This window comes from Corythoichthys intestinalis, chromosome 2 (assembly GCF_030265065.1).
Source record: "Corythoichthys intestinalis isolate RoL2023-P3 chromosome 2, ASM3026506v1, whole genome shotgun sequence".
NCBI lineage: Eukaryota > Metazoa > Chordata > Actinopteri > Syngnathiformes > Syngnathidae > Corythoichthys > Corythoichthys intestinalis.
Genome location: NC_080396.1, coordinates 56,140,194 through 56,212,282, shown reverse-complemented (window position 1 = coordinate 56,212,282; position 72,089 = coordinate 56,140,194). Strand labels below are relative to the sequence as shown.

Here is a 72,089-nt window from a genome sequence, read left to right as displayed (position 1 = left end):
CTGCAGATCACTAAAAAAACACACCATTGTGAAGCAAGGCTGCATCATGCTTTGGAGATGTTTATCAGCAGCCGGACCTGGAGGGTTTGTCAAGATGGACGGCAAGTTAAATGCTGCAAAATACACCGAAGTCCTACGGGACAATTTTCTTCAGTGCAAGAGAACTACGGCTTGGGAGACGATTTACTTTCCAGCAAAACATTGGTCCATAGCATACTGCAAAAGCTACACATGAATGATAATAAAAAGAACCAGGTAAAAGTGGCCTGGTGAAAGCCCATATCACAGTCATATAGAGAATTTATGGCTGGACATGAAAAGGCTTGGTCATGCCCGATACCCACGCAACCTGACAGAGCTTGAGCAGTTTTGCAAAGAAGAATTGAGCAAAAGTGCAGTGAGCAGATGTACAAGACTGACCGAGACTTATCCACACAGACTCACTGCTGTGATTGCAGCCAAAGGTGCATCCACGAAATATTGACTTGAAGGGGGTGAAAAGTTATACAAACAATTATTTTCATCTATCTATTTTTAATTTATTGATATTACTCTGTAGAAATCTGTTTTCCCTTTGACATTAAAAAGTTTTTTTCCAATATATACAGTATTTGTGTCAAAAATTCCCCATTGTTTTGACCATGATTGACATTAAAATTTTGTAATGCAAGTTCTATTTAAATGATTATTGGATTAGTAATGTCTGGGGATAATCAGGCTTTGTGTGTTCAGTGAAAATGAATTTCAAAAATGTGATAATGTATGATACATTAATGACTTTAAAAAAGGGTGGCAATTATTTTTCGTTAATTAGGGGCGGATGGAGGACCCAATCGCAGCGAAAACCAAAGGCAAGGCAAGGCAGGGTGTGTGGGAACTCAAAATGCTAAAACAATGTAAACAATGTAACAATCTTAGAGTAGTTTTACTAAGCCAGAGTTTTTGTTTTACTTGAGTAGATTTGTGAAGAAAAAACACTAGTCTTACTCCGCTACTTTAGGCTACACAAGTGTCGTTACATTTTCCTCTTTATTTTACATATTATTATTATTATTATTTTTTTTTTTTTTGCCAGTGACGCCAAGAGTAACTATACCAATTTCACCAATGCCGCAAAAGTAATCTCATGACTCCATTATTCCATTATACCATCAGACGCAAGCTTGCCGTTGTATGTTCACGCCAGCCTGTTCAATCATGTGGTGTCTTTAAAGCACCGTAAAAAATTAAGTATTTGACATAGAGTGATACCCTCAACATGGCTCGAAAGCGTGGATTTTAACCTCTCTCTGTCTTACGTAGACAAGATGGGGCGGACTGAGGTGCAAAATTCAGTCTTTTATTAACATAGATGGCCAGAGGCAGGAAAATACTGAGGGCGCTCCAGAACAAGGAAATAACGGGCTATGAAACAAAATGATACAAACGAGAAACAAGAGAGCCAGGCAAAAGGCACTGGAGTAGAAAACTACAACAAAGGGCTAGGCATGAGGCACAAAATAACAACGAACTATGGCAGAAAACTGTGACCAAACTTACAGAATAGAATATCTTTGGCTATGAATACTGGCTTTGGTGAAAACGTATGGCGTAGAGACTTTGGCACGAGACTAGGGCGTGACAAAAAATTTAAGCACATGAAGAGAAATGAGGCACAGGTTGGAACAAAAGGTCATCACAATCAGAGACAGGTGAGGCAGCAGGAAGGGTGAGTGGTGGAAACAGAAGGGTGGGGCTACAAATTAAAACAGAAAGGGACAACAATATACATAGACAGGACAACCGTCACCCAGGCGTGACACTCTCCCAATTTTTATTTGGCACCAATTGACCTCTGAAAACCGGAGAAATGATCCTTTTAATTTAATTATAGTAATTAAGTACTATTAGTACTGAACTATTAAAACTCGGAACTATTTCCTCCACCAAAGAGCATTAGTGCTCTTTAACGAATAACGCTTCATTTGCATCAATCCATCATCTACCGCTTAGTTTGGGGTCAGGTCACAGAGGCAGCAGTTTTAGCAGGGAAGCCCAGACTTCGCTCTTCCCAGCCACCTCAACCAGCTCCTCCGGCGGGATCCCAAGGCGTTCCCAGGCCAGCCGAGAGACATAGTTTCTCTAGCATGTTTTGGGTCGTCCATGGGGCCTCCCGCAGGTGGGACATGCACGGAACACCTCTCCAGGGAGGCATCCGGGAGGCATCCCAACCAGATGCCCGAGCCACCTCAACTGGCTCCTCTCAACGCAGAGAGGTAGCGGCTCGACATTGAGTGCCTCCCGGATGACCGAGCTTCTCACCCTATCTCTAAGGGAGAGCCCGGACAGCCTGTGGAGGAACCTCATTTCGGCCGCATGTATCCGGGATCTTGTTCTTTCGGTCATGCCCTACAGCTTGTGAACATAGGTGAGGGTAGGAACGTAGATCGACTAGTAAATCGAGAGCTTTGCCTTTCGGCTCAGATCCTTTTTCACCACTACAGTGCAAAGTCCGCATAACTGCAGACGCTGCACCGATCTGCCTGTCGAGCTCCTGTAATGCTTCATTTATGTAATTTTTTTCCTCTCGTCGGAATTCAATGATTGGTTAAATTCATTGAATTCATTGGAATTCAATTCTGTGGCTTATTGTGTTTATGTAATGGGTTATTGTACAATATAAGTATAACAACTTGTGCACAGAAAAAAAATACTGAAAAAAAAACAAAAAAAAAATCAAACAAAAATATAAGCAGTTACTCACAAATGTTACTCATTACTTGAGTATTCTTTTCACTGGATACTTTTTACATGTACAGTGGTTCCTCTGCATACCATGTTAATTTATTTATTCCAGGACCTAGTTTGTAAGTCGAAATGGTCGTATGTTGACCAGGATTTTCCCGTAAGAATACATTATAATTCCATTAATTCGTTCCACAGCCCAAAAACTTACACTAAATCCTTAATAAATACTGTTGCTGTTACTATTGCAAATAGCAATTGCAAAGGGTAAAACAAATAAATTATGAATAAAAATCCTAATAATAATAATAATAATGATACCTTTAATAATGTAATGAATCGGGTTCTAATGTGGCGGACTCTTTTTGCCGTACCTGAATGCACCGCCGGGCTGACGTGACGGTGAGCAAGAGTTTAATTTCTGTTTTGATGCTGGCGTCCGTTGCTGTGGCACAAGTTGATGGAATAAATTATTAGACACGTGACAAAGCTGGTGATTTCTCTGGTGATGTTACCACAATAAGAAGTGTCTCCTTAACTTATAAAGACTGGCGAACGGAGGAGAACCGCCGGCCGAGACATTTCACGGCCCTATTGTCGACTCAGTTCATGGATGCACGCATAATGCTTATATTTTACTATCATTTACATCTTCATTTCAATGGTAAGCGTTTTTTTTCCCCTCCACCTGCACTAACCTTTTTTGATCCAGTGTTTTTCTCTCACAAGAAAATCAGCCGAGCGTCCGTCTTCCGGCAAAAATCATTGTATTTCGAGCATGTCGTCAGATGTAGAAACAAATGGCGAGTCAAATTTTACGTTGGATGTCGAAAAGATCATGTGTCGAAGCGATCGTATGTCAAGGTAGGACTGTACTTGAGTACATTTTTTGGACGACTACTTTTACTTGAGTAATATCATTTTGAAGTAACGCTACTCTTACTTGAGTAAAGCTTTTGGCTATCCTACCCACCTCTGGACACAACAAAAACAGCATGACATGGGATAACGAGACAATGAGGCACAGGTGGGTGACATAAGAGGCAGCGGATTGGTCAACACACGAGGAGCAGGCACAACAGGTGAAATCAATGGGTAATCACAGGGACAAGCCGCACTAGGAGGAAACAAACCCTAACATTTTTTAATACACGGTTCGGGAATTTTGAAGAACCCACCCTCCATCATTTAATTCACTGCAATCACTAAACAAACACTGCATTTTAAGTTCGCTTGGGTTATCATTGTCTAAGCTATAAATTTGTTTGATAATCTTAATCATCTAAGGGGCCGTATAGACGGAAACGATGTGACAGCAATCCACAACGATTGTGATGAAGATTGCCCTCCTGTTTTGGTGGCCGTAGTGAACCCAGAGAGAAAAGACACAAACGTTCAGTTGCGGGCTCCAAAGTGGAACGTTTCAATAGACCCTACCCACGTGACGTCACAACTCCTTCCTCCTGACTGGTGCCGCCCAATTGTCCGTCAACACATCATGTTTCCCTGTTACGGCTACGTACATTCCTCCTATTTACGACGTGTTTTTCTGCTCGTTAACATTAATAATCAAAATGGTGAAGGCGTGTGTGGCGGTCGGTTGCAATAACAGAGAAGATAGACGGAGAAGACGGAGAGACTTAAAGTTCTACCGGATTCCGAGAGACCCGGAGAGAAGAGCGCGAGATGGGCTGCTGCAATTCGACGAGAAAACTGGGCTCCAAACGATTACCACAGATTATGTAGTAGTCATTTTATATCTGGTAAGATGCATTTAATATATATTTAGAGGGTTTTGGGCTGACAACCACAATTGCTAGGCTAATCGCCGACAACATACACGTATGTATGTAGTGAGAGTGCTATCGCTAAACCATATAAACATTAAAAGCCCTAACTCCATTGACAAACGACATGAAATACATTAGACTTGACAGTGGATGTTAGCAATAACAAAAGATTTTGAATTGAAAATTTCGTAACTCACCTTTCCAAGCACAAGATAGATTCCTGCCGAATTTTCGTGGACGAGGACCTGTTTCACCCTACCAGCAACAAAGTATTTATAAGCCTCCAAGCTCTTAAAGTTTTTCAAACTTTCGTGAGAATAGGCTGATTTTGTGTGGACAAGATAGTTGTACAGTTCAGGGTAGCTAGCAGATGTCAGGCAAATACGGCGGAGACAGCGGCTCGAAAAACATCGATTTAGGCATCAAATATGGATCTGGCGAATGGATAAACTGAAGCTTTTCCACATAACGCCTTTTATGCAACGCATCAAGTGAGTTTACGGCATCCGAAAGCACCGGGTCTTCCATGAAATGCATTATAAATTGCTCGATCAATTGAGACCATTGATAATACAGACACAAAATGACGGACAAGTGGGCGGAACCATACAGCGAGCACGTGATTTTGTGACGTCGGTGGGTAGGGTCTATTGTGGGGTTTGCTCCGCAGAAACCACAATGAACTCTCTTGCTGCAGTGACATTATCACATACCAAACGTCGTTTTAGGCATGTGCAGTCGCCAACATTTGGTCGTGTTGTTTTGTACTTTACAACAGGAGCTGCATGTCATCAGTGGATGATTATTAAATTACTGTGAAAAATACAACAAACAACCTTTAAGGTGGAAACACACTATAGTAGTTGTGATTACGGCTTCTTCAAACCACTTTTCCGATAAAACATTTGCTTTTGAAAGTCAACGGCTGGAGCGGCGAATAGTCGCCAATGGGACAATGTTGAATGACTGAATGAATAAAAAATGATGAAGGGAGAAAATGTTTGAATGTCTACAGAGTTTTTAGTGGCTCTTCCAGAGAGCATCGAGAACACATACATTAAACCCTTAATATTTTTGGTGCTTTTGTTTCTAAACAATATTGTGGTATATTGATGAATAAACAACTTTGTAGGTCTGATTTTTTTTAAATTCTCCTTTTACACACATACACAAACAATCTTAAAGACCGCAAATCTGTAATGGAGCGTTTTCACTTAATTCCACTGAAGCGTCTCCATGGAAATGGGCCCTAAGTGTGAAAACTACGCAAATGATAGAAATCATACAAATATATTTTTTTAATCTATTCCTCTGTTATTTGTGGACGAATAACAATGAATTTTTAAAGCATATTCTAAGGATGTATTTGCATCGATCATATGCGGAAATTAAGTGGGGGGCATAGCCCCCCTGGTGGCTGAAAATGTCATCTCATGTTTTCTGACTCTGATGTTTGTTGACATCACCGGTAAAATGTTGTCGACAAAAGTTGTAAAGCAATAAAACAACAAAAATGAATTGAATGAACATTTTTTAATTTTTTTTAATAATGGGTCAAAATCATTTTTCGAACAGATCATATGACTAGCACCTTAGAGACGGTCATTTGCTTTGCTTAGCCAAAACCTGAAGACAGATGAGGCAAGATGGATGTACGTAATTTTTTCAAACTTAAGCTATCAAAAGCGACAACAACTACTGAGCGAGAACCAAGGATTGAAGATGTGGACCAAGTTTGCCACACTAAAGACGTTAATTGTACAACAGAGCCACCACCGGGCGTACCATATTCAATGCACGACGACCTTGGCCAAAAGCGTAGCTGTCCTAAGCAGTCTGGTTTAGAATTCCCCTCAAAAATGATGGAAACCAAAAAAAACAAAACAAAACAAAAAAAAGGCTAATTTTCAACGTATTATAAATATTTCTGGCTGAAATATTCAGTCAAAAAGGATGCTGCGTCTTAGGGCTGGGCGATATGGCCTTAAACATGCATCACGATAAATTGAGCAGATTTATCTCGATAACGATAAATGACGATAAATTCGCCCAAGCGGACTGTTATATAATTTGAAAATCTGAATCAATGCCTGAAATACAGATTAACTATTTCTTGTTGATTTATTTACCAGCATTCAATTTGATATACTGTATTTAACAATTGTACATGCAGTCTAAACATTAAGTTTATAAAAATGTATTGTAAGCAATAAGAATTCAAGTATGGACATTTATAACAGCGTGTATGACTTGAACAATGTACATTGTCAAAATCAATATGCCTGTGCAAACATGTCCTTGTAACACAAATGACTTGCAGCTTGAACAGTACACTTCAAAAAGACAACTTATTGTTAATGGCTGCTGTGACATAATTATCAAATACAAGTGTTTACTTTATGGTTTAAGGGCCCCCCCCCCCCAATGCATTTTTTAATAAATGCACGCACAATAAAAATAGCTGGGGCCATTTCTCGGTCATTATAAGTTTCGCCGTTGGATTGTACTTTATGCTGAATGCTTTACCATCACAAAAGCTATCAGAGGAATCACACACAGACAGATACAAAATAACGCCACATAGTAATTGCTAGATGCAGTCCGTGCCCAATCCACTCATTAAGTTCAGCCGTTTCGACAAGGTTAGAGCCGCTATCCGACTCCATAACGTTCATTTGTAGCGTTAGCCGCTAGCTAGCGTTAGCCTGGCTACCAGTAGAAAGCACTGAAAGCACCATCTCCGGAAATCGTGAGAACAAAGGAGGACAGCGGGTGAAAGCCCGCCTGGATGCCACCAAGAGTCTACTAAATGTCGGTTGAAAGTTTGGTGAACCTCCCTTCAGCCACACTCCATCACGTTTTGCTTGTAGCGTTAGCTGCTAGCGTTAGCTTACCGGGCTTTTGTTTGATTGGCTTCCTGATGATCACATGACTCCCTACGTAAGCACATTCACTGCTTTCTTAAAGGGGAATGAACATAGACGAACAACACAGAATCAAAGACGGATGAAAAGACTATATTTTCTTGTTTTATTAATTTACCGAATTTACCGACATGGTCAAAATTACGTCGGTCATCGTTAAGAATTTCGGTGACGGTAAATTTTCGGTTTACCGCCCTGCTCTACGGCGTCTACTTCTCCACTAGTTAAGACAGAAAAACGAGTGCGCTTACACACACAAGCATACCCACTCTCACTCTAAGCTACTATCCGAGCATAAATCTCTTAAATTTATTTATTGCTGACACTGCGTTTCGGGGTCATCAACATGTTTTTCCCCCGTCACCTAAGTCAATCTCCGCCTATGGCATCGATCCTTGGAGCTGGATTTTTTTTTTTTTTGCTGTTGTTGTAGCAAGGCTAATTAATTAATTGCACATTGTTTCCTAGGTTTAAGAGTAAGCCATTAGAGGGCATGCTCACTCATTGTCATAGCCTTCAGCCTTTTGGAAAACAATAGTTCTTGTTTTTCTTCAATCAGGGCAGTGAGTCACAATAAATTTTGTGTGAGAAACTTAATAAATTATTCGCGATGAATAATGAATCCACGGCCATCTATCTATGTCAGCAAAAAATAGGGACACCGAACTATTTAATACTTTTATACTTAGATTATGAAAGATCCTGTGTGTCCACGTGTTGGTTTTTATTCAACAGAATCAACTTTGTTTTTAGCTAACCCTTTCTTCAGACATGTATCCCTCTTTGATTTATGGTCGATCTCTTTGATTCCTCAATGGGATCTCTTTTGCAAGGAACAAGGAAGATGGAAAGGAAATGCGATGTATCCTAGGAGATAATACAAAGGGATGCCAGGTCAAAGTACTAAGAATGAGTCTGAGTCTGACGTAGAACATGATTCAATCCTGATTTTATTGGAATTCTGCCACTGACTGCACCTTCCCCAAAGAATTAACAATGTTTACTTTTGTTTGTGGATCTATTCCGCTGTATTTTAGCAGCTGCTAAGAACACACACAGAGTTACTTGGCACAAACATGTGAGCTGTATTCAGCCAGACTTGGTTTGATGTCGTGGGAGCTTAGTAGGGGTGGGAGGTGATGTATTCTAGGGTGCTGAGTGAGGACGACCAAAGGAACATTGGGTAGTTTGGGAGGGTATTGAATGAAAGTTGCTTCCATTTATTTTTCTGATGTTACAGTACTTATGAATTTTTTGACTAATATTGTTACTTTGAGTGTGCAAGCTCTTGCTGCTAAGAACAAATGGTTGGCACATTTGTAGGTTTTTTTTTTTTTTTTTTAAGAAATTAAGAGTACATTTTAAAAAAAAAAATTTTTCATAATATGTTTGACCTTAGTCACTGTGACAATGAAGGGATCTTTATTTTTCTGTCTTCACCAAGTGCTCCTTCAGCCATGTACGTCTGACTTGATCCAGGAAGTTGCAGCTGGGGGTCATGTTTTGTCTGGGAGGGGTCAGTACTGAGCCTTCTCCCACTGAGCGCTCCCAGAACACACACAGTAGGATGTCTGCTACACCACGTTCTTCCAGTGTCTCTGCTGTCCAGCCACCCAGCCTAAACTACACAGAGTTGTGTCTGTCTGTCCCCCTGTTCCAAATGTTAATCACTTTACTAGGAATTATATATATAAAAAAAAATGTTTAATTATTCGTTAAAGCTGCCTCAAATTTTGACTTTGAAACATAAAATCATTTTCAATTAGAACTAGTGACAAATCTTATTTTTGTTTTTGTTTCAGATCTACTTTGTTTGACTGAAGCCATACTAATTCACGCTGAATATAGAAAATACACCCCCTGCAAGCATATAAACTCACGCTGATTTTAACTAATTTATGCACATCTTTTTATTTGAGCTTTTTGATACATGTACCTGAATCAATAGATCTCAGCAAAACCCAAAGTAACAGTTCAAATAATCTTTTTCATAGCCCCTTTATCGCAAGAAGAAAAGGATAAACACTCAGTTTTTGCCATAATTCCAAGGGAAAACAGAGATATGATTGGCTGTGTTATGAGCAAGTCCTCCTTCTATTCTATCACACATACTTTATTAACTAAACAAAACACAACACTAACTAAACTAAGTAAATTTAACAAAATAAAAGGGGAGGGGGGGGGGGGGGCTTCTAGTCGCTCTCTTGGGTGATTGTCCATCTAGTCCATCTAGGTAATTTTTAAACGGCTGCCAGGTTTTGTGGAAAGTACTTCCCCTACCAGAGAGTGAGAATCTCATCCTCACTAGCCTAAAATGAGTCAGAACCTCTTAGAGCCAACTATTACTAGCTAACTATTTTTCGGACTATAAGTCCCACCTGAGTATAAGTCGCACCAGCCCAAAAATGCACAATGAAGAGGGAAAAAAAAACATATAATTATAAGTCGGGTTATAAGTCGCATTTTTGGGGTAAATTTACTTGATAAAATCCAACAGATAGAACAGATAAGTCATATTGAAAGGCAATTTAAATTAAAAATACAATAGAGAACAACATGCTGAATAAGTGTACAATATGATAATGTTAACGCAACAAAATGCGAACGGGGCAGGTATGTTAATGTAACATAGCTATTGAGAGCTATTCAGATAGCTATAAGACAAAAACATGCTAACAAGTTTACCAAAACATCAGTGTCACTCCAAAACACCAAAATAACATGTGAAATGATATAATAATGTGTTGATAATTTTACACATAAGTCGCTCTTGAGTATAAGTCGCACCCCCAGCCAAATTATGAAAAAAACTGACTTATAGCCCAAAAAATACGGTATATGATGAGGTAAGTGCATATTTCCATTTACATAAAGTAAGAAATCTTGCTAGTAGGGTCGTGAAAGTGATTACATGGCGTATTGGTGCAGATAAAACAAGTAATAGAGGAGTGCAACCAAAAAGTGCTATGCATGGGTCATTCCCCAAGTTTGTGCCGGACACGTTTTCCAGAGTATCAAAGATCTGCCAAAAACAAGCGAGATTAGGACATGACCAAAATATGATCATATGATCGGGAGGTGATTGTTTACATCTATTACAGCTGTCAATGTTAGTTGGGTAAATTTTTGCAAGACGAGCATTGGTGTAATGTACTCTAAAAATTACTTTGCACTGCAGTAGATCCTGTCTGGCACAGATAGAGGAAGAATGGACCAGCTTACAAATCTGCTTCCAACGATTGTCCAATATTACAGTCCTGATCTCATCCTCCCACTTCTGCTTTAAAGAACGAGTATGTAGAGGGCTGTGACAATCTGAGGAATTACAGATGAATTATATGGTTAGTCTACGAGCATGGTCTGGGTTAAGGACAGAATCAATCAAATCAATCTGTTAGAGCCTCTGTCTCTCCCTCCTGAGACCTGGCCACCTCCGGCAGGTGCGCGTGTTTTTATTGATTGTAGGTTGGACGACAGACGGGTGCTGGCTATGCCAATCAACCATCCTTAAAAACCAGTGGACGCCGCCACTTGTCGCCTGATCAACTTGTCTGGTCCCACTGTCAGTGGTTTCTCGCACTCGTTTGTCACATCCTTCAGCTCATGACTTGTTTTTGCTTTCGCTCCAGGACCTGTTTTATGTGTACCCCATGTCTGATCCCATGTCTGCCTCATTCCGAGATTCTTCATCTCACGTCGGCTCAGCTACCCCGAGTATAGCGATCTACACCGGCCAGATTCCTGTGCTCACCAATAAAATATTACTCTCCTTAACCGTTGGTCTGCTCTAGGATCCCTTCCTGCTCACGCACCCTTAACAGTTTGATCGGGCCAAAATGGATCCCGCAGACAACCTCGCCTCTTCTGCCACCCCAGCATCAGAAGGACACTTGCCGTGCTGCGCCAGCGGTTTTGGTGGCCATCCATGTCAGAAGACACAAGGTCATTTGCCCTCGCCTGTACCGTTTGCGCCCGTAGCAAGACTTCCATCACGCCTAGCTCTGGATTCCTCCGCCGCTTACCAATTCCGAGCTGTCCTTGGTCACACATTGCTCTAGATTTCATCACCGGTTGCCCTCCTTCCAGAGGTAATACAGTCATTCTCACCGTGGTTGATAGATTCTGCAAAGCAGCCCATTTCATCCCCCTTCGCAAGCTTCCCTTAGCCAAGGAAACTTCAGATTTGCTCACTCATCATGTATTCCGCTTACACAGCATCCCAGCGGACATAGTCTCCGACCGAGGCCCGCAATTCACCTCTCAGGTCTGGAGGGCTTTTTGCACGACACTGGGTATCGGGGTGAGTCTGTCTTCGGGGTACCACCCACAAACCAACGGTTAATGCGAGCGCACTGACCAGCCACTCGAAGCGGCACTCCGTTGTACCACACAGGCCTATCCTAACGCCTGGAGCGACCAGCTTCCATACATAGAATATTCGCACATGTAACCCCCGGTTCGAGATGACGGGGTTCTGTTATGAATGCAATTGTATTTGGGCTGAGAACTAGGTTCTCGGAGATTACAATAAGGAAAATAATGTTTAGTAACTGAAATAACTGGAGTCGAGATGAGTAACAAAATAATTATATTAATACAAAAACTATTTACAATTTAAGCCGGCAATATATACACAAATATATACAATAAAATAAACAAAAATTCAAACCAGACAGTCCGTCTAAATTCAAATCAGTTGGTTTCCGGGCATTAGCTCGCCATCTTCATCTGTTGGAAAAGTCTTTATCCAGAGTCTTTATCAAGTTTCGAATTCTTCATCCACGTCCATTGAATGGAATGAAAGGAGGAAACAAAAAACCCAGCCTGCATAACAATAATTAAATTATTGTATACAGCCTTTTATCAATAATTGAATCTTTTCAATAGCTATAGCTTTTTTTCCCTTTGTCTAAATATTACATTGTACCAGTAATATTCACATATTTCAAAAATATCCAAATCAAAGTTAATGCTTATGCATCTGCCATTCAAATGCAAAATAACGTCATCATCTTAATCAATACAATACAATGGTTACATCATTCGGTGCTATAACATAACACAACAATCAATTTTTCATTGAATCTGAACTGTTTTTCACTCATTGCTAACGCTGGAGTCGCGCTAGCTTAGCGTTAGCATTTCGCTAGCTTCGTGTTAGCGTCGCGATTAGCATTAGCATTTCGCTAACTTCGCGCCTAGCATTTAGCCAAGTTAGTGAGAACAAAACAACTCACCACGACGAAATTTTTCTTTTAATGTGAACTTGGGTGGATGCAGGCTCCAATCTTCCGGTTCACATACACTACAAGTTCAAAATAATATTTTCAAATTAGCAATAATGAATGTCTGCACAATATTCCTCCATTTTGCCAACACTCACCGAGGAAATGTAATTTCCTTCTTATAAGTTGTTCAAACGGCCTTATTTCAGCGTTGAGTAAATTATTTTATTTCAACAAGGCTGACTTATTGGCTCCACGCGCCGAGGAAGTTCACTACGTCCTTCCTCCTTGGCATCCAAGCGGAAAAGAACGGAAAATAAAGAACCTTCGAGACGATGTCTCGAGAGGGCGGGATCATGTTAATCGGACCAATTAAAAAACTATTATCCGCACATGTGAACTCACAGGAGGAAGTCAAGCGTAAAACAACAACAACTATTTCCTTTTACAAATTAATTGCACTTTCAAAATAAAATTACTTTATAATTTCTGTACTGGGTTACACACAACTCCCTGCCAAACGCCTCATCCGATATGTCCCCGTTCCTCTGCTCCTTGAGTTACCAACTCCCATTGTTTCCCCCACAGGGGCGCAACATTGAAGTCCCATCTGTCCATAAGCACGTTAGTCAGTGCTCCAGGGTCTGGGACCAGGCACACTCCGCGCTCCTACGTGCCTCCGAAAAGTCATGCGCTCGGTCTGACCGCAGCCGCATGCCTGCGCCTGCCTATAGACCCTACCCACGTGACGTCACAACTCCGCTCTCCTGACTGGTGCCGCCCACTTGTCCGGCAACACATCGTGTTGACCTGTTACGGCTGCGTACATTCCTCCTATTTACGACGTGTTTTTCTGCTTGTTAACATTAATAATCAAAATGGTGAAGGCGTGTGTGGCGGTCGGTTGCAATAAGATAGACGGAGAGACTTGAAGTTCTACCGGATTCCGAGAGACACGGAGAGGAGAGAGCGAGATGGGCTGCTGCAATTCGACGAGAAAACTGGGCTCCAAACGATTACCACAGATTATGTAGTAGTCATTTTATATCTGGTAAGATGCATTTAATATATATTTAGAGGGTTTTGGGCTGACAACCACAATTAAGATCATTGCTAGGCTAATCGCCGACAACATACACGTATGTATGTAGTGAGTGCTATCGCTAAAACATATAAACATTAAAAGCCCTAGCTCCATTGACAAATGACATGAAATACATTACACTTGACAGTGGATGTTAGCAAGAACAAAAGATTTTGAATTGAAAATTTCGTAACTCACCTTCCGAGCACAAGATTCCTGCCAAATTTTCGTGTACGAGGACCTGTTTCACCCAACCAGCAACGTAGCATTTATAAGCCTCCAAGCTCTTAAAGTTTTTCAAACTTTCGTGAGAATAGGCTGATTTTGTGTGGACAAGATAGTTGTAAATATCAGGGTCAGGCAGAGACGGTGAAGGCAGCCGGTCAAAATTCATCGATTTAGGCATCAAATATGGATCTGGCGACTGTATAGAACGAAGCTTTTCCACATAACGCCTTTTATGCAACACATCCAGTGAGTTTACGGCATCAGAAAGCACCGGGTCTTCCATGAAATGCATTTTAAATTCCTCGATCAATTGAAACCAATGCTAATACAGAGACAAAATGACGGACAAGTGGGCGGAACCATACAGCGAGCACGTGGTTTTATGACGTCGGTGGGTAGGCTCTATACAGTTGGTCAAAAGGTGTGGCTCTCCTCAAAGTCCTTGCCGCGCTGAAGACGGGGTCCGCAAACCTGACCCCCCAGTTTGTTGGACCCTACAAGATCGAGAAGGTGGTGAATCCTGCTGCCGTTCGACTCAAGCTCCCCAACCATTTCCGTGTGCACCCCACCTTCCATGTCTCCCGCGTGAAGCCCATCTCCTTGTGTCCTTTGTCCACCCCTGTTCAGGCCCCCTCCTCCGTCTCTGTCGGTCGATGGGGGGGTCCTGCGTACTGTGTGCGCCGCCTGTTGAAGGTCCGCCGCAGCAGGGGGCTTCAGTACCTCGTGGACTGGGAGGGCTGTAGTCCTGAGGAGCGCTACTGGGTCCCCTCGCGTCTCTTCATCTCACGTCAGCTCACCTACCCTGAGCATAGTAACCTACATCAGCCAGATACCTGTGCTCGCCAATAAAATATTACTCTCCTCAACCTTTGGTCTGCTCTGGGATCCCTTTCTGCTCACGCACCCTTAACACAATCAAACAAAGAAGTTGGTGGCTGATTGGGAAAATCTGGAGAAACAGATTGAACGAAGAGCTTAATTTGAAGAAGAGATATTGAGGTAGGTTGAATTTCTTCACTCGTTCCTCGAAATTCATAAAGCGGTCATCATCGTAAAGATCTCGAATATTTATCAGGCCTCTATAATGCCAAGTCACAAAGGTGGAGTCGAAGTTGGATGGAGGAAATAAGTGATTTTTTGCTTTTTAACTTATACTTTCCAAGGAGTATTTGCATCGGGTCGGATCTCACATTTGTTTACATTACCAACATCCAAATTTAAAGAACTTACAGCGTCCAGAGGACAAAAAATTCACAAACAAAATTTTTTCACCTGGTTTTTGGTCCCCCCAAAATTAAATTGGCCGGTAAGTTAATGAATTTAATATATAACCAGTATCTAATATAAAGTAGATTTATGTAGTTCCTTAAAGGAACCCAAGGACAATTTACAAAACTGATTGTCCGTCACCAGTGTAAGTGCTGTGGTCAACCACAGAGACAATATACCATTCACTGCTACTGGGCTTACAATAGCCACCGTTGGCAATCTACACGGAAAGAGGCATCTGAAAGCCAATCCCAAAGAGCTCTACATGCATTAATGCAGTACTTCTCAAATAGTGGGGCGGGCCCCCCCCCCCCCCCGGGGGGGGGCGCAGAGTGATGCTGGGGGTGGCGCATGTGACCTTGGGGAACATACTTTTTTGTCGAACTAGAATAAAGTGTAATTGCACATCTGCTGAGTGGGTGGCAGTGGCGCTCTCATTTTCAGCATGTGCACAGTATTTTTTAACCAAACAAGAGCACACAGCAAAGAGCACTGCAGATATGAAAAGCTAAGACAAAGAAATATGACAAAGCGTATGTAGCATTTGGCTTTTGATTTTTAGTAAAGTGGGAGACGAGGAAAAACCAGTCTGTTTACTTTGTCTAAAAATGTTCGCAGCGGACAGCAGGAAATTTTTTTTCAGCGAAAAGGTGCCGAATATTGCCAACAATCATCCCGCTTTGTCAGTGTTACATCAGTAAACCAGCGATCACTCTCAGCATCACATAAGGGGGCATACCAAGTTGCTCAATGCAAAATAACCCAACACCACTTCAAAGGAGCTAATACTGCCTGCAGGAAAAATAAAAACTGTCTCTCTGTCCAATGACACTGTCGTTTTTGTTTTATTAATTTTTCTTTTTTCAGTCTAATGGTTTTGCCATTGTCCTCTTGAGTTAATGTTGCTAATCAATTTGACTTTAGGATTATTTTTTCATTTTATTATTATTTTTTTTTTTTCAGTATCAAACGGTCAAAAAAATTATCTTGCGTCTATTTTTACAGTATGGATGTGTTCTTTTTTTAACACTATATTTTTTCTTCTTCTTTAATATTAAAAAGGACACAATGTTATGCAGAGGTGCACTTATAATAGAATTTTGTAGACAAAAGATACTAAGATATATTTACAGTGGCGGCAGATAGTTGGGGAGGGCGCGGAATGTTTACGTCTTCCTGTGGGGGGGCATAACAGAAAATAATTGAGAAGCACTGCGTTAATGGTAGCAAAATCACAGAAAACAGACTGACACTATACAGTAGTATTCACTATGTTTCAACTGAAACGTAAATTTACTATTGGGTTTTTATTCTTTTATAGTTCAAACTATAAGATAATTGCCAGTATTTGCAGCATTAAAGAAAACCTACTGTATGTTCAACTGTTTGAAAGACCTATTCACAACTTCACTTATTGCTCAAATATTGGTCATTTATCCGTTGTGGTATGAGTCGAGCAATGGTGGGCAAGTGCAAAGCAGACAAGCTGTTAAAAGATGCCTAGGTCATAATGTCATAGTGTCAGGGTTCAGCAGTGCACCACAGCATGCTATGGAACAGAGGTGGGTAGAGTAGCATAAAATTTTACTCAAGTTTGAATAGCGTTATTTCAAAATAATATTACACAAGTAAAACTAGTCATCCAAAAAAGGTACTCAAGTACAAGTAAAAAGTATCCAGTGAAAAGAATACTCAGGTAATGAGTAACATTTTGAATAACTGCTTATTTTTGTTTGATTTTTTTTTTAAACAATGTTTTTTTTTTCTTTCAGCACAAACGTATCTATGTGACCTGTTACTGTACAGTAACCCATTACATAACGACATTAAGTCAAAGAAATACAAAAAAATAGAAAAAAAATCATTGAATTCGGTCAAGAGAAAATAAAAAGACAGAAATGAAGCATTATTCGTCCAAAGAGCATGAGTACCCTCTAGTGGAGAAAAAAGATCGTAGTTTGAATAGTGAATAGGTCCTTCATAGTTACTATTATGAAATTAAAAGGATCATCTTTTTCCATGGTCGATCGGTGCTAAATAAAAGCTGGGAGAGAGGTTTAAATCTGCGCTTTCGAGTCATGTTGAGGGCAGCGCTCTATGTCAAATACTTTATTTTTTTCGGTGCTTTCAAGTCGCAATGTGATTGAACAGGCTGGCATGATCATAGAATGGCAATCTTGCATCTGATTGGTGTAATGGAGTCATTTGATTACTGTTGCGACGTCTCATTGATGAAATTAGTAGAGGTACTCTTAGCATCGCTGGCAAAAAAAAAAAAAAAAAAATCTAATATGTAGAATAAAGAGGAAAAATTTAACGACTGTTGTGTAGCCCAAAGTAGCTGAGTTAGAGTAGCGTTTTTTCTTCCCAAATCTACTCAAGTAAAAAGTATGGCTTAGTAAAACTACTCTTAGAAGTACCGGTACATTTTTCTCAGAAAGTTACTCAAGTAAATGTAACGGAGTAGCCTACATGTAACGCGTTACTACCCACCTCTGCTGTAGAATACACCAAGAGCAGAACATGAAGAGAATTTGTTATAAGAAACAAGAGGAGGAAGCCTGAAGGCCACAAAGTAAGTTAATAATGATATACTTTATTTTAATAGCTGAACTTTGTGTCATCCACTCATTGATTTTCATTACTGTTTGATTTGGGCAAGATCCTAAATAAACAACTATTCAAACTCGCACCTATGGACGATTTGAGAGTCTTTAATCAGCATGAGGCACTTCTTTATTTTCTAGTGTGGGAAGAAACTGGAGTACAGAGAAACATCAGTTTCTATTCCATATATCTTAGATGTTTTGATGGGAACAAAGCCATCAATCTGACTTGTTATTGTTTTGGAATTTTGTATCGATGCCGGGTCCTAATATATCAAACTGCATTCATGGTTGTTTTGTTATAATTCTGTCATGAATTTACACCTCTTGCCACATGATGTTGAGTGCTGCACAATCTGTTTCCACTTGCCAACATTGTTTGCTGTTCTCAGCCTCGTCACGCGGAGCTAATTGTGGTTATCTGAAAGCTACACTTGTGGTGTTTTTGTGTGTGTGTGTGTGTCAGGTAACGACAACAGAGGAAACTCAACAGGTCTGTTGGTGGCTGATTTAAAGATGAAGTGATGCAAACGTTGCCTTTTAGCACCTCATAATTCAACTTTAAGGCAGTCGTAAGTTGTTTTGCTCCCAGGCTCTGCCTATGGGTGTGACGTGTTGTAAACTGCTTGCCGCTATGGTATTTATTCTATGTCAATTATATTTCATCAGTCCTCTGCAACGTGACATGTGGAACAGACATTTAAGACTTCCTGACGCACATATGTATATATTCACACCCGATGTGCATTTGTGTTAACAGACACAGCAAATAGTGATGCCAGAAGGAAGTTGGTAGGATGTGTGTGGCAGCGTGATCATTAGAAAGACACTCATCAGCAAAAGTATTCATTGCATGCTCAAAAAGTGTTTTTCTTTGCGTTCTTTTTTTGTTCATACAAATTAAATCCGTTTCACCATGGTTTGAATTTGTCAAACGCATTGAGCAAGAATTTTTTGTTGTTGAAAAACAAGATCCTCTTTAATGTGCTTGACAAACAAATCAAGGTGAATTTGAATAATTTCCATCAACTGCATGTGGCAAAGTCTTCTAAGGTTTCCTAATTGTTCGTCTCAAATTATGCGGAAAGAGTCTCTGAAAAACATTGCTTCAGAGGTAAACAGTTTTTCACACATTGATGTCAATGAGTATAGTTTGCAGCCTATATTCTGGAATCTCTACCCTAAAAAGACATTTCGGTCAAGTTTGAACATGTCTTTGAAACAGTTTATCATCAAACATTATTGTGTATGGCCCTCCACCCCCAGAATGTATACTATCTCTTTTTTAGTACAATTGAAAGCGGGTGGCAACAAATGGCTAAGTTAAAAACCATGCAATTAAAGATTCAGAAACATGCATTTAATGTTATATTGAAAGCCTCATCACATTGAGCTAAGAGTGTGTGAAAAGTTACAATTACTGCGACCAATTTGGTGAGCCACTAGCTTAGCCACAGAGCATTATTTATGGATTTTTTTCCCATCACCACTCTAACCACTGCCAGGACACGTGTGAAGTGTGACACTTAGAAATCAGAAGGTTAATGTACTGTATGTAACGCTAAGATAAATGCATGTCATATTAAACAAGAAATGCATTATAATAAATAACCATATTGTCTGATGAAAACCTCTGAAATACATCAATGGAAATAATCCCTGGTAGATGTTATAATACTGTCATTCTCTCAAAAGTAATTAACTATATGATCTTTAAATAAGCTTGTGTTTTTGAGATGTGTATTATTATTTTTTCTTTCTTTCCCACAATGCTGCAAATAGTGATACAGTATACTGTATACTTCAGTGAAGGCAGCGTGGAATCAATTCCTATTCAGTGGCAGTGTGATTGTGAGTGTAAATGGTTGTCTGTCTGTGTGTGTGTGCCCTATGACTGACTGCTGGCTAGTTTGCTGTGTGGTCTGCCTTTTGCCCAAAGTCATCTAGAATGGGCTCCCACACACCGCAATCCTTAAAACAGTCTGAGACTGAGACAAGACCAAGACCCTCAAATTGTGGACCAGTTCTAAGGGTTGCAATACTAATAAAACCCCAAAAGATTCGTAATACTGTACATTAACACTACAGCTGAGCTAAATGATATCATTAATTAAGTCTCATGACTGTAATGAGGTGTATTAAAAACAAATAAAAAAATAAATAAATAGATAACATAATAAATGACTTGGTAACAATAAAAGAACAGCTAGCTGGGCAAAATTTGCCACGGCACGGCCTTCACTGACAAGTAGCTGGCCAAAGAAATGACTTCCCGTATTCAGGCAGGACTGTACAATACACAATAACTTAGCGGAAATGTTAAGGTTAGGACTTGAGACTTGAATTTCACAATATATGGCTTTTTCCTTAATCTATTTATAAGTTTGGCAACAAACAAAAACGTGATAAACATTTCGGTTTCGGATACCATTGTGTAGATTTGACCAGTAATTATTGTAGCAGTCTTGCAAACTGTGTTTTAAATTGTACATTTACACTTGTTTCGCTGTACTTCTGCGTTGACTTTAACATGGGTCATAGTTTTGTAGCGCAGACGCGAGAAACCGCCAACAGCGAACAGCCATTTCACGATCGATAAAGTCTACGAACATCGTAAACTGTGTGGATGTTTCCAACATCTCTTAACCACACGGGGTCTCTTAAACCCTTAATGGGCGAGATGGTGGCTCTGTGTTTGTCGAAGTCTGGCTTGGTCGGCTGTCCCGTGCGAGGCGAGGCAAGGTCCCATCAGTGCTGCGGTTAACAAAGAAGTCATGCAAAGAGTCGCCTCACCCTTTTCACACTCTCCCTCACCCACTCTTTCTAGCGTGCGCCCCATTTGTCCCCACTTTGTGGTTAAAAAAAAAAAATGAAGAAGCAAAGTGTTGTCATGAAGTGTACATATGTGGCTGTCACCCATTAACATCCTTCTATTCTTGTAAATTCCACACATTGACTGCGCCTTCTGATTTATTAATAGGCTCGTTTGGGATTCGATGCGTAGGCCTATGTGTGGTTGGTTGTAAAGTGTCTGATTGGCTAATTTGTCTGGGTTCTTCCACTTTAATGATTCACTTGCATTACAGGGAGTCTTCTCGGGTACTTAGCATGCAAGCGCCCAATCACATACTGTACAATTCTGCCGACATACTGAAGTAATGCTTGTGGCTATAAATTGATAATGTGTTGCAATTGTTGTTGATTTTTACATGTATAAATGCTTGATAGAGACATTGTAAAAACTTACACGAAGTCTTTATTTCCTTGCAACTGTTAGCTTTTTATGAAGATGCAAAAAAATATTTTGATATTTTTATGAATATACGTAATTAGAAATCCAAGGTTTACATTCAAGACAACACAAATGCTGGAGAAAGGTTTTTTTGTTTGATTTTTTATTTTTTAAATTCATTGTAGTATGTTCCGCCTATCCTTACGAGGCTTAAAGAGGTGCCTGAGCCTATCCTAGTTGTCTACTGGTAGAAGGCGAAGTCACAGAGCACCAAAGAATATTGACATTAGTCATTTTCTAATCAAACCTCCAATGGCTGTTGGGAAGATCTTATTAGCATTACATTTTTTAAATTATTGTCAGCCCCCGGGCTGGACGTATGTCACCCTATCGCCGGCCCACAATGAACAGGTGAAACAATGGCATGTGTCGCCTGTCATCATTACCCGAAATAAAATTTAAATGTCTGTGACCTCTCTTCTCTCAGAAAGCACTGCATTAAATATCCGCATCAATGTTTAAAGCAGGGTTGTCCAAAGTAGCGCCTGTGCATATCTGTGGCCAGCTGACCAGTTTTTACTGACCCACAGCAAATTATGAAAACAATAATTGAAAATGGCAACAAGCTTGAATTCAGCCGACATTCTCATGCATTTCTCAGCTTTAACACCAAATGAAGCTGGTCACTTAAACAGTGCCTCTCCATTAGCTCATGGGTCAACTTTTTATTTTCTTTTGGCATATGTCCAAAGTAAAGAATTCATTCATTCAAAACAGGACAGCACGTTGAAATCAATGTGGGAAACTGAATAATTTCAGTACTCTGTTTTACATAATAATACAATGTAATAAATTGAGTAGGGCTGTCAAAATTATCGCGTTAACGGGCGTTAATTAATTTTTTAAATTAATCCCGTTAAAAAATTTGACGCAATTAACGCACTTGGCCCAGCTCAGACAGATTTAAATGACAGAGGAGTGAAAGGCCCACTTGTTAATTGTGTTTTGCGGAGTTTTGCTGCCCTCTGCTGGCGCTTGGGTGCGACTGATTTTATAGTGTAAGTAATTATTGCCATCAACAATGGCGGGCTACAAGTTTATTTTTTGATTGAAAATTTTACAAATTTTATTAAAACGAAAACATTAACATTTAATATAAAATTTCTATAACTTGTACTAACATTTTTCATAAAGAACTACAAGTCTTTCTATCCATGGATCACTTTAACAGAATGTTAATAATGTTAATGCCATCTTGTTGATTTATTGTTATAATAAACAAATACAGTCCTTAAGTACCGCATGCTGAATATATATACATATATCCATCTTGCGTCTTATCTTTCCATTCCAACAATAATTTACAGAAAAATATGGCATGTTATATAGATGGTTTGAATTGCGATTAATTACGATTAATTAATTTTTAAGCTGTAATTAACTCGATTACATTTTTTAATCGTTTGACAGCCCTAAAATTGAGTTATCTTGGTTGTGATTTACTTGACTCTTTTTGCTGTCGCTAGACATTTTCTCTTTTTAGTGCAAAGTTTGTTCCTGTAGTGTAAATAATAATATATAGCCTACCGCAACATCCTTATACATCCAGAATTTTGTTGTTGCTTGATGAGCCCTTAACTCATTCTTAAAGCAGGCCTCAGAAAGAAAAGTTTGGACACCCCAGGTGTAAAGGATATTGTTCTCGCCATTTTCTCCGACCGTGTTTGAGGCTTTTAGTCAACGACAACTTATGAAAGAGCTCACCGGAGCGGCTGGATATAAGCAGAGAATAAAATCAAATGCTGTTCCAGCTATTTTCCCTCACAAGATGCCTCAACGTGCTAGGATAGCGAGTGAAATGCGGGCAATAAAGCGCCGAAGAGAAGAAACTCTGGCCGCTCTCTTAAGCAGGCAAGCCGCTCCTGTCGCTACAGTGGTAGGCTAACCTTCGGGCGTACCGCTAGTCACAGAAGTAGCTAATAATTCACCTGTACTATCAGTCCATCAGGTAGTAAGTGTGTCTGTTCAGTATTCACCAAATATGAGTGATGCTGCCACTTAAACTTGATCCATACACGTCTGATGCAGCGGTATAGTGGCCAGCTGATGCGTGCTGTGTACTTTTAATGGACCACCCTTATGTAGCTAAGCGTGAGTTGGATGTGCAAGACATTGAGGACACTCGATCCCAAGATTTGTTCCCATCAGATGACGAATTTAATGAGGAGAGTCAGCCACGACACAATTCCGATCGTGACTATCACACATGTGCATTCATAGTTTTATTCCCTTCAGTGAGAGTTTATGTCAATAGTCATGAAAATAAAAATGCACGAATGACAAGGTGTTTAAACTTTTGGCTTGTACTGATGTAAAGCACACGACAGCTCTGGATGCTAACAATTATATTGGAATAAGTTTGATCATGCAATAGTCTTGTGAACGACCGACAGTGCTGTCCTGCTCTTCACTTTTCCGCTCTGGTCAAATTGGAAGGGCAGAACCGATGACATGTTGGGGTAGCTAACAAGTGACATGCGTTCAGCAGCAAGCCATGTGACGTTACCGCACGGCCGTCAACAAGAATGGCGAGATATCAGTTAAAATAATTTTTAAAATTTTATTATAACGAAAACAATAAGAGGGGTTTTTATATCAAATTATCATAACTCATACTAACATTCATCTTTTAAGAATTACATGTCTGTAAAATTGAGAACCCTTAAACCCAAACAAATGGAAACAGTTGTATAGAGTTCATTTTGCCTACACTTATATATTCGTCAAACCCTTTCTTTTATCCCAGGCAATAGTAGGTGGTTTTATTTACGGCGGGCACTTCCGCCTTCGTCAGAGGCGGAAGGCGAAAGTGCCCGCCGAAACATGTCAGGTAAATAAAACCACCTAGTATTGCCTGGGTTTGACGAAAATGGAAACATTGATTGGCGTTGCGTATATTTCCTGGAAGTGGATACCACAACCAGGTGGACGTATGCATCACAGTGGCCGAGACAGATGGAGCCTCTCAAGGCAGCCGTTTCGTGAGTTTGACAGGTGAAAAAGTAATGAAAGTGAAAACGATCGTCCGCCTGTGTGACTTTGGGTACCACGCGGTTCACTTTCATATTTTAATTTTCCCCTATGCATTTTATTCATTTCCGTGCAATCTGCGACAGGAGGACCACCAATGGGCACCGAATGAAAGCATATAATTGCGACATATATGATTGAAATATCCAAGATCAATGTGTGAATGCGCCATCAGCTCATCACAGCTCGTTTGTGTCCAGCGAGCCGGCCGGTTCCACATTTAAGACTATACACTCCTCCAAAAAGCCAGATATTGCTCGCGAGCCAAAGGTTCTTGACTCCTGGTCTAGAATAAGGTGCAATATTATCAGTGTACGGTGTATTGGTCAGTCGGTTGGCAACACACTACAGGCATGCCGAAATGCTTCCATTAAAAAAAAAAAAAAAAAAACTAACAAAAATAAATAAAAGCAAACAAAATCAAATAGTCATAAAATATAGGTCATAATGCCATTGTGATATAGGTGATATAAAAATCTAATATTTGACGTATCCAAGAACAAAAGAGTGTACTAATGTCCAATATCAGCACTGGTGGTCTGAAATGTAGCCGCAAGGTCATGTTTTGTGGAAAGACTGTGTGTGTATTCGTTTGGGTGTGTGCGAAGGGGTGAGTAGGTGATCGCTGCTTTCAAGATGAGGTGATTCAAACTTCTGCAGCTCCCTCAACTTTAGTACACCATAATGTGGAGACAGGGAGAAAGAGAGGGAGGCCTTGTGTGCTCGCTCACGTCTCCCGGCCTAATGCACCTGCTCAGCTATTCAAACTGCACTAAACACTGCCTGAGGCTCCTTCATCTTCCTGCCTCCATTCTCTTGGGCCCCCCCCCCCCACAGCACCCCGGTGTCACTCGACACATGCGCTCTCACTTTTGACTCCCCCTGTCCCTCCCCATCTTACTCCCACCTTCAAGCCTTCAGACCCATGTCGGCTGTGTGCATGTGAAGCGGTACAGCCAGTGTTCACCGTCCTTCATTTCTTGTGTCAGAAAATCAATCGTTAGTTTAGCAAGAATTAGCGGCTCTTCTGGGTGAATAATTTAATACTGGCCTGCGCATACGCACAAAGAAAGAATAATGTTGTTGCATTTTTTAAGTATTTTGTCTGACAATATTCAAGCCATAAACCAGTTGATAAGAAATGGAGAGGAGACCTCTGACTTTTCATGCATTTATTTAGGGTCCATTCACTACACACAAGCTTGACAGTGTAGTTTTTCAACTGTAAATAGTCAAGACTTTATTTAGCCCAGCAAGCTCAGTCCTAAAATGGGTGAATCCAGTGACTTTCCCTTTCTGATTCTTTTGTCTTTAATAGATCAAATTTGAAAATTATATTTCACAAAACTTTTGTAGCTCATGCATTCAAGTCAGACTAGACATACTGTAAGTGCGGGATAAGAAACAAACATATCACTCAATCATACTTTAGTTTGGCATGTGTTTGTTATTACTCTGATTTTACCGACACTTTCCATTACATAGAAATTATCTTCTGGATCAACTTTGAAGGGCAAAAGTTCCAAGGTAACTTACTTGAGACTTTGAACATGAAAGGCTTACTACTGCCAATTGAACATTAGCTTTACCCTAGCATATTAGAAATAAACATTTCATTCATTCATTGACAAGGATTCGCTAAGGACCCAAATGCTCGAATGTTCCGTTTAAACAAAAAGGTTTATTTTTCTGTCCATAGGAGTTTAAAAGGAGACAACAACAAAATCACAGCACTTGCTGGATACCAAATAACTGAGCAAAGTCAACAAAGTAACAAAAGGAATTTGATCCAAACATAAACGTTAGTCAAGAAAAGGCTTACATGAGCTGGTAACATGGAACGTGGCAGGATACAAGACAAACCGACACTGGGCAAGGTTAGATGCAGGGTATTTATACAGAGGGTCACAGGTGGACATGATTAGCCTGATTGGCAAGAGCAGGAAGTAAAGCTGGCTCAAGGAAGCACGCCACTATCAAAATAAAAGAATCTGACTTGAACCAACACAAAACATTAACAAGACTTCCGAGACGTGACATTCATTCATTCATTCGTTCGTTCGTTCATTCGTTTTCTGACTGAACAATGACACCTAACAGCATACTTTAGGTAAAACCTTGATAAAACATAGAAAGCTTGCCATAATTTATATGTACAAAGAGATAGTAGTTAACTACACTTGGCTTATTTGTGAGTCTTGCGACAGCATATTTACTTGTCAAGTCGAATTTTGTTCTTCTTTGACTGTTTTAATGATGCTTAAATTGACCAATGACCATGACCAATTCCACATGTAATTTATTTTTTCGTCTTTTTAAATCCCAGTTATTTTTGTTTGTTTGTCACTTGTTGGTCCTGCTAACCTATGTGTCAGAAAATCAGTTAATTACTTTGAAACGGCAGTTTACTGGATACACACAATTTAGCCCATGAATTATAGAAAAGGTGTGTGAACGTGTGTACTGTTAACGTGTGTGTGCTAGAACTAAGTTAAGAAGCGACACTTCGGTCGCTCATCTTTGTTGTGAGAAGTTGCTGCGCTCATCTGCTGCACCTAATTCAGTACACAATTCAACCACCAACTACTTTGCTCTACACCATTATGATAAGGAACATTTATCGTTTTTCTTAACCCCTCGACTAACCCCACCACCACTTTCCAATCAATCCCTTGTTTGAATGACCAAGTTAAGTTGTCTAGAGCTGTTGGTGACCAAAGCACACCACACACAATATTGATCTCAGTCCTGCCATTGCTGCTGCCCCCAGGCATGTCCTGCTAAGGGGACACATTGCTGCTGGCCTTTTGTGTGCGCTAAAGCAACATAAGGCCATCCATTTTCGATACAATGCTTCCTCCTTTAGTGGCAATCAGTCTGTCCCATCCAACTGTGGGTAAAGTACTGACTATACCTTGGATTGCTTGGCAGTCAGTCAAAGGGCACATATTGAGACACTTAGGCTACGTTCATACTGCAGGTCTCAATGCACAAATCCGATTTTTTTGTCATATTCGTTTTTTGGGCGTGCCAGTTCAGGCTGCTTTTGTCTATTGAACCCGTTCAAGTATCATGCATGTGCACTAATTAGCAGTCCAAAATGCGCTGAGGAAATCTACCCGCATGCGCAGGAGCATCAAAACAAATGACCACATATTCTGGCTCAACGTCATTCAAAGGTGATCATATTTTGATTTCCAAAAAGAGGACACAAATAACAGACATAGATAATCTATGTTTAGTCTTATATTCAAAGTTTATATGGATTGATAGCACGCACACACTGTCCGTGCATGACACACACACATACCGACTCTCTGCCGTGTAAACAATCTTGAAATATTGTTCATATGGAGCAGAGAGAAAACCAAGCATTCCAGGCTTATCCTCAACCTATTTTATTTTTTTTAATGACTGTTGTCAAGCCTGACCCAAAAGACATGTTCAAGGCAAGCTAGGCGCTAATGCACTGCTGCACCGCAACCGTAGCGCCCTGTCTGTCTCGCTCTTTGATGACGTAATTGCTACATGAATTCCAATTTGGGAGACTTGACAGTGCAGACTGCTGCGACATTCTCAAAAAATGTGGCCCAGATCGGATTTAAACCACATACGAAAGTGATCCAGATCGGATTTGAAATGGTCCACTTCTATGCGACTTGTCCCGTTCAGACCGTCGAGTTAATGCCTCAGCCGAGTCGGAAAAACACAAAAAAATCAGGTTCGTGCATTAAAACCTGCAGTATGAACCTAGCCTTAGGTTCAAGGTCTCACTGAGAAGCAAATAAAAGCATATAATCTGCAGAGTCATGAAGTCAAGAAAATGTCACGCTTCATTATTAGTGGCGTAATGATGTACAAGTACTTTTTTACTGCACTTCAATAGATTCCTCCCCACAGGCTTACTTTTAAAAAACTAAAAATAGATACCTGTACTTTTTACCCCACCGCAGAAAGTATGAGGTAGAAAACTACAAATTGAGATAGGTCAAATAAATTGTCTTTGATACTTTGATTCATTTTGATTTAAGGGACTTATTAGGCTAAAAAAACACATCACAGCAGTTACAGAGAGGAAAAAAACAGGGCCACTGAAATGTGTTAGTGCTCGTTTCAGCCAACTATTTTGTGAGCAGATGAGGATTTTTGTTGTTACATTAAATTATCATAATAGGTAATAAAGATAATTCACAGTAAGGCTGCAACAACTAATCGATTAAAATCGATTAAAAAATTAGTTGCCAACGTATTTGATAATTGTCTCTTTCCCAGCAGCTCTGAGCAGTCCCATTTGGGTCCTTGTTTGTGTGTAATGTGAGGATATGAGCGTCAATTTAGATGACAGTTAAATTGTTTTGAGTCGTGTGTGTTGTTAGATCCAGGGTGCATCCGTCAGGGATGAGTAAATGAACCCAGTTGTATTGTTTGCATTCTTTGTTGATGAGACGTTGCTACTTAGAACAAAGCACTAAAGCAGTTAGCGATTGTTCTAATCAGTGTTTTAAAGCAACACTAGGTAACTTTTCAGTTTTGGTCGATTTTAGCGTTGGAGATTGACAAAAGTGGTTGTGTATTGCTGTAGGAAGATTGTGTTTCCCATGAGGGCCAGTGCACAGTGTCGTAAAATCCTGTTCTGGTCACCTGCAGATGGATTAAACGACATTTCTGTTTTAGCGGCTGTGTGATGGATAAATAGAAATGAGGTAATGAATCCAATTGTGGGTTAAGAATAGCACATGACAATGTTCACAAAAAGAAACGTTTGATTTTGTATCGTATTGCCCGACCGGGGACTCGTCAACGCTGACGAGTTTGGTTGAGGGGGGTGGGGTATCACGCCAGCAAGGGAAAGCCAGGCCAATGTTTATTCTTAAGTGTCCTTTTATTCTCGTAGCCTCCCTTTTTTTATTGTCTCCTCTGACAAAACTTTTTGTCTCTTTTGTTGCTCTGCCATCTTTACAGAATTTGTGTGAAAGCGTTCGCATCGAAGTGACGTATGCCGTAAAGCAGTCAGCACATTTTTTTTGTGTGGCAGGGTGTAAGGGTAGAAAATCTATTCTTTGTTTTTAGAAGAAAAAGGCTCTCACTGCAGAAGTATTTTAAGAGTTTACTTATGATCACAAGGAGAACATCAATCCCACACCGAGTACAACGATGCTCTAACATGGCAGAGTTCAGAGAACTGTTATAATAATGGAAGGCAGGGTTATATGGTAAGACAATGGTCCCATTATTATAAGAAAAATACGTCGACTACGTCATATCATGAAGCGTGAGTGGCCAGGCTACGCTTTTGCCAATTAAATGTTACATTGTACATTTGCCATTGAGAGAACCTGTTAATTAGTGCAGGTGAAAGCGATACAGACAGCCTCAAGATATATAAGAGGTGTCATTCAACTAGTTGTCAGTCGACATATCATATCACAAATGTTATGAAAATATTTCATGAAGGTTGAAAATTTACCTAGTATTGTTTTAAGTGTCTGTATTGTGTTTTGGAGTATGAGCACTTGAGTTATTGTTAGATATTAAAGTTGTCTCTTTTAGTTTTATAAAGAGACCACACACATAGACCCATTCATATAACAGCTTAGTCTCCTTTCAACACAAACTCCCATTCAATATGTAAATTGTCATACAAGACAGTGTGCTTCGAAAATAGATTTGGATTGTATTTAAGAACGTCTGCTTGATAAAGAACATTCATTACAGTCTGCCTCCTCCTTATTTGATTTTGTTGTTAAGGGTTAGAAAAGAAATGAGTCATTGACACAATTTTTATCAGCGCTTTGGCCACAAGACAGAAAATGTCAATCAGCAGGACCTTTTTTCATTTTAATGAACAGGACTTTTGTCTGATTCGTGTACTGAGAAATTTGTACTCAGAAGCTTTATTAAAAACTTTAACAAGTTTTATGTACTTAAAACAGTACAGTTGTAGACTGCTTACTCTAAGTCTGGAATGTGTAATAAAATATTATTTTTTTAAGGAAATAGTCATCCATCTTGTCTTCATTGTTACTTACAACATGCCTAAAACAACTTCAAGGTAAATTGCGAAGGTAATGGAAAAAAGTGACATTTATCCACTTAATTGAATCGATTAGTCATCCGATTAATCAATTATCAAAATAATCGTTAGTTGCAGCCCTGATTCACAGTAACATTTAAAAATTACGCATACCATGGATTATTCATTTAAACTTGGAAGCATGTTTCTGGAATATGTAAGGAAGCTGGAGAATATCCCCTCAAGCACAAAATTAATGTAAAAATGCCACATAGAGGAGGCCAGAGCTGTTATTCGAATCCAAAACTTGAGAATTGTGTGGCACCTTATTACACCACCTTATTCACCTTCACATTTATCAGTCCTCATCTATTTTACAAGTATTTGCCCTTCTTTAAAGAGAGTAAATATTTTAAAGGTCAAGTTGCTCCTTCAGCACCATGGACAGCACCACATGATTACATAGTTGAAATCCAGGAATGGCTTTACGTGGTCTCCCCGTGGCTGCATAGTGTCACTTGCTATACTAACACACAGCCAAAAACACCCATTTGGTTATTTTGAGTCTACATTTCCAATTGGATTCCATGTCTATGTTGTTAACAATAGCCAAGCACAATCATCCAAGGAAAAGTTGGACTTCTGAAAAGTCTGGTTGTTCAGAAACAAGTTGAGTGTTTGAGTGTGAATATAGTAGTTTGCGTGGTAGAACTACTTAAGATTTGGTTTTCCTTTTTTTTTCTTCTTTTTTTCTACTGTAAGTTATAAATATTAAAATTTCATAAGACTTTTGAAATATCTCTGTAGTGTTTAGTAGTAGTTCATATATCTACACATACGTACATAAATACACATATATGTAGCACTTGTGGTGGGAGTAACAGACTTGAGTGAGTGACATTTTCGTATCATTTATTAGCATTCCCCAATTAGGATCTGTACAATCGGAGATGTTCACATGCAAAATGTATATTAAAAAAACATTTTATCACTTGAAAAGACAAGAGCCACATTGTGATCACGCCAAATTAACTCCAGGCATTTCTCAATTAGGACCCACACGAAGAACACCTTGAAATGCCTGCACCTGCCTGCATCAGTTGCACTTCTATCTACTGACTTCAAAATCTGTTTACATACAGTGCACTCTTGTCCTTAACCATGACCAATTGTACATACAACAAAAATAAAGGGAAACAATGTTTTTGGGGGGAGCACTCATTCAACTCCTTTGCTGTGATTGATGTTCATCACCATCACTGGAATGCAAAGAGTTAAATAAAATGAAGAAAAAAAATCTTACTCAGTGTTACTTAAGGCCATTACCAGAGTGTATTTCTTTTCTTATTCTTTTTTTATTTTCATTAAATAGGCCTTTGTTAACATTAAACAGTATAAAAATATATTTTTAATCCTTTAAAAACATATTAAAAATACAATGATAGATTTTTTCCCCTGTAAGAATAATTGCAATATTTAAGTTTTATAATGACCAAAAATAATCACTTGCCCTATAAATGGATTTTTGAATAGCTGTCCACTAAAGTGGCCACTGTCCCTGAAAAGGTTAAAGGTGACCATGCATGAGAGAGGAAAAATGACAAGGTGAACTTGCTTAAAAAAGGACAATTTCAGTGCAAATTGTCTTGCAAACACGGTAAAATTACATCAGACATCATTTAAGAAAAAAATAATAAAATGTCACCTTTAAAAGTGTGTTTGAAGAAGAAAACACTCACAAAAAATATTTTGTTCTGCTTCTTGATTTTTTTAACATTACCTTTTTTCCAGCCTACCTCAGTTATCAAGTTGAACTCCTAAATAGTCTGGAAAATAGAAGAGCTCGGAGAAGATGGGTGTGATCCCAAAAATGAAGTATACAGTACTGAGTGGCAAGTGAAAATGAAATTAGCAGTTGTGAATGCGCCTGAGGGCAAAGTGGACTCACGTCCCCCGTGGCTACGAGCTTTAGAGGAGGCGATGTATTCAGCTTGACTGGCCACTCTTTTGCTTCACATTTTGGTATTTTTTTATGATAGAGGGGGAAGGATGGAGGTATGAATGAGAGTATAAAAACTGCTGATGAAGGTGACTTCTCTTTCTTTAGGATTGACCATCTCCTTTACGCCACTTCAGTTTTTTTTTTTTTTTTTGCATTTTTGTTTCTCGTGTTCATTGAGTTTGGGTTGGAATTCGAACAAGTGGCCATCACCCAGTGAGGATCCAAACATGAACCCAGGAGCTTTTTCTGGTTCCGGTCCACTGTCCTTGGCCATGTTCTTGATGAGGAAGGGCCGATCAGGCAGCGAACTCTTTGGTAAAACAGCAGCTTTTCTCACACGTTGTCATTGTGATCTCAGTTTTTCTCTTTTTGATGTTCATTCTGAGAATTTCTACTTTAACTGTTTAAGGTTAGTTAAAGCTCTTTTACTTTTATCTCATCTTTTTGTTGAGGACAGGTAATGCTTATTTTTAATGCCATAGAAAAGATTTAAAAAGCTAACATAATAAAAGGCTGCATACAGGTTTTCAAGAATCATAAAATGAAATTATTTTGTGGTTTTTCATGATCTGTTAAATTGTATCATCTACTGTGGAACATTTGAGATGGACCTTATACATTTACTCTTTTACACGCAAACAATAAATTTCGTACAAATGAGAACAATCTCTATTTATACAGAGTTAGTATTGAATTGAAATTTAAATAAACCATGAAACTGTTGGGTGTTACCTCTATAAATGTATATGATTTAAATCGAAAATAGAAAAGACTTTCTTAAAAACAATCATGTATACAAAATTATCAATGAAAAATCATTTATTTGATCGCACAAATAACCTATTGAAAGTACAGATTGATACATAAAAAAGTTCAAATTCCGTAAAGAGATCATGGGTAATCTTCTAAGATTCAGTGTGTCTGCACTGCATTTGCAATCATTATCTCAAAGATAATTTGAGGGCAATTTAATGTTACTATGGATTACCACATTTTTAAATTTTTGTCTTTTTACGATAAAAGGCGGCGGTGGGTTGTTGTAGGACGATGTCTGATCAAACACCCCCCAAAATAAATCAATCAATTAATTAATTAATTAACCATTGCATTGTAGAATGCATTTTAGAACGCTTTGATAATTTTCCACTACAACAACAACAACATTGGTTTAGAAAATGAAGTCTGTGACATTTTTTGCACAAAAAAAGTCAATAAGCTCACTCTACTTCAGTAGAAGAACATACAATGCTCCGATTTAAAGTTCAGCCATTAATTCAATCAATAATCGTGCAAATTAATTTTTATTTAAAACATATAAGTATGATTGTTTTTAAGTAAACTAGGCAGTTGTCCAGATAGTAAAATATATATATCTCCGAGGGCAAATCACATCATGTCCAGTTGTGGGGCAGACAAGAAAAGAGGCATTTACATTTTTTATCATTCCCCTTTGGCCACAGGGGCAGACTGGCGTTTTCTTAAAACTCTTCCGACAGCAGCTGTGAAGCAATAAAAATGTTGACTTCACTCAAATCTCACAGATTCACTTCAATATTATACTAAATACAAAGTTTGGAATCCGAAATATTAAGAAGAGAAAGTACTACCAGATACAGGCACTGTAGCCAGTCAATGGGATGATTATTTCTTATAAGTATATTTTTATAATCCTTTCGTTCATTCGTAGTCTGGACAGCTTACCCTCACATGGGTGGGGGTTTTGTCATTGTCACTGAACCTAATTTCTTTATTTAAAAAAATTTTTTTTAATCCCACCACTACATTTTTCGTGTTTATTAGTGTTTCTTTAGATTATACAACTGCAGCAATTTTTGTAAAATTGTAAACAACCAATGCTGAATATTTTTTACAGCACAACGGAACTGATCATTCACTGTAAATCTTACCTGACTGAGTTAAAAATAATCATTTAATTAGATTTATCGCAACAGAACACCCGTCTGTCTATACACACCAGGAAGACAAAGTGAAACTTGTGTATGATCAATAGGATTTTCAGACTATTTTCAATGGTGAGTGTATTTTATGCTCATAAAGTTTTCCAACTCAGAACTTCCCAACATATGTGTGCATAAATACTAGTAGCTGTGAGGAAGACGTCAAATGTAATTATTCGGGATGTTGACAAGAACACAACACTGACCTCGATCCCTCACTGTCCCCTATTGGTTATAAACTGGTACTGTCCTGCTTTGTGCTGCTTTTAACAGGAAACAAGGCAGCCAAATTTGTACTGTAAATGGATGTGGCTAAAAAACTAAACCGTTTTGCCTACAAGATCCCTTGAGATTATTTATCGTTTCTCCATATTTATTACATATACATAAAGTTACCAATAACATAATTACTTACATGATTGAAATGAGCATTACAGTGTTGTGTCACTTGAGGCTTTTGTGTTAGTTCATCCTATTTAAGCCACAGTTGAGTTCTGAGATATTCCCTCTCTTTGTGGGATTCAATATTTCTCTTGGTGCTTAAGTGTGTTGATACACAGTTTCATCACAGTTTTAAATTTTGTATCCCGTTATAAATCCTATTTTGGGATTGTGAATACTATAATTGGTTCCATATTCTCCATATAAAGAAATTTTATAAACTGTAATGTAGTTTATTAAAAATGATTGCAAGCTGCTGATGAACTATCAAGCTCTAAAATTACCGTAAGTATATTTTGTGAACATTCTGAATGTGGGGGAAAAAATATCCGAGAATTTCTGAAATTAGTTACAATATGCTAAAATAATGTCATTTACAAAATGTTGCTGAGCAGAAATATTTAAAGTCAGAATGGCTTGAATCTGTCAAAAAAAAAAAAAAAAGAAAGGAAAAATATGGACTTCCAGGAAACGTCTCCATCAATTAAATATTCTATTTATTTTGAGGGGAAGAATGTAGAATAGTCAAAAGGTGGGGGGATCTCTAGATGTCCTAAATTCACATAACAAATGAATTGCTTGGAATCTTTAGGGAAATGTGGAAAGGTTAGGTAAAACACTTACATTTCCTGCCTAAATTTGGGCTTATTTTTTTCTGCATAATAATGTGGAAACATGAAAATTTTGGAAATTAGGTCGGTCGATGTTCTATGTACGGGGTGTCTAAATTGGCAAATATTTTCCTGTTAAATAACAAAATAACACAATGCCTAAATACTGGAATATCCTGCGAAATGTGCAATAATAATAGGTTGGCATTTGTCTTGAGGGAGCTGATCCGATTGGAGTGGAAATGGTTTTAAAAAAATATATATATAGAAAGTTGGAAGGGTTAGGTAGATTTGTATTTTTCCTTTATTTGGGGATTTCATTATGGGAAATATGAAACAGACCGCAGAAAATTTGGAATATAGTAAATAGCTTCCAATAATTCATGAATCAGCTGAAGAGTTTAAAGATGACATGATTGGAAAAAATGACTGATCGAGTGGAGAAATATGCACAATTGACGTAAATCTAGGAAATGTCTCCATTAATTTGTATTGATTTAAAAATATATATATATATGTTTTATTGTCTTAAATTTGGGCTTATGTTTTTTCTGTATAATAATGTGGAAACATGAAAATTTGGGAAATTAGGTCGGTCGATGTTCTGTGTACGCGGTGTCTGAATTGGCAAATATTTTCCTGTTAAAAATCAAAATTACACAATGTCTAAATGCTGGAATATGCTGCAAAATGTGGAATAACAATAGATTGGCATTTGTCTTGAGTGAGCTGAACCGATTGGAGTGGAAATGTTTTTTTTGTTTTGTTTTGTTTTTTGAGAAAATAGAAAGTTGGAAGGGTTAAGTAAATTTGTATTTTTCTTTTATTTGAGAATTTCATTATGGGAAATATGAAACAGAACGCAGAAAATTTTGAATATTGTAAATAGTTTCCAATAATTCATGAATCAGCTGAAGAGTTTAAAGATGGCATCATTGGAAAAAATAATTGATCGAGTGGAGAAATATGCACAATTGACGAAAATCTGGGAAATGTCTCCGTTAATTTGTATTGATTTTTTTTTTTTTTTTTTTTTTTTTGTGGGCAGTGGGGATTTAGGGAGTATATATATATATATATATATATATATGTTAAAAAAAAAACAAACAAAAAAACGTTTCCTTCATTCCCTGAATTAACTACGATAAATGACGGATTGTCAAAATGAAATTGATTTTGAATATATATATACGGTATGTATGTATAATAATAATAATAATAAGTATTATTATTATTATTATTATAATTATTATTATTATTATTACATTCTTCAGCATTCATCTTCTAATGCATACAGTGGGGCAAATAAGTATTTAGTCAACCAGAAATTGTGCAAGTTCTCCTACTTGAAAAGATTAAAGAGGCCTGTAATTGTCAACATGGGTAAACCTCAACCATGAGAGACAGAATGTGGAAAAAAAAACAGAAAATCACATTGTTTGATTTTTAAAGAATTTATTTCCAAATTAGAGTGGACAATAAGTATTTGGTCACCTACAAAAAAGCAAGATTTCTGGCTGTCAAAGAGGTCTAACTTTTTCTAACGATGTCTAACGAGGTCTAACGGTCTCCACTCGTTACCTGTATTAATGGCACCTGTTTTAACTCATTATCAGTATAAAAGACACATGTCCACAATCTCAGGCAGTCACACTCCAAACTCCACTATGGCCAAGACCAAAGAGCTGTCGAAGGACACCAGAGACAAAATTGTAGACCTGCACCAGGCTGGGAAGAATCTGCAATAGGTAAAACGCTTGGTGTAAAGAAATCAACTGTGGGGGCAAGTATTAAAAAATGGAAGACATACAATACCACTGATAATCTCCCTCGATCTGGGGTTCCATGCAATATCTCACCCCGTGGCATCAAAATAATAACAAGAACGGTGAGCAAAAATCCCAGAACCACACGGGGGGACCTAGTGAGTGACCTACAGAGAGCTGGGACCACAGAAACAAAGGCTACTATCAGTAACACAATGCGCCGCCAGGGACTCAAATCCTGCACTGCCAGACGTGTCCCCCTGCTGAAGCCAGTACACGTCCAGGCCCGTCTGCGGTTCGCTAGAGAGCATTTGGATGATCCAGAAGAGGACCGGGAGAATGTGGTATGGTCAGATGAAACCAAAATAGAACTTTTTGGTAGAAACACAGGTTCTCGTGTTTGGAGGAGAAAGAATACTGAGTTGCATCAGAAGAACACCATACCCACTGTGAAGCATGGGGGTGGAAACATCATGCTTTGGGGCTGTTTTTCTGCACAGGGACCAGGACAACTGATCTGTGTAAAGCAGACATGTCCAAAGTCCGGCCCGGGGGCCAAATGCGGCCCGTGGTCAAATTTCATCCGGCCCCCAGCCTCTGTTATAAAATCAATAACTTTTGGCCCACACACAGACTTAATAAATTGGTCAGCCGTACTGCTACCAGCATATGATTTAGCTTACACACTAAATGCTGCTCCTCATTTACCCACTAAAAGGCAGCGGCACTCTAAACAACATTACTCCATTTGACCCTTTACTTGCAATTTTCTAAAATGGCGACAATCAACAAAAAAAAGTTGACTGCGATGGCAGACGCTTCAAGGATAGGCGGAAATTGGACTATTTCTTCACTAAAATATGCAACAACTGTGTTTGCCTCATTTGCAGTCGCTGTTTGTAAAGAGTTCTATGTAAGGCGATATTACCAAACAAGACACACTGACATGTACAACAAACGCAGCGAGAAATTGAAGCAACTTGAAGCTGGTTTAATTTCAGAGCAGCAGTATTTCGCTAGAGCCCGAGAGTCAAAACAGAACTCCACAAAGTCTAGTTGAGAGATTGTTAAAATTATTACCGGTAATTAAAAAAATAATAAAGCAAATGTGACACACAGAATGCTTGCTAAAATTTGCTTAAGTATATTGTTCTACGTAAAGGACGTCAGCCAAGGTCGGCCCCCCCCCATTTTTACCACACCGAATCTGGCCCCCTTTGCAAAAAGTTTGGACATCCCTGGTGTAAAGGAAAGAATGAATGGGGCCATGTATCGAGAGATTTTGAGTGAAAATCTCCTTCCATCAGCAAGGGCATTGAAGATGAGACGTGGCTGGGTCTTTCAGCATGACAACGATCCCAAACACACAGCCACGGCAACAAAGGAGTGGCTTCGTAAGAAGCATTTCAAGGTCCTGGAATGGCCTAGCCAGTCCCCAGATGTCAACCCCATAGAAAATCTGTGGAGGGAGTTGAAAGTCCGTGTTGCCCAACGACAGCCCCAAAACATCACTGCTCTAGAGAAGATCTGCATGGAGGAATGGGCCAAAATACCAGCAACAGTGTGTGAAAAGCTTGTGAAGAGTTACAGAAAACATTTGGCCTCTGTTATTGCCAACAAAGGGTACAAGTATTGAGATGAACTTTTGGTATTGACCAAATACTTATTTTCCACCATGATTTGCAAATAAATTCTTTAAAAATTAAACAATTTGATTTTCTGTTTTTATTTTTTTTCCCACATTCTGTCTCTCATGGTTGAGGTTTACCCATGTTGACAATCACAGGCCTCTCTAATATTTTCAAGTGGGAGAACGTGCACAATTAGTGGTTGACTAAATACTTATTTGCCCCACTGTATGGGGGTTAAAAAAAAAACGCCCACTTCCTTTCAGTTTTGTGGACGGACAGTAAACTGATTGGACCGTTCAACCTTGCAGCCAATCAGCTTCGCTCTGAGCAGCTCAGCAACCAATCACCTCGCGGCAGTCACCAGTCGCTGCATTCGGCCGGATGAGATGCAAACACGGACTGTTGTGGTAAAAATCCAGTGGTTGTGAGCGTCATTGGTCATTTAAGGAGAAGACACACAACAATACACACACACAAACAAGTGTGTTTTAGTTGCTCATATGAACGCTTTTCCATTTTCTGCACGCTTGAGCACTTTGTTTTCGCTGCCGTTCTCGTTTGATGCGGTGCACGAGATCCTCGCACCAACGGTTTTTTTTTTAATTACACGCGGAGAGCGAAGAAGGGAACAAACTAAAGGAAGTTATTATTGAAGAACACGCCGTTAGAAACGGACACACCATCCAGAAGAAGGAAGAAAATAGAAAGGAGGAGGAGATTGACTAAGAAGCGCACAAATGGTCTTTCTTTGGGACGCCAAATACGGTACAGCCGTCCAAAATTATATTATATTATATTATATTATATTATATTATATTATATTATATTATATTATATTATATTATATTATATTATATTATATTATATTATATTATATTATATTATATTATATTATATTATATTATATTATATTATATTATATTGTATGTTATGTTATGTTATGTTATGTTATGTTATGTTATGTTATGTTATGTTATGTTATGTTATGTTATGTTATGTTATTGCCTGTTTTTGACACAGATAAAACTCACACGAGTTAAATTATAGAAAACAAGTTTCAAATTAAGATAGGCATAAAGTCAAACCTGAGTTAAACAAAAATATTTGAGGGTAACGGGAAACGGTAAGCATGAGTGATTATTCTGGGGGAGATATTTATCATTTTGGGGGTAGGTAGAGTAAAGAGCATAATTATATACTTTTCGAATTATATCATACACGAGACGAATTCAGTCTTTCACGTTTACTGTTTATTTATAAGTTAATTCAGACTGTCTAATTAGATCAATGTTATTAAGAGGAAATTCATTTGTTGTTGTGCTTTATAAAAATTAAGGTCTGTTTAAGCCTTATGATCAGATAGTTAGACAGACAGACAGACAGACAGACAGACAGACAGACAGACAGACAGACAGACAGACAGACAGACAGATGGTTTATGTATTCTTTGAGGTCAATAAAGTTTCCATGATAATAAAAACATTACAGTATTTGACCCACTTTTTCAACACTGCATGGCAAACTAAAACAAAAATACTAACATATTGCAATATGAATACCCTGCTTCGCCAGTGTCACTTAAAATTTAGCATTATGTTCGTTGTAAATGAAGGCAGTATTTATACTATCATCTATCGGATGGGGCAGGCATGCGATTGTGTCATATGCGCCAACGTTGTACTAAAATGACATACAACACTGAACATTAATTTGAGCTGGAGACACTGGCACTAACATGAGTAGTAATGGTAACCATATGATTTACAGCTCAATAAAATTGCAACAATATCACTATTTTTATCTTTTGATGTGTATATTTCTTGTTTGTGCAATCGTATAAAATCTAATTATTCAAATTATTTTACAAGAACACTTTAATATCAGCTCGTAAATCAATGCTTCTTTCAGACCCTTGCCCTGGTCGGCGCTACACTCCCCCATCCACTACCCTCGCCTCGGGAGGAAAGATGGCTGAGGCCCTGGGTGCCCAGGAGGCTGGAGGCGGAGCGTCTCTAGTGGGCAAGTTGCGCATGGCTGACCGTGACATGGTAGGTTTAAGACCAATGACTCCTTGGATTGCATTTTTCTAGCAATACTTATTCATCTTTTTCGCAGGTGCTGTCAGATCATCCGGGAGAGCTTGTGAAGACAGACAGTCCCAACTTCCTGTGTTCAGTGTTGCCCACACACTGGAGGTGCAACAAAACCCTGCCTATTGCTTTTAAGGTCAGAAGGTCTTTCTATTTCCATTCCATTTGAACAAGCTGCTTTAAGAAGATCTGAGATCAAGGGTGTCATTTTTGTTGTGAGCCACATAAAATAGTTGTGGTTTCCTTCAGTGGGCGGTTATGACAGGAAATGTGCAATCACTTCATCATATCCTTGCATACACGAGCAACAAAATGATGGACAGACTAGCTGTGAATTCTGAAGTCGTGAAAATACTTTCCACAACTATTGTTCAATTAATTTTAAAAAGAGGTTGCTTAACAAAATATGCTTACAGTATCCCATTGTTATATAAAGTGAAAAACAATATGAAATGGGATTTTAGCAATGAATATCCGCACAATTTTAATTTCCTTTAGCAGGCCATAAAATATGATGCGCTGGGACACATTTGGCCCCCAGGTTCAGTTTGACACCAGGTGCATTACTGCACCTGGACAATGCACACCAATGTGCCCCAACACATTAATGTGCCGTGGGAGATCCTCACATGTGTATTGGTAATTGGTTTGAAAAGTAACTATTTACTTCAAACATTTGATCTTTTTCCTTTTATCAATAGAAGAAGACAATACAGTATATAGTGATTTCCAGAAGAAAAAAAAATGCTTTTCCACTAGATGACATCTGTGGCTTTACCTGTTGACATATATTTACACAGTAATAAGCTTTGCATGCAACTAAACAGGCCCTGATTAGGGTTTACTTGTAAGTAAATGTTAGGAAAAAAACATCTTATTTCAATACAGTTATTATTGTTTGGGGTGTTTCATGATATTTTTCTGAAGTAAAATGTGCATTTGCTCACTAAAGGCTGGGAAACACCAGTCTATATTGTTAAAGCACGTGGAAACAATATGTAGACATCCAACATGTTATCTTATTTTTTAATGACGAGAACAGTCACACCATTATCATGCACACTATCATCATCATCATCTACTTTGCTTGTTGGACACGATTTGTCTACTGTGGCATAAAAGTAAATTGCATGCAAAATTATTACAAAAACTAATGTGAACTCACTACATCTTATGCATATATGGCATATTCCAATAGTTGTGTATTGTCATGGTTTAATGCTTGTTACATCCTGTTGATGCTTTTGCACGCCTTTCCTGCACTTTCAGGCAAAAATGCATTTGTGGGAAAAGTGGCTTTTAGCCGCACAACTGATTCATTTAGTGGGTTTGTTGCATTAGCTCGCGCTCACACTTGTGAACACACCCATGCAAGCTCTTGGTGCGTTATGCATCCTAATGAAGTGCCACTTACCTCTTTCAGATAACAGATGATTTGTCCAACGCGCACATCGACACCTATCATACATGCAGTTCTGTGTACATATTTCAGGGCTGTTCAAGCAATTTCATCTGAGGCTCATGTACATTGAAAAAACAAAAACCGCAAAAGTCACCTCAACATTCTTCACCTTTAGTGTATTAAATCTTACGTCAGACTAAGACAAACAGCTCTCTATATATTTTTCAAATATTGCATTCATTTTAGTGCATGACTGCTTTCTGTCAAAGGTTATAAAACAAGTCATTTAGATTGCTTAGGAGTTTAGCTTTCCCGCAACCTGTGTATCCCACACTGAGCATTAGCAAAATCACATCTGAAGATTCAGAACCAAAACAGGAGTAATCTGCAACAACTATTGTCTCCTCATTAGGAACCTTGGTGGAATGTGATTCGACAAGCATATAAATACAATAAAATAAACAATATAGATATAGTTTAAAAAGTAATACAATAAAAATGTAGTGATTTTAAACAATTTGTCATGTGCCTGGCAGTTGGCACAGAATTATAAACAAATCTGTTCCTCCTCCTAATTTCTATTTCATTATTGATATATCAACTGTATTCTGGAATATTCTGCTATCTGTATATTGGATGAAACATAAAACTATCTCATTCCATTGTTATTCTTTTTTTTGTGACCATGATAAAATTATTAATATTTGAAGTATCACGTGATATTAGTAGTATAATGAGCATCATAGGATCTGTGTTTTTGTTTTCTAAAAAAGACCATGTGGGCAATGTCAATTGCCACACCGTTTTAAACACATAAAAGATATATGATTAATCATTAATTGACCCAAATCTTTCAATCTTTTTTTTCTGGAATATCACCAGGTAGTTGCCCTTGGTGAGGTTCCGGACGGCACCATGGTGACAGTGATGGCAGGAAATGACGAGAACTACTCAGCAGAGCTGCGCAATGCCTCGGCAGCAATTAAAAACCAAGTAGCCCGATTCAACGACCTACGATTCGTCGGTCGCAGTGGGAGGGGTATGCTCTAATGCATGTACAAAAACAGCACTTATACACACTGCAGTGATACGCGTACAAAAAAAGAGATGTAGGGGAAAGCGCAAATGAATAGAAGTCAGTATTCAAAACAACTTCCTTGTAATCACCTCTCTCTTCCTCCTCGCTTACAGACACGCACAGTATGTGCACCCAACAGTTAGGCAAATAGATCAACTTATCTATTTAAAATAGCAGTGTGTGTAGATACAGTAAATAGCAGGATGTTTAAAAACTAATTTGAGCTCAAAATGTATTTTCCTTTATGCAAATGCATTGACCATTAATCAAATGTGTTCTGATCAAAATGAAGAAATGAGAACACAAGCCAATTTTTCCAATTTCTGCCGCCTCAGAATTTATATTTGAGCCCAGAAAGACCTGACTACATTCCAAAATGCAAATCCATCACAGAGAGATGTGAATTAGTGCTCAGAAGACGTTATGTACCACTAAATACCGTATCTAAGCCTATTATACTACAGTAATTTTTTTGGGTAGATCTGGCAGTATTTGGTATTATTTGAGACAGTAATTGCTGTACAAAGTTTGGGACCACTTTTTTATCCTGTAAAGGTCGTCAGCAAATTGTCCATAAAAACAAGTTTTGTTAACGTCTCTGGTAGCTCCGATGACGTTAGGATGATGACAGAAAGATGAACACAACCATCGTTAGTCAGAGCTTCCTGTTTTGCAAAAGTACTGTAGTTTCAGATATACTGCTTTGTATTAATCTCAAGTCCTTGCCTCGATATGCTATTGTAATTGTTCATTTTTGGTCATCTTATTTGATCATTCATATTATTTTAAACATGCTTCTGGGTTTCAACTGCTAATCTATGGTTTCCTTTATTTTGTATCACACTCATATAGCAAAATATGAGACAAACTGTCCATACAATGCAGTGTACGTCCTTAACAAAGTAAATTCTCAACAATGAAAAATATTTTTAATGTGAAGTAATGTCATGTTTTTTATCCATAAAGGGTTTTTTAATGTTAATCTACCTTATCTCTTGTTCTTGTTTCTTTCTTCACTTACGATAGGCAAGAGTTTCACCCTGACCATCACTGTGTTCACAAACCCCTCTCAGGTAGCAACATACCAGAGAGCAATCAAAATCACAGTGGATGGGCCCAGAGAGCCACGACGTAAGTAATGGATCAAATAGCCTGATGTATCTCCTCAGAGGGCTTTGAATTCTTCATTTTGTTTGCAACATGTCACTTTTGAATGAACATTTGAAAATTTAATTATTATATTTCATTGCATGAAATCTGTTCTAATCAAGTCTATTTGATATCATCTTGGCCAAGTTAGCAACTTGGAATCTATTCTCCCAATCTTTCAGCTGAATTGATTCATTGGTACAAATGCCAACTTCCTCTCTGACGTCAGCTCTGCCTTTAGTATGTGCATCAGTAGTCTCTCACGCAAACAAACACATCGGCCTATTGGTGGTTCTCCTCTCTGCATTTTTTTCTTTTCTCTGTAAACGTTCAACTATAAACTAAAAATTATTCTAACCCTTTAGCATTGTTTTTTGTTATTTCAGTAACGACCAACATTGTATAAGATACCATCAAAGTTGTAGTTAATGGGAAAGTAGTAATTGATCTCAAGGAAATACGTATGTTACTAGGTGTTGTTATATCAAATGCAGGGTAGGCAGCGTTGTTAGCGGACGTTATGGGAAGTTTTTGTTGCATGTTTTTGTAAATCATGTATTTTTTTAGGGAAATGTAAAATGAGATTTGAATGTTTTAGGATGACAATTGGCAGTAAATTTTTGGATTAAACTTTTTTGGGGGGTTTAAACTACGTATATGCGTCTATAAACCTTTTTTGGAGTGAGGGGTTCCTTGTATTTTTTTTCACTTATAACAGGTCCACGGCAAAATTGTGAGACCAATTTTAGTTTTTCTCCTATATGCCACTTATCCATAGAGATGAGCTTAAAAAAAGAAGGGGGAGAGCGAGAGAGGGATACAGAGAGAGAGAAAAAACTATATTTGAACAACACTAGAGGAAGTAGGAGAAACACATGAGTCAATGAGGTCTCATGTGTTTCTCCTACTGCTCAAATCCGATGAGATGGATTTGAGAAAATGAGATGTAAGCATTAGGAGAAACAGATGAGACAATGAGGTCTCATCTGCTTCTCCTACTGCACGAATCTGGTTTTCTCAAATCAATCACATTTGTCTCAGTGATGCCGCTAATATAGCTCAAGTTGCACTCACATGTTCCCTATAAGGGTGTTGGCTGTAAGTACAGTATTATTCCTTCTATTCAAAACTTACTATTAATGAATTCACCAATTCACAACTTTTTAGGAAACCTATCCTTTCTCACCCGCCTTTCACCGATTTTGTGCTCTTGCCCCAAATTGGGAGAAGATGATGACAATCTATGGGTTCTTGCAGTTTAATGCTTTTTGAGACTTTTTTGCTCTTTGTGGGAGGGCTTAGTCTCTATAAATGGTTAAGGGCTTCCACATTTCCAGTGGAAAAGTAATGCTTTGGCGCCGTCCAGTGGCATCCATAGGCAAATATGAGCGTTTTTCATGGTAGTGTCTATTATTCAACAGGGCTCGCCGAGGATTACCATAGAGAAACACACTCGACCATTAGGATCTTATGAGTGTAACCAACAACATACCACACGTACATGCGCGCGTAAACATGCATATAAAAATAACCCACACACATATGGCCAGATACTGTGTATGCAGCTCAGTAATTAAATCTTCTGTTAGGTCACCGCCAGAAGATTGATGACATCAAGCCCGGGTCTTTGGCCTTTTCTGAAAGGCTCACAGAGCTGGAACAACTGAGGCGGAGCTCCATGAGAGTGACTCCCCCACACCACCACCATCCGCATCCTCACCATCATCCTCACCATCACCATCAGTCGTCCGGTTGTAACACGCGGCAGTCGACGGCAGCGGCCGCGTTGCATTCGGCCTCGTTCTCCAGTCCCACGCACACACAGATAGCAAATGGTAAGAACTGCAAGTACAGGTTAAGAATGATCTTGACACTACATTTGCTAGGTGAAGGGAAAAAAATGATTCTATTGCAATATATCAGAAGAAACCAAGGTTACATACAATTAATGCATCAAAGTTCAGCTATTTCTTTCCTTTTTTTTTTTTTTTTTTTTTTAAATATCCTTCCTCAATAGGCTTTGTGTTTGTGTGTCATCACGGAACCTCACCGAGGCACTAAACGATGGTATCGGTTCCTCTTATTTGCCTGGTTGAGAAAGCTCAGTGTCACACTAAAAGTAACAACCAGCCAGCTTTAACCCTACAATTACAGAAAAATGTGTTTCTTGAACGAGGATGTGAAGTAAAATCAAGGCATACTAAAAGAAACACAATCTTTGATAAGATGGCAGAGTGGATGAGCTACTCTGGCTTCCTCCCACATCCCAAAAAATGCTTGATATGCTGATTGGACACACCAAATTCTCCATATGTGTGATTGTGAGTCTGAAAGATTGTTTGTCTATGTGTCCTGCGATTGGCTGGCAACCAGTTCAGGGTGTATCCCACTTCCTGCCTAGAGTTAGCTGTGATAGGTTCCAACCACCCCGTAACTCATGAGGATGAGTGTTCCGGAAAATGAATGGGACATCTCAGGGACATGCATCTGGGATAGCGTATATGTCAGAGGTAGGCAAACAGGCCCTCAAGGGCCGTAGTGGGTCCTAGTCTTAGTTCCAACTCCTCAAACACAGACAGTTTGACCAATGAGGTTTCTGCTGAAACAAGAAGTTCCTAACTGCGATCAACTGATTGCGCTTGCAAGACACCAGATTGGTGAAAAAGTTTCCTCTTGATAGGTTAGAAGAACGGAAACCCGCACTGTGGCCCTTTGTGGAATAGTTTGACCAACTCGCTCAATGTGGTGCTGCCCTATTGCACCACGATCTGTCCAAGAGCTGAATGGCTGACATCAGGAGATTGCCAGGAGAACACCTGTCATGTCAGTGAGAACTAGATGGGCTTGTATTGTAACGAGTGCATACGGGCACATGGAGGCCATACACTGTATCACATAATGAGATTTGTGGGGAAAATTCTTGAGGAATAAATCAGGTCCTTGACGGTCTGATCTTTTGGGTTTGCCTAGTTGCAATGACCCTTTGTCCATCGCATTAGTTAACGTTCAAGACCCACCAGCAATAATTAGAAATCAAAGATATTGCAAGACTACAGAAAGAATTTTTTTTAATAGAATTTCTGCCTTTCCAAAAAAACATTCAAAAAAGGTGCTTTTCTGGATTTGGGGTAACAAAGGTCCACAATAACTGTATCCGCCAATGCAAGACAATATTTAGTCCACCAAAAGTGCTGACAAGCGAAGAACTAAATGAGAATAAGTACTGTAGGTAACGAATACCTTTTCAATGTTCTCTCTTAGAAGGGCGACAGATGCAGTCATCTCCATCGTGGTCCTACGAACAGTCTTATCCTTATCTTGGCCAGATAGCCACACCTAGCATCCACTCAACCAATCCCCTTTCACCAAGTCGCTCATCACTAGGGGACCTGTCCTCGCGTCTATCCGGTAATACAGTACTTTCCTACGCACATGTATAGTGTATTTTAAGTTGGAAAAAAAAAACATAAGTCTTGAACTTTTCCCTCAATCAGGTCCAGACCTGACTGCATTTGGTGACCCAAGGGTGACTTTGGAACGATCTTTCACCTCTGTCCCGTCCTTGCCAGACACCCGCTTCTCAGACCCGCGTGTGCATTACCCTCCCACGGCAGCTGCCTTTACCTACACGCCCCCACACAATCCCGTCTCCAACGGTGCCCTTGGCATTAGCATGGCGACGGCTATGGCGACAACACCTGCCGGGAGGTATCACACTTACCTTCCGTCTCCATACCCGTCAAATTCTCCTCACCAGACCCAAAACAGGCCATTCCAGTCCACCTCCTCGCCATATCACGTGTACTACTCTACAGCTGCGGGCTCATACCAGTTCTCCATGATGGCCGGGGGAGGCAGTGGGGGTGATTCGCGTTCCCCGCCAAGAATTCTACCACCTTGCACTAATGCCTCGACAGGTTCCCCGCTTCTGCACCCATCTTTGCCCAATCAGAACGAAGGGGTGGCAGTGGAAGTGGAGTCCAGCCACAGTAGCTCCCCGGCAAATGTGGAAGCTGTCTGGAGACCTTACTGACAGGAATCAACGGACATTTTCATTCAATTTAATGTAGCACAGCACTATCATAGTAGGTTTTGATGATTCAATGACTTTCAGTTCTACCAGTTTTCCCAACTATCAGATCAAAGATGTCTGAAATATAAGGTCATACTTGTACAGTTTTACTTTCCAGCTGATTTTAAAGGAAATTATTTTATTACACTGTTAGAATGATTTACGAGTTGAATTTGTTTACTGAAATACACATAAAGTACAGTGTAATTCAAATCACACGTATTGCAAATCAACATTTTCCCTTGAAATAAAAGGAAATGTCATGCATCTGTCCCACTAAGAAAACAACAGTTGTTTTTTCCATGAAAAAAATAACAATCTTCATTATTACGGCTTAAAACTACGTATTCAAATGTTTTCGCGTTTCTCCCCTTTTAAATGCTTCATATTTTCCCTGGTGGAGCTTGGAAAACATTTTAATGCTGACTTTATAGCCTTTATCAAGTCAAGCTTTTCTATGCATTTCTTTATTTACAGGTTCCGATACAGAGTCACTTAAAAGTCAGTATGCAAAACTTAAAAGGATTAAATCAATGAACATCATCTGCCCTTTGTCAACACTATCTTTCTTAGGACCTTAGGTGAGAAATGGGAAATAAGGCACAAAATATCAAATATGCAAGCACAAAACAAGTTGTCTGTACTTTCAATTTTAAAATAAACGGTGACATTACATTGATAGTGAGGGGCTTTGATATAGTGGCAAAGGTTTTTTTTTGTGCAACACAAAGCAAAATGGGGACCAATGACAGCTCTTATCCTGAATGTGTTATAAATTGGGGCACTAATAAAATTAGGTACCACCGTAATGGTTACACTGGGTTAGACAAATATTCTTTATGCGTCTGTATGAGCGTTTTTTTCCCCCTACTGATTAGTGAAAATTTTTAATCACTGATTGTTAAAATGATGTCCATTTCTCTTGTCCAGGTCAGGTTATATTTCCTTAATCCCATGATAATCCATAAACTCCAGGCATAGAGGCCGGCCGTTGGGGATTTGAAGGCATGCTAATCCCTACAATTTTACGACTGTTGATTTCATTTCTTTCACAGAAGGGACTCACACAAGTGGGGCAACCCCCAGGTTTAGAACCCTTGATATTAAGATAAAATGCTATAAGGCCAAAATGCCCTTTTTGTAAACAATAATGTAAACAACTATAATAGCAACATGTTTCCATAGATCAAAATGTTGACCTTATTGAGCAAAACAAATGGATGTTTGGATTTACCACATCAAAATTCCCCTTAATCAGCCAAAATGTTGCTGTTCTTCATCTAGCTGTAAAGCACGGTGTTTGAGTGGTAACTACATCTCCCTCATTGCATTGAGACAAGGCTTGAATCTTACATCAGGCCCTATTTGTTTAAAGTTTGCATGTTCTCCACCTGCTAGTGTGGGTTTTTTCGGATATTCTACCTCTCTCCACCATTTGAAAACAATCAAACAAGCAACACAAAAAAAACCATGCATGTTTGGTTAATCTCAAACACTAATGTTTGTGTATAACTCACCAAAAAAAATGTACTGTTTTGTTACAAATAACACTATGTTGTAAAAATTCTATTCACGTGTAAATACCTGGAAATAAAAACTGAAATGTTGATTTGTTGTCTCATATTCATCTTTTAATCTTAACCCAAATGTGAAGAGAAGGAATTGGCCTCACAGATATGGCGCAAAAGACTAGGAAATTAAACATGGACATTCACCAAATATGGACAATGTAGCAATTATTAAGGAATTACACTGTATAGCAAAATTAATTCTCAAAAATATTGGGTCGCTGCTTAACATCTGACTGGATGGAGTGCTACGAGATGATTTTTCATGAAATAAATATTTTGTGTGAGACCCCGCCCCAAAGAAATAAGACTTTTAATGTATCAATAACTAGTGATGAAGGCCCCTCCCTTCTCTTTATTTTTCCACACCATCCGCTGTAATAAATAAATAAATAAATAAAAAAATTTAAATGCTGTCATGCTACTATGGCCTCCGGGTGTTAGATGGCGGTAATGAACACTGGATGCACACTGCTACTTCATTCAAAGAAGAAGAGAAAGACGGAAGTACAAACTAGTTGTCATTTCGTAAGGCGCCAGATTTTAAAATCATCGAGTAATTTGGGGATTACATTTGCACGATTTTATGTGTGTTAAATGTTGGACGTAAAAGATAAAATAGTAGTTTGCACAATGTCCGAAGGATCGAGCTATTCTCCCAACTTCAAACGACCATCGGAAATTATGCGAATGCGAAGAAAAAGAGCCCGCAGCGAAGCTTTCGATAGCCCAAGCAGCGACGCCAGCGGCACCGAGCAAAGCACCCCTTCCCCGTGTGTCCGTCCCTTCTCTCCTGGCCCACTTTTTTCCAGCAATCGTGCTCGCTCCGGTGGTGGGGTGAAACGCAGGAACCCCTTCGCAAACATTGAGAACAGACATGGTCAGGGGAAGAAACGTCTCGTTTATAACGACGAAGGAAAAGACGTGGACGACGACGAGGCGGGCGGCCAAAAGCGAGAAAATAAAAAATCAAGAGAAGATTTCACATCAAAAAGGAACGGTTTACCTTTCTCAGAATTGTTGGACACGTTAGACGTTGTGTCCCGACAAGAAAACGACAAGCAGGTTAGTCTATTGGAAGCGTTTGTCAGTCAAATTGCCAGTGTTGACACCCAGTTCGAATCGGGTGGATGCGATCTGTGATGTCATCTCTTTTCCACGCTAGAAGTGTTCTCTCTCGGAAGATGACTCTCTCTTCGAGGAAAGCGAGGAAGACACTAAAGCACCTCTGTTGAAGGTACATTGAGTGGAGGAGGTGGTAGGGGTGAAGGGTCTTACTCTACAATAAGGGTGTGACAAAATATCGAAATTGTGATATATCGTGATACCCTGTATCCCAAAAGGTTATCAATATGCTCCTGCCAAGAATCGAGATATTGTTTTAAAAAAGGTGTCGATGTCTTAAAAAATAAAAAGGAATCAACAAGTTGCCACCAAAATCTTCCACTATAATAGTGTCTCAGTTAAATCTAAGGCTGCATTGACGGTGCTCGACACCTAATAGATTTAGACTGGGAACGTCCGTTCATTCGAAACCAGAGCATTCACAGTCATTCTGTCCAATTTTAACGGCATTTACAGGTCACTTGCTGTTCATTTTAGGGCATTTACAGGTCATTTCCCATTGATTTTGAGTCACTGCCTAATCATTTTAATGATTCCCTGGTCACTTCTTGTTCTGTAATTCTAAATAAACAGGAAGTGACCCATAAAATACCCCAAAATAAACAGACGGTAACTGAAAATCAACAGAGAAATGACCTTAAATGGCCAAAAATTACCTCATTGCCTGGCATTGGCTGCCACTGACGCCCATAGACATTCAAATGGATTGGACATCTTCTAGTGATAAACACATTCCAATTCACAGCAGAAGCTTGTTTTTCTGTGTATTAGTTGTTTGTAGAATATCCTAGAATGATTTCCTGACCAATGTATCGATAATCGTTGTATCGTCAGATCATCGTTCTCAAGAGCTTTGTATCGCAAATCGTATCGTATCGTGAGATATCAAGAGGTTCCCACTCCTACTCTACAACATTGTTTATGTTTATATATGCAAGACACCGACAACGTAACATAAATTTGCATGCATGACGAAAGTTATTCCTGAACATTTTGATCAAATTTCCAATTTATTTTCTAACCAATGCCTATTTATGTTTTCGGGTTTTCCTTTCTATCCATCCAGAGCCCACAGGCCATTTCTCCTCTCTCTATAGCAGCTGCTCTGTGCACAGAGTATCCCTCCGACTGGAGCTTGAAGACCCGTCTTCTTTTCACGTCCTCGCTGTCACTGTCTTGGTGTGAGCAGCCGAAAGCTCAGGAGGAAGCCTTAGGGCTCAGCCAGCACTGCCGAGCACAGTTTAGCACATTGCCCCATAACTTGCAGGTACAGTCAATTTTTCCTTGTTTTAAAAAGTAAATATTGTATTTTGTTTCATTGTTCCTCCCACAGGATCCGAAGTCATGTACAGAACTTCGCTGTGCCTTTCAGCAGAGTCTGATCTATTGGCAACATCCTAGCCTGCCTTGGTTGCCTCTTTTCCCCAGGATCAATGCTGAGCGACGATTTACTGGAAAAAGTGCCCCTTGGGCACAAGATGCAGATCTGCAGCGAGTGCTTATGAGTGAATGGTAAGGATGAGCCTTCTTGGTCACTGTTTCCCTACCTTTGTTGAGCTATTGCACATATTTTACATCATAATAATACCACGCCAGCAAACAATCATGTCCTATAAGTTATACAGCTTTTTACCCCCCCCCCTCCCCAAAAAAAAAAAGTTTTTTAACAATCCAATAAAACCAAGATTGAAGAAAAAATATTTTCTTTGTGGTATTTGAAACCTTAAAACATGCCATTTAAGAAACATTGATGGAATTTAAATTGTTAAAAAATGACGTTTAGTAAATGGCGTCCTCCTGTACGATTGCATTCTTAAAATCTGCTGTTGAGATTCCTCATCTGGGATACTGTGAATTTCACTCTGAATTCAACGTGGTTACTAAAATGGCACAATGTTTACTTGCTCAAGGTCACTGTCAGTGCTGTAACTTGCTCATGTCTGCCAATATACCAAAATTCCCTTTTTTATTTTCAACAGGGTTCAACACCAGATTTCAAAAATGCATTTATGCAGGAAGACGCCATTTAAAGGATGTCATTTTTAAACAAAAATTCCATAATTGTTTTTCAAATGGCATGTTTTAAGGTTTCAGTTACTATGAATTAAATATTTTTCTGCCATTACTCTAGTTGGTTTTATTGGATTGTAAAAAGTTCCCATTTTTTGGGTCACCCTGTATTTGCAATATGAGTATTAGATTTGCTACTTTGGTTGAAGTGAGGAAGAAAAGAAGAGCAATTTTCCTACGTCACGGATAGAGGTGTGCAAAATTTCCGATTCTTAGATTATTCGCGATTCGGCCGTGGAAGATTCGAGAACGATTCACAAACATCCAAATTCCGATTATTGAAATATGCAAAGTAAAGCGGAAGTACATAACACTCAGCGCGCCGCGCGGTCTTCGGGACGGAACGGAGCGAGAGTAGCTAAACATCATGCTTCCCATTACCCGGCCCCTCGGGTAATGCCAATGCTCAACTCACGGCTCTAGCTCAACTCATGCAACGAGATAAAAAAACACAACAACATACCTGACTGCTGCCGAAAGGCTGCTACAAGTACATCCATATAATGTTACGGTGGATATCATTTATATAGGACTAGATGCAATATAGATTTGGTAGTGTTAGCAGCACATCTACAAAAAGCTAGATGCAGGCGTTATAAACGGCCGCCATCTTAAAGCAGTACACTTCCCTGCAAGGCTGTTGTAGCGAACCTTCCAAGCAAACCTAATTAACTTTTTATCTAAAATACTCCTAAATCGGTAAAATATTGACTTGAATCTATCTTTAAAATAGTTTTAAAACTTTCACATGTCGAAAGTAGACAAAAGGGAAATTATGGAATAACGGGAGCAATTTTAACAAATTTAACGGTTGATTCACAACATTAAATTAATTGAATGTAGTTTAAAGCTGCTGATACAGAATGGGGACTGGAGTTTTTTATTTAATGTTATTTTTGTATATTTGTTTACTGCTATATGTTAACTTGATACTGAAATAGTAGTGTGGTTTAGCCTGAGAGTATTTTTGAACAATTTTGGAACTAATGTACAAAACATTAAAAAAAAAAAAAAAAAAAAAAAAAGAGAGAAAAAAAAGGAGGGGGGGTGCATCAATAATCGTTTTATAATCGAATCGGAGCCTCTGAATCGTAATCGTAATCGAATCGTTAGGTGCCCAGAGATTCCCAGCTCTAGTCACGGATGCCTTCAACTGCTTATTGAAAGGGGCAAACAGTAATACTTGCAAGAGGTGGACACTGAACAAACGTTTTAAACGGCCAACCCAAGTGATTGCAGGGCATGGGCTACAGACGTTACTCACTAGGTCAGCGGTTTTGTTTGGTTAATCTTTGTGAGCATCTGGGTGTGAGTCGTGGGCTGTGGCAGACAGCAGTGCCTTACAAGTGTTCTCATTTGTGTATGTGTCCCTCTTAGCCCACATGGGAGGACAATACAGTAATTTAATTGTTCTTTTTTCCACACTTCAGTCAAGCTGTAGTGATTATAAAGCACACTTAAGTTTGGCCTTACAACCCAAATCAAAAGAAATTGACAAAGTGACCATAAAAGAAGCACAATTTCTCACAGTGGTGGTAAATCAATCCTCTAGATTTTATAAAATCTTGCACAAATGCACACAAATAATTCCTTGATTTTTTGTGCAGGTCAGCCAGTCTGTCGTCACTCTACAGTCTCCTAAAGGCCAAGCTGTGTCCTTACTTCTATGTCTGCTCCTATCAGGTATAACTTTTATTCATCATTTTAGCTGGTGGCAACTACAATGCAGGAAATGCAGTTAGAAGACATATGATGCTGTATGCTGCTATGCAGAATAACGATAGCAAAATGGTACCTTGACTTTTGACAGTAACTTCAAACACTTGTGTTGAAATACACTTTTCACCTAAAAATAATTACAAATGCCTTTTATGTTCCGCTCTTTCCGCTCTCACATTTTTGTAAAACAAAGCTATAACTTAAAGAGCCTGTAAAATGGAAGTAAACCTCGGTAAACAATTTCGCAAACTGTAAAAACCTGTTAAATTTGAATTGCATAATAACAATTAAAACAAAAAGAAGCTAAGTAGATGTACTAGTAAATTTATTGAGGCTTGATGCATTCTTGTTGATCATTGTTATCTTACTGAGCTCGTGTAGGTCTCTGAGCATGTTTGTTTTCTTTCAGTTCACAGTGTTGTTCCGGGCAGCTGGACTGGGAGGCTCAAGCAGCATAAATGCACTGGTTTCTCCCACAACCAGTGGCCTCCGGGAAGCCATGAGGGCTGACGGTGAGGTTTTGCCTATGCCACTTGGATTTTTATTCAATTACAGTGGTACTTCTATTTACGACATCAATTGGTTCTGTAAATGATCTTGTAAACTGAATATTCCGTAAGTAGAGACGCGTTTTCTATGTAAATGCCCTAATCACTACTGAAACGCCACATTAAATTTTATAATCGGGGTAAAGCCGGAATAAAACAACAGCCAAACAATTAGAATCATTCCATATACTTAAAGGTTAATACCCTTTAATAAAGTAGATAATAGAACATAATGCAAAGGAAAAAATTTTTTTTTAAATCCTTTCGAGTGAGGCAATTTCCTCTTTCACGAGATCAATGGTGCCAGTCGCCTATCTCTCTCTGCATGGCACAAAAACGCGAGGAGACCTGTACTCTAATGTGCTACTAATATAAAACGTTTGGAGGCTTAAAAAAAGACTTGACTGAGACAAAAACGTGACCAAACTTGTGGTTTTTTGGGCGAAGACATCAACCTGCTGTAATGACACCATCGTGCCTGTGCACGTCGTTATACTGCCGACATCCAAATTGAAACGTTACCAACAATAGGCCATTGGGAGAGCAGAATCGCATTACTGAAGCATGGTGGGGAAGATTATGACCAATAGCGAAGCAGGATCTTATAGCGCAACATTTAAAAGCAAGTACACATGTATCTTTTACAGTACCATATTGTATTTTGCCACTTGATAAGTGACATTTTTCATAACAAGAGGCAATTATTTTCCCTAGGGGCTTGTCATAACCTGAAAATTAAATTTGCAGAGATGTTCGTAAGTAGAGGTACCACTGTAATTCCTGTCCTTTTTGATGACTAGGTATCGAGTTCAGGCTGCCTCTAGTGGAAGAAAGGACAAGCAGAGAGCCACAGATTCTTGGTGACAAGGAGACGCCACAGCAGAAAGAGTGAGATATTTTAAAGTTTATAGATACATTTCAAGGAAGAAAAAATGTCGTTCCACATAAAATTCAATTATTTTCAGGTTTTTTTTTTTATGACAAAATGTACTTAACTCTCACTGAACGTACAGTAAAGCTAAAAAACTTTGTCATCGATGAATAACTTCTCTCTTAAGGTCAGACCACCTCGAGGATGAGTGCTGCTCAGATAGCCTTGAAGCTGAGGACGAAGACGAAGGCCGCAGCATCTCATGGCTAAAGGAGATGGGAGTCCAGGACAAGATCAAGAAGCCAGACTGCATCAGCATCCCACTGTATCCTCCAGCTTCTGACTACACCAAATAGTTTCCCCTTCACTGTTTTGTCCTTGACCGTTGTTGTCTAGGCATAAGGGTGGCCGAACGGTGAATGTTGACCACAAGCCGGAATCTGTGGTGTTTGTAGAGGGGATGCACACGTTTACACTCATCAACTTTCTCATCAACTGTAAGAGTGCAGTGGCAGTGGCGGGGTCTCAGGCAGGGCTACCACCGACCATTCTGGCCCCCGTTGCTTTTAGAGGTGCTTCGATGCATTCGCTTAAGGTAACCACATGTTGCATAAGTACTTTGGAATGCAAATACAATACTAAGGCAAAACAAATGTAGACCCTGCTTTTGAAAATAATTAAAATAAGTCAATAAGGAAATCTGTATTTTAGGCCCGTTGTGTAAATGTCAAGAGCCAGGTTGGTTCTGCCTACCAGAACATTAGCAGTATGGAGATAACAGGTGAGTGTCACTGGTGCAACCGAAACCCACGAGGCTAACGGAGGGAGCAGTAAAACAAGTTTTTGTTTTTTGCTTAAGGACCTATCCTGCCAACCTCTCTCCATGCCATCACAACATTGCTCAGGCCCGCACAGAAAGGAAATTTCTCAGCCACGCTTTACACGCACACGCCCACAGCCATCCTGAATGTTCATAGAAACGGGCAACAGGTAATGATGAAAAAAATAAAAACCTCAGCAACAATCCAATCGCATTCATTTTCCTTGATTTCATATTTTTGTTTGGGATAGTGTACGAGTGGCTCACCAGACCTGTTGGCATTTGGCCTTAATCCAGCCTCCATCCAACAGCTGATGCAACCATCCAGCCTGGGAAAGACAGCTCTCACACAAATCACCATGAATAACTACAACTACAGTTGGAAGAAGTGATTTGTTTGCAATTTTTGGTTTCACGTAGGGGTTGTTTCGTATCATTCCTGTTTTGTTGCTCCAAACTCCATACACATTTGATGTCCTTCATATTTAAAACTTTGGTTTTAATTGGTGAACATACATTTGCCGCCTTTTTTTTTAATGGTCAGAACTAGTTTGTGTATGGAAAGCAATTTAGACAAGTGGCTTAACTATCTGAGGTTTGGTATTCAATTCTCAGCACCATGCTTAATGTGTGGAGTTAAGTTATTCGGGGTTTTCTGCACTGATTCAGGTTCCTTCTACATTAAAATGCATGTTAGGTTCACTGAAAACGAAAACGTTATTTTTCAGACATCTTACACCAAGTACCATCTTTAAAAGTATTAATCTATCAAAATACTACAACTTAATAGGTCATCAAAAACAGAATGTCCTAAAATTTTAAAACTATAACATTACAGCCTGAAAATGTACAATGCACTTAAATATTGGAAAGAACGTGATTACTTAAAATGATTTGATTAAATGAAAAAGGATTTAAATTAAGTACTTTAGGAGTTAACCGAAACGACAGTAATTACCTTGCATCTGACTGCTAGAGGGCGCTCGTGTGTAAATCGGGCATCAAACTCATTTTTGTCACAAGCCGCGTGGTAGTTGGTTTCCTTCGGAGGGTCGTCATGACCGCAAACTATGTATCATCGTTTCATATTACAACTTCAATGAATTTGGGATGTTGTGTTAAAACAATACACTGATTCTATATTATTATTGTGCCCTGTGATTTACTAGTAGCCAGTCCACGATGTAGCCTGCCTCTTCGCCAAAGTCAGCTGCATGTGTGGTTTGTGTTTTATATCAATATACGAATGTTGCAATGCATTTTCTACTAGAATTGGGGAGCCATAAACATCTGTTGTAGCATCTTTATTCTTATGCCACTTTAAAAGCTTACATTTAACTTTTCAAATGACAAGCAAATATATACAGTACTATAAACTGCCAGCTATGATAAATAAATGTACACAATTATTTCCTTAAAGTAATATTTCATGTAGCCTTTTTTAAATTTTGCTAAGCATTCCATATCTGCAGTTATAAAAATATTTAAATTTTCTTCTTACCAGTGCTGACAAGTCATACAACTTTTCAACATTATTGCTGCATTAGCACAGTAGATTCTGGAGCTCTTAAGTAAACATAGCAACACATGGCTATTAGCAACTGTATAACTGTTTGCTTTAGGTTCTCTTTCAGTAAGTGCCACACTTGCATGGAGTAAAAAAAAAAAAAAAAAAAAAAAAAAGACTACAACAGTCATTCCAAAAAATAGGAGAAACAATGGCACTTCCTGTGTTAGGAGGGCATTGTTTGGCTGTGTTACCACATAATCCCTTCCACCCTTAAAACACAGTTGCTTTCCGCAGGTCTTTGAAATGGAAGGATTGAAATTTGGGACACAGACTAGGAAAACACTTACACTGGAGCCATGACAAAATTGGCTGCAATATAGAAATTCTGTGCACACAAATGCTAATTTGTGGCCCTTGGAGTGTCTTCAGCACACTTTCTATGGGAACAATGATTGGGCTGTAACAAGTGTTTAAAGCTACCAAATGATAAGGAATATGAGTAGATACTTGATATTTTTGGCAAAGATTCAAATGACAACTGGCACCTGCTAAAATGCCTGACACAGCAAGGCATCATTACTAAAAGGCATGTAAATAATACATTTAAGAAAAAGATGTTTTGGATGGATTGCCATTTCAAGTTAAAGTGCCAATAGGGTCCGTGTACCTTTTGGCCATTAAATTTGCAGTTTTTATTTGGAAAACAGACGATTCAGTTCTCATTTTTTGTTAACACAAAAACAAATGGAATTGGGCTCGTTTTGTGCCGTTTGTTTTCCAAAATGAGAAGGAAAAACGAATGGCCAAAGGATACACGGGTACACAGACCCAATCATTTGGTTACCGGGACACTGTTTCTTCGTAATAAACCTTCAAATAACAATTCTGTGCGCACATTTACCAATTTGGTGGCCACTAGTGGTATTCATTACGGCGTTATTTTTTTCTGTTATCTACCGTAATTTTCCCATCTTTGTGACGCTTTTTACCTTCACTGAGGATGTGAAGGGGCGCGTTACTACAATTTGGTTGAATGATGTGAAAGGTGTCTGATTTTGAAACAGCTGCCTGGGAGAGAGCGGAGCGGGGAGAGGGTGGTGACGCCGTTGTAAATGAGATGATTGGCTCAGTCGGCGGATCATACCCTGCTTCACACTGGCAATGGCAGCGATAATGGCGATGGGCCACAGAATTTCAAAGGTAGCGTTCTCAAACTTTATGTTTAATATTGTTACTTTACGGAATATTTAAGGATAGTGTTCTGTTTATTGTGCAGTAGGCATACAGTTATAGAGGTTAGCACTGGTTAACGGTCAGTATACATTTGTGTTTTCTTAGACTAATATATACTCACCGGCCACTTTATTAGGTACACCATGCTAGTAACGGGTTGGACCCCCTTTTGCCTTCACAACTGCCTCAATTCTTCGTGGCATAGATTCAACAAGGTGCTGGAAGCATTCCTCAGAGTTTGGTCTATATTGACATGATGGCATCACACAGTTGGTGCAGATTTGTCGACTGCACATCCATGATGCGAATCTCCCGTTCCACCACATCCCAAAGATGCTCTATTGGATTGAGATCTGGTGACTGTGGAGGCCATTTGAGTACAGTGAACTCATTGTCATGTTCAAGAAACCAGTCTGAGATGATTCCAGCTTTATGACATGGCGCATTATCCTGCTGAAAGTAGCCATCAGAAGTTGAGTACATTGTGGTCATAAAAGGATGGACATGGTCAGCAACAATAGTCAGGTAGGCTGTGGCATTCCAACGATGCTCAATTGGTACCAAGGGGCCCAAAGAGTGCCAAGAAAATATTCCCCACACCATTACACAACCAACACCAGCCTGAACCGTTGATACAAGGCAGGATGGATCCATGCTTTCATGTTGTTGACGCCAAATTCTGACCCTACCATCCAAATGTCTCAGCAGAAATCGAGACTCATCAGACCAGGCAACTTTTTTCCAATCATCTACTGTCCAATTTCGATGAGCTTGTGCAAATTGTAGCTTCAGTCTCCTGTTCTTAGCTGAAAGGAGTGGCACCCGGCGTGGTCTTCTGCTGCTGTAGCCCATCTGCCTCAAAGTTCGACGTACTGTGCGTTCAGAGATGCTCTTCTGCCTACCTTGGTTGTAACGGGTGGTTATTTGAGTCACGATATTTTTTCTTTTTCGGACCATTCTCTGTAAACCCTGCCATGCCACATTCAAAGTCACTCAACCTTTCTTCCCCATACTGATGCTCGGTTTGAACTGCAGGAGATGGTCTTAAACCATGTCTACATGCCTAAATGCACTGAGTTGCCGCCATGTGATTGGCTTATTAGAAATTAAGTGTTAACGAGCAGTTGGACAGGGGTACCTAATAAAGTGGCCGGTGAGTGTATTTTATCCAAATACCAAATGTTCTAAAATACTGTAGTGTTTTTCTTCTTCAATCAGTTAATATAAATATCTTAGATGTGAAAGATGTTACAGAATGTATAATGTAATAATTTTACTGTACTAACATCACCTACTTTGCGGAGTATTCTTACAATGAGCTAACCAAGCACTAAATCACTTTTTGGGAGAAGTAATTTGTAACCACTTTTTAAAGTAAGATTAACAACCCTGGTGGCCACATATTAGTATGTCGAGGGCAGTAAAAAGCATTGTGTGTACGTTATATCTATATTGCGCCACAATTATGTCAGAAAGCTCCATAACTTAGATTGGCAAATCTAAGAAAAATCAAATGATAAAGACCGGACAAGCAAGTAATTCCTTTTGACAGTTTCAGCCATTTCTGTTTCTTTTCAGTAGAAGCGTCTACAAAATATGTGTGTGTGGGGGTGGGGGGCATCATTTTGTATACAGTGATTGAGCTGCTGCAAATTGACTCCGCCATTTGAAAGTCAACTTAAAGCACTTTACCTGAGGTTTTAAAAAAAACAAAAAATGCTGTTTTTAACTTGTAGGCATGTTTGGTGGAAAGGAGATGTTCACACCAAGCATGCTTTTTCAAAAAGTTCCCGTGGGATATGCCGCTTGCTTGAGTTAAAAGGGAGGAGTGGGGTGAAGTCTTGCCCCAGGGGCTTTGGGAGCTCTTCGGCGAGAAAAAAACAATCTGCATAGCAGCAATGTCAGTACAAGTCTCGGCAGAATAGATGTTGATCGAGATCAGCTGCTACTGGTTGAGGTCTATGGCAGAGAGAAGGGAGCAAGATTGTTCCATGGGTGGGGAGCAGAAAGTCACTCACTATGGGATAGAAGATGATGACCTGCTTGTGGAGAAACTACAAAAAGAAAAACATGTAAAGAGGGACATTCATATTAAAGTAGAATAATCACAATCTGGACAAGTGGGGTGGTAGTTGTGGTACCTCTGGAGTCTGTGGATCATGTGAGCCACCAGGGAATCTGAAATGCCAGGGTAAGCCTCCTCAGCCCGCAAGATGGCCTCCTTCAAGTCGTCTAGGACCACAGGGTTCCGGTCCATGTGCTCCTGTCTGGCCTTTAGCTAGGTATGGTACCAATTACTTAGTAACCAATAATTATTTTTTTTATGGTGGATTTTTGTCTTGTTACCTCGGCTAATGCAGGAGAGATGACTGTCGTCAGGCTCAGTGAATAAGGCCTCTTGGGAATGTCTTTTGTCTACAAAGAATTATGGAAAGTAAAGAGTGTAGAACTCCACCACTAAAGTTTGGCAAAAATATACAAGCAGCCATCCATGTTTGGCAAATGTTCTAGCAATTAGGATGGACTTCAAAATAACACGTAACCTACTATGGTAAAATCGAACATTTGTACTGACTTACTAGTATTTGTCACTTAGCTGTTTCCACACATAATGCTGTTTTATAAATGATTATGATAAATACAAGCCATATTAAATTAAAATCTTTTTTTTTTTAAGTATTTTTTGCCTCCCTTGTGACTTTGGAATAGAAACATCTACTAGGCAGATTTAGTATTACCAAATGTCCTGAAAAAAATTGCTTCTTTTTTCTGTTCTGCAAATTGTCATCTGCACTACCCTAACAAGTTAGTAGAACACAGTTACTCAACATTTTAATGTGTTTTTGCAGTATTGACAAGTCCAAAACCAAAGTTTAATGTGTTGTGCAGCAAAATACAGGCAGCACTGAGCTGTAGTGCAGCCAACGTAATTACAGAGCAAAATGAAAAGGCAAATTTAAGTTGCGAGATGTGGGGCACCAAAGAGGCAATAATGACACCACCTTATCATTAGTTGTTAACGTTGGATTCATTTTTTTTTTTTTTTTTTTTTTTTAACTGAAAGGATTATCAGCCCTTTTTAGAGCATTTGGAATAAATGTTTGCAACTTTCTTGTGTTGATGGAATGACGGTAATTAACAAACGAGTGGTCCATTTGAATTGATTTGGGAAGTCTATGGCACCTGTTCAGTGGCCCCTGACTGCCCCTCGCCGTTCTGTAGTTTCTTTGGGTCCTTTTCACGGATGGTAAAGATCCAATTGTCACTGCCAAAGTCATCTCCACCTGATGCTTGTCCATCCTGCTCCCTAACATACATAATAAGATTGCACATTATATAGGGGATCATATAAGGGGCTCATTTAAGAAAAAAATTGTTCACAATACTGATATAATTTCTTTAAAAAAAACAACAACAACACTGCGATGAATTGGATACAAAACAAGTTTTTTTAAACTGTCATGTATAGACAAAAAATTTCTCTACACATAAAATAATTTTCCTCTTTTAACTTTTAGTCCTCGTTTTAAATGAAAGTAAACCAGTGTGGACTGTGCTATCCCAACTTTGCCAACATGGTGAACCAAGTAACAAACCTCATGAATCAGCTAACAAAGAAAAATAATAGACTTCACTTGACTGCCCCATACATGCACGCACAGAAGATTGATGGGGGAAATAAAAGCTAGAAGCTAGTGGATACGTATTAGGCAGCCACAAGACAAGGATTTGACACAAAAACATCAAAATATTGAATTTGAGCTGTTGGCGTGTCTCCGTTTTACATGCTTTGGAGTGTTTATTTTAATTACTAGAGATTTTTTTTTTTTAAACACCTTCAACTATGGCAACAATTTGTGCCGTGTCAAATACATAAAACATTTAGATTTCCACATTGCATGTACTGTAAGTACCATAACCTCGATTGCAAAAACATTAATACTTACGAGTCTGACTCATCAGAACTAGACTCAGCGGTTCTCGACTGCTCCGCCTTCCACCGTTTATACTTGTCCACTAACTCAGTCAAGTAGGACGTCTTTTTAGCATGGCGTACAATTAGCTTATGTTTCAGCAGCTCCTTAGCAGTCGGCCTCTGCAAAAATGAAGCAGGCAAAAAACCCTAAATGTAAGGCTACAGGGAAACAATGTATGGAATACCTACAAAACTGGGCTCCTTATTGAGGCAAGCCTCAACAAACTCTTTGAGTGGCTTGCTGTAGTTTCCCTCCAGAGTCGGAGGGTTATTCTTTGGGATTAAAAATAAAACCTTCATGGGATGGAGGTCCGAGTGTGGTGGCTCGCCTTTCGCCAGCTCAATTGCGGTGATGCCCAGAGACCAGATATCGGCCTGAAATACAGGGATGTTGCCACACTTTATTCTTGAGTAGTCTCAAAATAAACACCCCACAGGTTGAACAACTTTCACATTGTGTGTTGTACCATGTTAGCATTTGTCCTACCTTAGAGTCATATGCAGACTGCTTAATGACCTCTGGGGCCATCCAGAAAGGCGTGCCTACAAAGGTGTTACGCTTGATCTGGGTGTCGGTGAGCTGGCCGGCCACACCAAAATCGGCAAGCTTCACCTCACCTTGCTCAGAAAGTAACACGTTGGCAGCTGTGGTGGGTCAGGTTGAAAAGGCATTAACATTTCCATTTACCGTCATGGTTACCATAATTATCATCTTTATTGAAATTATCACTAGGAGTGTACTGTTATGTTGCTGTGGATCGACACATTGTATCGATTGCTAAAAAACATCCCAATTGATGGGGAGCAAAACATTGATCAACTGCGTCATCATTTTGGCAAACTCAAATGTCTGAAATGTATTATGACCAACAAATTTGTCAAATACATCAAAATTACTTTGTATTTATTTACCTCAGGTGATATGAAATCTGGTTTTAAATATTTAAATATTGTATTAAATCGATAGAAGACCATCAAATCGAATCGGGCCAGGTTCCAAAGAATCAATATTGTGTCATCATAGCCTCATGAAAGTGGTGATTTACACCCAATAACTATGAAAAAAAAAACTAAACAAAAACCATGTGGTTCTAATTTCTAATAGAAGCATACAGCACTGACAAAATGAACAGACAATTGAGCTGTTCAGTATCAGTAACACAACAGGTTCACGTCAGCAGTTTTATTGAGGATGTACATCTACAGTTAACTTGAGGCTCTAATAGTACTGTACATGTATTCAGGTACACCAGTTCCAGCTTGACAAAATTGTGTATGAAAATGTACCTTTGATATCTCTGTGGATTTTCTTCTCAGAGTGCAGATACTCCAGTCCCTTGAGAATCTCTCTCAGAATAGTTGCAATTTGGGTCTCATCCAAAGAACCTGGCTCCATCTTATTAAGATAAAACATCAATTTAGAAAAATAATAACTTGGTTTCAAAACACACCATCGGTACTTATGTTTGATAATGTTAACATTGTGACCAAGAGTTTCAATTACTACCTGCATTTCCCTACAAGGCTGTTCTCATGCTTCACTAATGTTTCCTACCTAATTAGGCTAATTTAATTCGCTCCCATGACACCAAGTATGGATGCACTGCCATGACACATACAAACTAGGTGTATGTGCCATGACAGCACAAAGTGAAGAAAACAAAACAAACAAGCACACAGAATCAGACAGTTTAATTTGGATATCAACACATTTCTTATATTAGGTACAACAGTACAGTACTGCATTAAGAAATTTACTCACCAAATCTAAAGCAGAGCCTCCTCCTAAATACTCCATGATGATCCATAATTTGGCATCCTGTACATTTAAAGTACATCACAGGGTGGGAAAAAATCATAAAACAGAGGTTTGAGTGATAGTAGTTTTCACTGTCCAATAACAAGAAATAAAATGGTTCGTGAGGCATCACCTTCAGGTAAGAGCCATAGTACTTGGTGACAAACGGGCTGTCGCACTGGCTCAGCACAGTGATCTCCTGTTGAATGTCTTCGATCTCATCCTCAGCTTCTTCCAGGTCAATGATCTTGATGGCCACCACTTTCTGAGTCCGATTGTCAATGCCTTTAAATACCTCGCCAAATGAACCCTTTCCGATTCGCTCCAGCTTTGTGAAGAGCTCCTCTGGATCCACTCTGACGTTCTGACAAGGATAGATGGAAGTGTGAAGGCATAGAAAATAGCACGGTGAGGGGAAGCAAGGAACATGAAAGTACAACCCAAAAAAAAGATGATTAAAACGGTCTTGCTACTAGGTACACATTATTTAAAACAACCTATTACAATATCTGATGGACTTTTCTTCAAAGTTACATTAAATGAAATCTGTTTTGTCTCATCTTTCCTCCATTTATGATACACACTTTATATAGAAAACATGTACAGATAAAAGATGTATAACAAGAAACCCAACCCTACTGTGAAAAAATAGTTCAAAATAAGGTAGATCAAGGGACGCATACTGTTGTATACAAAGGAATGTACGAGGAGTGGGAACCTCTTGGTACCTCACGATACGATATGGCGATACAACGATTATCTATACAATGGTCAGGAAATCATTCTAGGATATTCTACAGACTAATTAACAGAAAAACAAGCTTCTAGTGTTTATTGGAATTAGTTTATCACTAGTAGACGTCCAATCCATTTGAACTGGGAGGGCTGCCATCCCTCCCACTTCAAACAGATTGAACGTCTATGGCTGTCAGTGGCAGTCAATGCCAGGCAATTAGGTAATTTTGGGCCGTTTAAGGTCTCACTGGAACAGCACCAAACAAAAGTTCCAGCATCATCACCTTGTCCAATGCAGATTTTTGACTCTTGACACCTTGTCCAATGCAGATTCTTGACTCTTGACAAGGTGATTATGCTGGAACTTTTGTTTGGTACCGTTCCAGTGAGATTTACAAAGATTATTGCCTGAAGAAGACATCAAAATTCCCTCAGTCCTTGATGATATGGGGCTGCATGTCAGGCAAAAGCACTGGGGAGCTGGCTATGGTTAAATATTCAATGAATGCACAAGTTTACGTTGAAATTTTAGACAGCTTTCTTATCCCTTCAATTGAAAATGTTTGTGATTTTCCAAGATGACAATGCATCATGCCACAGAGCTAAAACTGTTAAAGCATTCCTTGGAGAAAGACTCATCCAGTCAATGTCATGGCCTGCAAATAGCCCAGATCTAAACCCTATTGAAAACCTGTGGTGGAAATTGAAAAAAATGGTCCACAGCAAGGCTGCGACCTGCAAGGATGATCTGGCAACTGCAATCAAAGAGAGTTGGCACCAAATTGATGAAGAATACTCATCAAGTCCATGCCTCAGAGACTGCAAGCTGTCATAAAAGCCAGAGGTGGTGGGGTGGTGGTACTAAATACTAGAGATGTGTTTTGATTGTTATTTCTTTGTTTCTCATGATTCCATATTTTTTTCCTCAGAATGGAGTGATTCCATATATATTTCCCTGCACTTGCTCTATAAAAGTAACACTGACCACCACAATGTTTTCTGTTCATTTCTTTTAGTGTTTCTGAATGCTAAAGAGTTGCACTTTTGAACTAATTTTTTTTCTTTTTTTCAAGCTTTTTATCTGAGTTTGTTCTACATAACAAAATGTCTGAGTGAGTGCTCGTCCGAGACTGGTGATTGCATACTTTTTACTAAGGGTTGTATTATGGTGGAAGATTTTGATAACAACTTGTTGGTTCCTTTTTTTTTTTTTTTTCTTTTTTTTTAACATTGACACCTTTTTAAAATGATATCTCGATTCTTGGCAGGAGCATATCGATAACCTTTGGGGATACAAAGTATCATGATATATCACCATTTCGATATTTTGTCACACCCTTAGAATGTACGTGTTGTTTACAATCGTACAGTGCTTTAAAGTGCATGTGACACGAAAAAGCATGTTAATTTCATAATACATGCGGTATTTTATGCTCCCGAATGATATGGACCGCTTGGATGTGTGTGGAAGCGATCGCTATATTTATTTAGTTTTTTTTAAACCCGCGCTACGAAAATGACAAGACTTCCGGCTTCGGTCTTGCATTGAGGAAGAGGGCGCTGTGACGTGTACGGGAGAAGGAGTCCTCTTCACTATACAGCCGTACTGTTGTATGAGAAGGATTAAGGATTCAGCTGATATTGCAGATTAATACATTTATTTTTCGCATCACGCCAGCCAAACGGCTGCAGAAAAATCTTGCTGTATGAGGGAGAGGCGTGTGCGCCTTTTTGGAGTTTCAAAAGGTTCCCATTCACCGTGGATATTGGCCAAAACAAGTAGGACTTACGAGGAAGTGAGTAAACATCTTGTTTTGTATTATGTCAAATACTGGGATCATTTTAATACGGAGGTGGCTTGCATTTTGTGGCTGACATGCTCCTTGTCGCACATTCCCCCGCCGGGCGAGCACTATACTCGGCTTTTGCACTCTTGGTGTGCCCGATGTTCTGTCAAATTTTCCACCAAATCAGAAATTGCAACTTTGTGTTAAAAATAGCCGCGAATACAGCGATTACAAAGTAAACACTACAAACTTTCTTTAAATAAAGGACTACTTACGTTTGATCATTGATAGGCATGTAAAAAGCTCTCCTTATGCACATTAGCTGCACGTTAGCTGCACAACAACTGCAGCCGCCCTCCTCCGGAGCACGAACAGTAAAATGCTCTCCGCCGATCAGCTAAGACAATCGACAAACCAGTCGTCATGTCAAAAGTTCCGGGCTAGTTATGTGTGATTTTCCACTTCGAAGACTTTGAAACATCACTCGGTTCGGGTTAGCATGTCGGCTAGCAGTCACGCCTCTTGGTTTGTTTACATTCTCCGAAGCCGGGGAAGGGAAATGACATAAGCCCGATTTAGGCGTCATAAAATATCGTTCGGGAGGTATGACAGTAAAGGTGAAGTCGACAGTTTTGACCATTATGGAGTAATTTTGCCATGTCGTCCTGAATAAGTGCATTTTTATTATTTCATATTCCATTTAGCACAAGACTGTTATTTGTCATGACCATGCCATTTATTTAGCAATTGGGGAAAAATACTTGGATAAAAATAATGTCCTGTAAAAATATTGAAGTAGAGAGACAGAAACAATGACATTTTGCAGCTCTCTTCGTCGCGTTTTCCTCGTTGTGAATAATTCCCCCTCGACGAGCTGACTGGTCCTTCTCAAGCCATTTATTTAGCTATTGGGGGAAAAATACTTGGATAAAAAGAATATCTTGTAAAAATATTGGAGTAGAAAGACTGAAACAATGACATTTTGCGGCTCTTAGTCGCGTTTTCCTCATTCTGAATAATTCCCCCTCAATCAGCTGAATAGTAAAACCGATGAGCCCATTCTCCCGGTGACGTCATCCACCTGTTGGGGACGCTAGAGCCCTATAATGGTAGGCGTGGCCAACTGGCAGATTAAAAGACTAATTTCTCGTCATCTGCGCGTTGCTTCATTGTTCTATATAGTCGAATCGTCTCAAAATATGATTCTAATTCACATAATAATGCCATTTAAGACTTTTTGTCTCATGCCGTATGCTCTTTAAACATTTGTAGGGATGTTACATTCCTGTTTCTATTTCTAACATTCAATTGTTATTCATGCAAGGAGATATCCAACATATCTACATGTCAACATGTCTAATGTACAATAATTCTTGTCACACAAAAGCCAAATAGTGTTCTACCTTGAAAAACATGTTCATCAGGGACAGTCCTGACAGAAATTCAAACACCTACGTTAGCAGTCTCCCTTGGTTGAGAGCCGAGTACACTAACACTAATTTCGCATCAAACAGATGTCTCTTCTGCACGATCCTGGCGACCCTGGCAGAAGGCACAATAAAACTTATGCGTCTGAAAGGTTTCGCAACTGGTGTCACTTAAGATAGATTTAATATCAAAACTTCAAAAGTAAACATTTTCCCCTTTGAGTACTTTCCTTGGTGATGAACCCACTTCAACTGCCCACAGCCTTTTCCACCGTGCCTTCATAAGCTTCATGAATGGGTCTCCCTTCTGAACAGTGATGGTCGGGTTTGATCCTTAGCTTTTGTGACTTTAATGTAGAAGCGTGTCTTTGGATTTGTTGTGTTTTGGTACTGGTTTTGCTGGTACAGAAACCAGCATAAGCTGGATTTCTTCGCAAGGCTTTGAACAATATACTGAACTGCCATTGCTGCAGAATCAAGCAAATGTCACTGATTGCTTTGCAGACTTAATCGCTGCTCCATCGTCTGCTCAACGTTGAGCAGAAAAACTCAATAGTTGGTAGTTCGGGTGAAGTATATTTTAAACTAAACCAGGACTAGTATGGCACATCTCATACGACACAATATTTGCTTTGTGTTCAAATAAACGAACGCAGGTTTTATACAGACAAGAACAACAGCATTCTTTTTCAGTATTGAGGTTTTAACTCTGGCTCTATAGTTTTCTAGACAGAAGACATGGCATCAGGAAAGAAAAAAAAAGGTTGTTACACGGTATATTACCTGCATCCCGGGCAGGTTCCCCGGTGGGTGGGCCATGGTGGGACTGGGTCAGCTCCTTGGCTTTAATAATGTCCAGCACTTGTCAGGTGACGTAAATGTAGGTTGGCAGCTGAGCCCACGGGATCGCCAGCAATTGCCGAGTTCAAAATGTGTCGGAAGCTCCACTCAACCACATCAAACGCATTATAATAGTGCGATCAAGGCAATATGATCTTTAGCCAACTGTGAGACAGTTGGTAAGCTCGAGTCAGTAGACTTCTCCCTTGATTTCGACGCCCAAACGACTGTACAGACGGCAGCAATTCCACTGTTGGTTAGGATCCAAATGAAAGATTTTGCACTGCACTTCGCCCGCTGTCACCTTCAGAATGAGGGGTGTCTTGGGATTTTGTCAGGTAACTAGCTAGATTGCTGGACAGCTAGCATTATTAGCTCGCTACCTTGCTAGCCAATGGTAGCAGACAACCGAACGTCGTCTGCTCGTGGCGGCCTCAAACAACAACGACCCCGGCATGTCACATATTGTGAAACTCGAAAGGTCGGAGTCTTAAAGCAACGGTATTCTTCGCATTCACTCGTCCTCATAAGCTCCGAGTAGCCCGTGTTTTGATTTCCTGCCTTACTTTAGCCCCCAACTCCCGGCCATCTTGCCAGAGTTATGACGTCTGAGCTGGGCGGTTCTGATTCGGACAACATCGAGTTACCGAAATTCGCTTGAGCTGCGAAAAAAAGTTTACCTTAAAATCCATATTCGTTCATGCATGCATGGGTCATTTTTGTAGTTCAAGCACGGTTTCATAATTTGTTTACTTGCGTAAAAAGTATTTGGTGCATGAATTCAGTCAAAACAGAACAATTACAGTGTACAACACTTGCACACAAAACTGTAAATCGGAATTTGTGGAGTTTGTCATGAGGACTTGTCTTTTTCAATCTTATTTTAACTTATACAAATGTAATTAAACCACACACCGTAAATTACAATAACGAGTGCTTCTGGTTTCAGTTACGATTGTAATTGCATGAGACGGAATTGAAAATAAAAATAATTGCCCCGTGTGAGGCTCGAACTCACGACCTTCAGATTATGAGACTGACGCGCTGCCTAACTGCGCCAACGAGGCAAGTTATCGTCTTTTACTCCAAATTGCGAATTCATAAATTATTCAAAAGAACCCTCAAAATGAGTTAATAAAACTGCACGTTATAACATCCAAACAATTAAATGTGGTTTTTCATAGGGATGTCGCGATCGCATATTTTTTGTAACCGAGTCACATTATTTTGAGAAGCTGTCAAGATCCGATAGACAGGTTTCCGAAATACTTCCGTTTTACTTCCGCATTTCTGCTCGCGACTTTCGTTTTACACTTCCTCGAAACCAAAACATCAGTTGAGCTAGAGTGGCATTACTCATAAAAATGTATCAAAAAAGACCATTTGGAAATGCCGCATCCATCTGCCATCATCACGACATGGGAGGACAACATGAAGAAATGGCTTAGATTCGCTAAAACCAAAATAGTTTTGTAATGACAGTGGATGGAAATGCAATCAGGGCATCCAGTGCCTACACATCAACAAAGTTGAATGTGTCCTAATTAGGGCTGTCAAAATTATCGCGTTAACGGTCGTTAATTATTTTTTTAAACTAATCACGTTAAAATATTTGACGCAATTAACGCAGATGTCCCGCTCAGACAAATTTAAATGACAGTACAGTGAAACGCTCAC

General features: G+C 39.2%; 3 protein-coding genes, 1 long non-coding RNA gene and 1 other non-coding gene across 7 annotated transcripts; 2 read left to right on the top strand and 3 right to left on the bottom strand.

Annotated features, from left to right (window-relative positions):
• Positions 1-6,967: 6,967 nt before the first annotated feature.
• LOC130911903 (uncharacterized) lies at positions 6,968-13,010 on the bottom strand. Of its 2 annotated transcripts, none has more exons than XR_009062498.1 (3): positions 12,822-13,010; positions 12,676-12,743; positions 6,968-10,753 (listed from the first exon to the last, which is right to left on the bottom strand). It is a non-coding gene; the product is annotated as an uncharacterized LOC130911903 (long non-coding RNA). The 2 variants fall into 2 exon arrangements; XR_009062497.1 differs by having other exon boundaries at positions 6,968-12,262; positions 12,822-13,008.
• Positions 13,011-32,375: 19,365 nt separating this feature from the next.
• Positions 32,376-49,951, top strand: runx1 (RUNX family transcription factor 1). 2 transcript variants are annotated; one of them, XM_057825008.1, is made up of 8 exons: positions 32,376-32,502; positions 40,503-40,642; positions 40,710-40,820; positions 42,969-43,125; positions 44,191-44,295; positions 45,903-46,148; positions 47,575-47,721; positions 47,808-49,951. In XM_057825008.1, exons 1-8 carry the CDS (start codon positions 32,415-32,417, stop codon positions 48,344-48,346), a joined length of 1,533 nt encoding a protein of 510 aa, XP_057680991.1. In that variant the 5' UTR covers positions 32,376-32,414; the 3' UTR covers positions 48,347-49,951. The 2 variants fall into 2 exon arrangements, with proteins under 2 accessions (XP_057680991.1, XP_057681001.1); XM_057825018.1 differs by lacking the exon at positions 32,376-32,502 and adding an exon at positions 39,033-39,359.
• A 462-nt stretch (positions 49,952-50,413) lies between these two features.
• On the top strand, positions 50,414-58,701 carry LOC130911891 (protein downstream neighbor of son homolog). Its single transcript, XM_057829541.1, has 12 exons — positions 50,414-51,018; positions 51,119-51,190; positions 52,145-52,345; positions 52,412-52,590; positions 54,756-54,831; positions 55,277-55,379; positions 56,216-56,303; positions 56,474-56,611; positions 56,683-56,881; positions 56,998-57,067; positions 57,146-57,276; positions 57,358-58,701. Exons 1-12 carry the CDS (start codon positions 50,551-50,553, stop codon positions 57,496-57,498), a joined length of 1,866 nt encoding a protein of 621 aa, XP_057685524.1. The 5' UTR covers positions 50,414-50,550; the 3' UTR covers positions 57,499-58,701.
• A 513-nt stretch (positions 58,702-59,214) lies between these two features.
• LOC130911892 (serine/threonine-protein kinase 24-like) lies at positions 59,215-71,028 on the bottom strand. Its single transcript, XM_057829542.1, has 11 exons — positions 70,356-71,028; positions 65,757-65,987; positions 65,588-65,644; positions 65,113-65,221; positions 64,313-64,470; positions 64,015-64,200; positions 63,797-63,945; positions 63,033-63,156; positions 62,196-62,264; positions 61,991-62,127; positions 59,215-61,903 (listed from the first exon to the last, which is right to left on the bottom strand). The coding sequence occupies exons 1-11, from the start codon at positions 70,389-70,391 to the stop codon at positions 61,867-61,869; spliced, it is 1,293 nt and encodes a 430-aa protein (XP_057685525.1). The 5' UTR covers positions 70,392-71,028; the 3' UTR covers positions 59,215-61,866.
• A 377-nt stretch (positions 71,029-71,405) lies between these two features.
• On the bottom strand, positions 71,406-71,479 carry trnam-cau (transfer RNA methionine (anticodon CAU)). The gene has a single exon. It is a non-coding gene; the product is annotated as a tRNA-Met (tRNA).
• Between the last annotated feature and the right edge of the window lie 610 nt (positions 71,480-72,089).

Excerpts from the sequence above, each read along its gene's own strand:
- runx1 (XM_057825008.1), top strand. The coding sequence starts at position 32,415 with ATGAACCCAGGAGCTTTTTCTGGTTCCGGTCCACTGTCCTTGGCCATG. Across the intron at positions 44,296-45,902 it reads TGGGCCCAGAGAGCCACGAC|GTCACCGCCAGAAGATTGAT; the intron begins GTAAGTAATGGA and ends ATCTTCTGTTAG. Across the intron at positions 46,149-47,574 it reads GCACACACAGATAGCAAATG|AAGGGCGACAGATGCAGTCA; the intron begins GTAAGAACTGCA and ends GTTCTCTCTTAG.
- LOC130911892 (XM_057829542.1), bottom strand. The coding sequence starts at position 70,391 with ATGGCCCACCCACCGGGGAACCTGCCCGGGATGCAG. Across the intron at positions 65,988-70,355 it reads GGAACCTGCCCGGGATGCAG|AACGTCAGAGTGGATCCAGA; the intron begins GTAATATACCGT and ends TATCCTTGTCAG. Across the intron at positions 63,157-63,796 it reads AGTTCTGATGAGTCAGACTC|GGAGCAGGATGGACAAGCAT; the intron begins GTAAGTATTAAT and ends TATGTATGTTAG.
- LOC130911891 (XM_057829541.1), top strand. The coding sequence starts at position 50,551 with ATGTTGGACGTAAAAGATAAAATAGTAGTTTGCACAATGTCCGAAGGA. Across the intron at positions 56,612-56,682 it reads GACTGCATCAGCATCCCACT|GCATAAGGGTGGCCGAACGG; the intron begins GTATCCTCCAGC and ends GTTGTTGTCTAG. Across the intron at positions 56,882-56,997 it reads CTTCGATGCATTCGCTTAAG|GCCCGTTGTGTAAATGTCAA; the intron begins GTAACCACATGT and ends TCTGTATTTTAG.